This window comes from Dromiciops gliroides, chromosome 2, assembly GCF_019393635.1.
Source record: "Dromiciops gliroides isolate mDroGli1 chromosome 2, mDroGli1.pri, whole genome shotgun sequence".
In the NCBI taxonomy this organism is placed as follows: domain Eukaryota; kingdom Metazoa; phylum Chordata; class Mammalia; order Microbiotheria; family Microbiotheriidae; genus Dromiciops; species Dromiciops gliroides.
In genome coordinates, this window is record NC_057862.1 from 643685257 (window position 1) to 643757345 (window position 72089).

General features: G+C 41.3%; 1 pseudogene; it reads left to right on the forward strand.

Annotated features, from left to right (window-relative positions):
* Positions 1-48450: 48450 nt before the first annotated feature.
* Positions 48451-55981, forward strand: LOC122739458 (annotated as a pseudogene).
* The last annotated feature ends 16108 nt before the right edge of the window (positions 55982-72089 follow it).

A 72089-nucleotide genomic window follows, 5' to 3' on the forward strand; every position in this document is an offset into this window, starting at 1 on the left:
GGTATTGAGCCCAGATTCCAAGTCTTCTGGTTCCAAATCCATCATGCTTGCCATTTGAAGCCTCAGATGCAGGGGAAGGGAAAGGAGACTAAATATGCATTCTCTGGACATTCAGGAAATCTTGCCACTTCCCCAGAATCAGCAGAATCACCATTGAAGAATATGCATATATGCATGTATTCTCTCATTAGTTCACTGCCTTCTGTAGGCAGAGCTTTGTGCTAGGTGATGGAGGTGGGGGTGGGGAGTGGAGAGAAAATTTGGATAAACACCACAGTCTCAGCATCTAGGAGTTGCCTTAGGCAAAGCTCTTGCCCAGAGAGTCCCCCGGATCGGCTTCAGAATGCACTTCAGGTCCAAGGTGATTGGTACCTGGGTGCTTTGAAATCCAAAGATAGTGTTAAGAAAGCCCTAATTTTTCCTCACAGCCCCTGTCACTTTCACCATCCCTCCTTCCTCAAACCCTCCCTCCAAAAAATGCATATATATATGTATGTATATATGTATATATTTTTTATTTTATTTTAGATATGATGCATAATTTCTATATATCATGTCGTAGGTATTTGATTTTATATATCACATTATATTATATATAATTTGTATAGAACACACACATTATATTATATATAACTTATGTTATATCATATCATATTATATAACTGTGTGTATGTATGTCTGTGTGTATATATATATATACATATATATGTATAATGTGGGGAGGGATTTAAAATATCATTTAGTCCAACTGTATTTTACTATTTATTGCAATTTATTTCAGAACCAAAACCTTCTCCTTTACCTTTAGAGTTCCTTAATATTTGCTTAACTGAATGAGGTCATTGAGACCCAAAGAGATTGTGATTTTACCAAGATGACCACCAGCTGGTAGAGCCCCCATCTCCAGAGTCTCATTCTAGTGGGTGTCAACCTCCTTGACAAATGACATCTGCCCATCACCTCCCATTTTCCTTGCCCAGGGCAGAAGTGGGCCAGACACATCGGAGAGCTGGGAAAACAGAGTAGGATTTTGGATTGACTGCACCAGGCTCATACACAAGGGCACACACACACACACACACACACACACACACACAGCCACAGATGGTAATGTATAGAGGCCCTGCAAAGGATCCAGAGACACAGGCAAGGCATGCAGGCCTTGCCCATACCCGTTTCTCCTTTGTCATCTTCCACTGGAGCCCCCACTAGCTACTTAGACATCCAAAGGACAAATTCATGCATTGTGGGGATATGGGGAAAGAAACAGAGGAGACACAAAGACAGAGAGAGGAGGAGAGCATGAGGGGAAATACAGATAGAGACAGAGAGGAGGGAAGGAGAGATAGAAATGGGGGACTGACAGAGAGAAGAGGGAGCAGGGACACAGAGACAAAGAGAAAAGAAGGGAGGGATAGGATGGAGACAGAGAAAAAGGAAGGAAACACACAGAGAGAGATACGGAGAGAAAGGGGAGAGGATGGGAGACAAAGAGAGGAGACATGGGTTCTAATCCCAGTTTTTAAGTAAACTCTGGGCCCATAGTTGCAGATAGATTTTGGAGGTATGTGAATATGGAGGGGGGGAGGGCAAATTACATCTTTATTTTCTTTTGCTACCCTACAGATTTTATTTTGTACATGTAAAAATATGATTTTAAGGCCTCCTAACTAGGTTCCCCAGACTGCCCATGATAAAAATTAGGCTAGGCCTAGATATTTTGGTCAGCTCTCGATCATCTGATCCTCTGATCTAACCCCCTACCTCCTGCTCCCTAGGGTGTCCATTTCCAGTGTGACTGAGAATGGGGAGAATGAGGCCAGATCCATCATTCAACCTATGACTGCCTCTTCTTGGCAGAGGGGGTTCTCTTGTCTCTTACGGTGGGGAAACACTTTCCCTCCTCCCTACCTTCCCCACATATGCATATATACACACATACACTTTCCTGGGGCAGAGTGAGCCAGGCCCAGAAAGAGCAAGGGTCAGAGGCAGGTCATCTGGAAGGGAAAGGATCCAAACCACTCTGAAGCTGATGGAGTCTAGTGAGTATACGAATTCTGAAAATAGGACCAAGTCTTTTTTATTTTTTCTCTGCCCCCATCCTCCCCAGAGCCCAGGTCAATTATGGAAATCAGTCTCACAGTACTAGGGGCACAGGGTCTGAAAGAGTTTTCATTGGTCTGAATTTGGGAGTTTTTCCATTTTGTTTTCATTCTACCTGATGTTCATTCCTCACATTTCTAACTCATTTCTCACAAAACGGATTGCTTTTTAGGTCATTCTAAGGCTAAGGAAGATTTTTATTTTCCACCATACTGATGTCTTTCTTACCCTACTGCCCAGTGGATACTGCAAGCGCTGTGCACTCATTTTACAGATAAAGAAACTGAGGCTCACGGCCATCACAAGACAGTTTGGGGCAAACTGGACTAATTGGAGCTTCGATTTGAACCCAGGCCTTCCAGCTCCAAGGCTTTCCCCCTTCAGCAGGCGGCCCCTTCTTACTGTATAAACACAGGAAACACGGCTTTCTTTCCAGAAATGAACATCCATCGATTTACATGACATTTTCTATCCTACAAGAAAAGTCTGGAGGCCGAAGGGGGAAGGGGAGGGAAGAAGCTAACGTTTTCCTCTCCCAGGCCAAGATGCTGTGTTCAGTTGGCTTAGAACTAACTCAGAAATCTCACCCCATTTGACAAATTAGAAAATGGAGACTCTGAGTGGTCGAGTCACTTACTGAAGGCCACACAGGTAGCATGCACCAGAGCCAGGAATGTGACTCGGTCCCAAGGCACTGCCCACCTCTTACAGCTGGAAGGGTCCTTGGAAATCAACCAGTCCCCTCCAATTTTACAGATTAGGAGAAAAGGTCAGAGGTGACATTAGCTGGGGGACGGGGAAAGGTACTGAAATGTCTCTTAATTATTCACATCATTTACCGTTTTCCCATTATTGTTCATTACTGGAAATTAGACGGTTTACTGAACCCAGAGGAAATCTGTCGCTGCAAAGAAGGCAGACGCAGACGTTTCCACAGACTCGTTAGAACTACAAGAGGCCTCGGAGAGCATTGAATCAAGTATCCTCATTTGACAGAGGAAGAAACTGAGGCCCCGGGGAAATGAAGCGCCTTCCTGATTGTCACAATCCTAGGGAATGGCAGAGCCGGGATTTGGACTCAGATGTTTTTGAGTACGAGATCAGAGGGCCTTACTTCATTTCGCCTCTGACTGCAGGGCTTCCCCAAAACGTCTACACTTGCTTTGACCTAAGCCCCTTTCTCCGGCTGACCAAGGAGTCAAAGCCAAGATTGTTTGTGCACAGCAGGGCAGACGGCGAAGATGCTGCAGCCGCAGCATAAGCAGCCGCACGTGCCACTGGGTACCTTAAAATGCAAGTGGCAAGAAAAAAGGGAAAAGTTGATCCGGGGCCCCAGAGCCCCCACGGCATAGTGCCGCGGAGGAAGGGCCCAGCACGGCTTTTAACCAAGGGTTGCGGAATGGGTGACACCCGCGTAGGGAAGGCGAATTCTAGAGGGTTGGAGCGTTTGGGAATAGGTTTTGGTTTCTCTCCCGTCCCTCCGCCCGGCCATAATCTACTCCGGACTCTCCGGTGAGGTCAACCCCTCCATTTCTTCATTTCCAGAGAAGAGAATGGGGTCAGGTCTCGACCTCTAGTGCAGCATACAACAGGCGACCTACGAACTCCTGGCGCAATGGGCCCAAGGAGCTGGCGAGGAGACTGAGCCGTCTGTTCAAAGGCCAAGCCTTAGACTGTTGCCGGTTCTCAGCCGGAGGCCTCTGCTCCCCCCCACCCCACCCCCAACCTCCCAAGCGAGTTTCCAATCCCCGGATTGCTGATGGCGCCAGAATTCTGGACGCCCACCCAGGGCGGAAACAAAGAATCTTCCAAAGAAACTGTTCCTGCCGGATTTCAGGGACGCGGCGAATACTTTGGGAGACCGAACGTGCTGATCTGGGACCTAAAAACTAGCAGAATGGATGGAAATTGCAGATGGGCAGGCTACATGTCGGTATAATGGAAAACTTCCTAACAATTAGAGCTGTCCAAAAATACAATAAAATACGACTCAATGCAATGCAATGCAATGCAATGCAATGCAATGCTATGCTATGCTATGCTATGCTATGCTATGCTATGCTATGCTATCCTATGCTATGCTATGCTATGCTATGCAATGCAATGCAATGTAATGCAATGCAATCAAACGAACTTCAGTAGGCTCTAGGCGTTTTCACCAAATTGGAGGTGCTCGAATGCAGGTTGAATGACCCTTTGTGGGATATATTGTATCGTGTTCCGATGGAGATTGGATTAAAAAGCTTTGGAGATTCCCTATAACTCTAAGATTCGGGGATTCTGTGTTGGAATGCGAGCAAGGGGAGGGAATTCCCAGCCGCATGTAGTCTCCACAGAACAGCCAAATTCAATGCTTTCTGTCTTAGAAGGATTTTTCCTCAATTAAATTTAATAAACATTTATGAAGCGTGCAAGGTCCTAGGCTGGGTTCCGGGAAGAGACAGAGAACAACCACCCAGCCCTTGTTCTTTAAGTTCAAGGGGGAAGTCCACTGTATGTGTTGTGGGGAAGTTTCGGGAGGGAATAAACTACCTTCGGTTAGAAGGGAGGGCTTAGGGTTGGTTCATAGAAAAACTGGACCTTCAAGACACAGATTTCAACAGCTTCATACTGATAGGGAGAAGGAGGAGGGATCTGAGGAATCCATTCGAATTATCGGGGACAGAGAAAGAGCAAAAGCTTAACAAGGGCTGAGGTAGGAAAGAAGAGCATCCTACAGTTTGGCTGGGACAGGGGTCTGGGTGGTATAAAGCAAAAGAGCTCTCATATAAGAGAACCAGGTTCAAAACCCAGCTCTGGCACCTCCCCTGTGATCTTGACTAAGTCTCGCACCCTTCCCCCCTTTTCTTTTTTGAAAAATGAAAAGGGATTTAAACTAGACTCTCTTCTGACTCCAAGCCCCATATTCTTAAGTAATGGGGAGTAGCATCAGATAAGGATAGGAAAAGAGTTGGAAGGAGCATTGTGTAGGGCATTGAATGCCAGGATCTAGCCCATAAAGCATTTATTAATAAAGGTGCTAGGTCTAAAAAAGTTAAATCAACCAGCTTTTGTTAAGCAAGTACTATTTGTCAGGCACTGTATAAGCACTGGAGATTCAAAGAAAGGCAGAAGAATGCTCTCAAAGAGCTCACCGTTTAATGGGGGAAATCACATGTAAACAACTGTGTACAAATGAGATAGATACAGGATGAATTGGAGATAATCAGTAGAGGGAAAGCACTAGTATTAAGGGGGATCAGAACAGACGTCCTGTAGAAGAGATTTTAGCTAGGACTTGAAAGAAGCCAGGAGACAGAAATGAGAAAGGAGGGAATTTCAATCATGGGGGATAACCTGTGAAAATATACAGAGGTGGGATGAAAAAAGATACTGCGTACCAGGGGCTTACAGTCTATTGGGCTAGCACTTTTGACGCTTTATCCAGTAGGCAATGAGAAGCCACTGAAAAATTTGTATTTTCCTCTTGTTATAGTGTAATAGGAATCACTCCTGTGAGTTAATTTCTTCCTGAAATTTCCTCTGGCCTCCTAGCTAACTAGGCCATCATATCCATCCTAGAAAGGAATAATAATAATATTTATATAGCACTTACAAGGCTTCCACATACATTTATCCCCTTTAATCCTCAAGACAATGAAGTCAAGTTGGGAGAGTCTTATTATCCCCATTTTGAATAGGAGGAACTGACTGAAACGATTACAGATGTGAAATGACAGGTCCAGGAACACAGGGCTACTAAATGGTGATGGCCAGGCTTGAAATCTATGGCTCTTTCTAATGACATCTGTTATTTATTGCACTAGAGAACCCTGAGTTCAAGACCAGAGACTTTCACCAAAAAAAAAAAAAAGAACATATATTGGAAAAGAGCCAGACCCATACTTCTGGTTGCCAGGCTCAAGCTTCTGTCTTAGAACCACAAGTTCTTCATGTTCAGAAACAAAGCCTCAGAGATGGGTGGGTGGGTGATGGTGGGTCTCAAGCTGGATTTGGTGGGTGGCAGGCAACTTCCTGTACCTGAACAGTTCTGGCTAATCCCTTAGCTAAGGACCCTTGACTACTTTCCTAAGATCTGCTCATCCTATTCTGAATTCTTCTATATGTAGGCCCTCTTCAAAGGGGAGAGTCAAGCCACCCTTCCTTGAAGGATGGGAGGGAGGAAGGGAGTTAGAGAGACAAAGAGAAACAGAGACAGAGACAGAAAGATGGAGGCAGAGACAAAGAGAAACAGAGAGATACAAAGACAGAGACATAGAAACACAGAAACACAGAGTCCCTGGAGAAACCAAGACACAAGCAGAGAGGGACACACACACAAAGAGAGACAGGGAGCTAGCTAGCTTGGCCCCTCCAGCCTTGACATTAGTGGCAATTTCACTGTCTCCCATTGTACTCCCCTCCCTCCACCCCACCTCCCCTCCCTCCATTCCCCATATGAAGGCTAAGGGATTCGTCAATTATTTTAAAAGGCTCACTCAATGTTTGTCCTGTTACCAATACATTCATAGTGGATAGACTGCTAAGATTGGAATAAAAAAGGATCTGAATTCAAATTCAGCCTCTGACAGGAATTAGTTATGGAACACTGGGAATGCTACAACCTCTCTGTGCCTCTGTCAATTCCCCAATATTTAGTTACTAAACCATAGAAGAGTTGCCATCTTTGTTGATAGTCTCCCTCCTCTCTGACAAAATCTTAGGTCCTTGGTGTATTCAGATATAATGATAACAACATTTCTAAAGTGCTTTAAAAGTTTGCAAAAACAATTTTATTTTATCCTTTAAACAATTTTGTGAGAGACATGTGACTATTGCCTCCATCTTATAGATGAAGAAATTGAGGCTAAGAGACTTTAAATGACTTGTCACAAGGTTGCCAACCCACCATGTGGCTGAGGATTTCCTGACCCCAAGTCCAGTGCTCTACTTGGCCACCTCAATGCCTTATTCCTTCTGTGTGCACGTTTCATTTCAATAGAATATCAATCAATGTTGCTCTTGGATCTTAAATGCCTCTGAATCCCCCATTCTCCTTTATGTGGACTTGAAGAATCACACAAAGAGCTAGAAAGCCTATAGAACACAGAATGCCAGAGTTGGAAGGAACCCTGTGAGTCACCTAGTCTAATTACCTCATTTTACAGACAGTGAAAATGAATTTGGGGGCATGCCTGGAATGACCAGTGCTGGGGTCTCCTATTCAGCTCTTCTAGCCCAGTTGAGGACTGCTTCATTTATAAAAGTTAGGACAAGATAACAGACCAAACATGACATAGTATAGAATTTGGGGTGCCTGACGTTACTCAGTCCAACTGAATTACAGTTTGACAATGTATAGACTTGGGTACTGCTGATGAGAGGTCACCTTGTCTCTAGAGTAAGACTTTGTGTTGAAGCCAATCTTGGTGGCTGGCATATTTTCTAAAAAGATTTTTTAAAAGCTTGTATAGACACTGTCTCCGTGGTGGCAGGAGGATTGCTATTTCTCAATCAGCTTTACTTGTGAAACTACTCTAAAGGGACAGTTCTGATAGCTGAAGAGTCGTGAGCCACCCACTCCCATCAACTCCAGTACAGTGATGTAGGCAATCATCCCATTTATTTAGGGGGGAAAACCAACCATGGACTGAGGGTGAGGATGGGGAGAGAGGGTTAAAACAGCTGAAAACTAGGAGAAGAGGTATTGAGATGACTCCGAGACTCGGGAGGTGAGAGTCCCTGCTGTCTTCTGCCCAGGTCAGACAACACCTGGAGATGCTGTTCACAACTGGAGCATATTTTGAAGAGTGATGGGAAAGAGTGGGGACAGAAAAATGCTCACAGGCTCTGAGCATTGAAGCATTGAGGAAGGAAAAACAATGTTCTGCTTGTAATGCTTGTCCTGAAAGGGCAGAATTAAAAGCAATGAGTGGAAGATATGTAGAAGTATTTAGACTTTATGTAGAGAGAAATAAAGATGTAATATATGTATATGCGTATGCTTATGTGTGTATACAAACGCACACGGAAGGCATAAGGCAGCCAGGTGGTCAAGTAGAATGATGGATTTGGGGTAAGGAAGTCCTCAGCCACATTTTGACTGTGTGACCCTGAGGAAGTAATTTAAATTCTCTCAGCCTCCATTTCCTCATCTTAAAAATGGGGTTAATAGTGACACCTCTCTCACAAGATGTATGTATGTAAATTGTGTACATGTAAATGTGTGTGTATGTGTGTATCGGTCAGTCGGTTCAATTTCGTCCTACTCTTTGTGGTCCCATTTGGGGTTTTCTTGGCAAAAATACCGGAGTGGTTTACTGTTTCCTTTTCTGGCTCCTTTTACAGATGAGAAAACTGTGGCAAATATACTAAAGGACTTGACCAGGGTCACACAGGTAGTGTTTGAAGCCAGATTTGAGCTCAGGAAGATCCAGGCCTGGCACTTGATCCACTGTACCAACTAGCTCTGTGTGTATGCATATATAGTTTGTATATGTGTATATATGTATACACACACATATATACATATATACGTACACACACATATACATATGTGTGTGTGGTTTCTCCCTTACTGAAAACAGTAACCAGCATTACAGTAGTTAGTGTTTATATAGCACTTTAAGGTTTGCAAAGCACTTTATGTATATTTTCTTATTCAATCCTCACAACAACCATGCAAAGTAGGCTCCATCATTCTCCCCATTTTACCGATGAGCAAACTGAAGCAAACATTCAGCCTTCAAGAGGAGGCTGAATGTCCATTTGTCAAGGCTGTCAAAAGGGGAATTCCTGTTTAGGTAAGAGCTGGGCTATATCGATGGCCTCTGAGGTCCCTCCCCTCCAACTCTAGGATTTTGGAATTCTGTGGAAGAGAGGGGGACAGGTCAGCACCGATTTGAAGAGCTTTGGGGCTCCTTCTCCTGGGAAAAGGCCAGGAAGAGAAGGAAAAAATAACTGAGGTGAATACATATCTTCAATTAATGTAACAAACATTAACAAACACCTCCTACGTTCAAGCTACCCAGTGAGATAAGCTTAGACTCTATTAATAAAGGCACAGTGTCCAGAATTTATAATCCACGGTAAGGTAGTGGGAAATGTCCTGGCTATAAAATTTAAAAGACACAGGTCGGTAGTTTGGCATTCACTTTCCCATGTGTGTGACCATGGACACGTTTTAAACTTGTGTAGGCCTTAGTCTCCCCATCTGTAAAATAATAAGGTCAATGGACTCAATGATCTCTAATGTCCAACTCTTAAGAGCCTCTGACGTTAGTGTCCTAGAATTAAATCTGATTTGTCTGAAGTTCCGACACTCAAAATATACCCCTCCGCCAAAAAGATAGGGGACCTATCATGACCTTCCCACACAAATGCCCTTTGGCCAAATTTCCCTTTCAGTTGCCTTTGATATTCACTATTTCGCCTCCGCTTGGGAGGAGGCGCCTTTGCGAGGTGGAAAGTGTGGGGCCCCTGCTTTGAGAGTCGGAAGATAGGGGTTCTCATATCCGCTTCATCACTTATACGCTATATGGTTCTTGGATAGACACCTTAACTTTTAGGAATCTGGTTTCTCATTTGAAAATACAGTGTAATAATGTGGCATACTATGGTATAATAATCCCTGCCCGTAATAAAATGAGATCATGCACGTGAGAAAGGTTTTAAAGCTTTCAAGAAAGTTACGTAAGGAGGGGATGATTGTGGGGGAAGGGGAGGGGCGGGCGGGAATGCCTCCTCCTCCTTCCCTCCATAAATGACAGGCCTGTCCTGAGTAGCGGCTCGATTTTCATCTCCTTTTGAGAGGCAGTCTAGCCCGGAATGTAGGCTCAGGAGCGAAGGTACCCCTCGGGCTAAATCCTCCTCCAGTCTTGTGACAAAAAAACTTAGTCCACCAACGGCCCAGACCAAAGCCTTGCAACCACCAAGTTGGGCTGAGATGGAGCCACGAGCGGCCCCAGTCTCGCTGACAGAGCAATAAATGACTAATTAACCTTTGCGAAAGTTCAATACCTTGGGGGAGGCTGTCAAGAAACGGATTTGACCCAGGAGCCCGACAAGGAGGCCAGGCCACTGGGATCGGGCGAGTGGGGTCCCACTCGACCGCCTGAACTACGCCGTGGAAAGCCGGGGGTGTAACAGAGAAATCACAGAGGTTTCCTCTCCAGTCCAGTTGCAGTGCGGTAGGTGCACAGGCAGCATCAACAATAATAACCCCGTGCCTGAACCCTCGCTGCGCGCCAATCCAAACAAGTCGCCAAACAAGTTTGTTTGCATGACTGTCTATGGATAACGGGGCGAGTTTATAAGGCTGCGTCACTTCAATCGTAAATACGGTAACATGGTCAGTTTTTATTATATTTGGATCTACTCCAGGCCTCAGCGACAACCTCACACCACACACCCCCCCTCCCCAACAAACCCCAGCTAGAAAGAAGACTTCCTCTAAGCCTTCCTTTTCCAAATGCATCTTTTTGTAGTGACTCTTTAAATCTCGCCATATTTGTAAAAAGACCATTTGTCCCCAAATGTTTCCCATTAATTCGGAGGCCAGCTTCTTCCCTCCCGAATTCTCTTTCCGATGTGGAGGGGGGGGGGGGGAAGCACTGGATTAGGAAAGAGAAACAAACTGGCGATGGAGTCCAGTCTCTGCCACTAACTTGGTGCGTGACTTTGGACAAGAAGCTCCTCTCCTTGGCCTCAGCTCCCTCAACCCTTAAACGGAGGAAATTGAACTGGATAATGTCTGAGGTCCCTTCCAACCCTGTTATTCTGCGAAAAACAGAATGGCTGGAATTCTGTCTCTGATACTTGGTGTTGGGCCTGGAGTCAGGAAGGCCTGAGTTCAAATCCAGCCTCAGACATGTCGTAGCGCTGTGACCCTGGGCAAGTCACTTAACCCTCTGTTTGCCTAAGTTTACTCACCTGTAAAATAAGCTGGAGAAGGAAATGGCAAACCATTCCAGTATTTTTGCCAAGAAAACCCCAAATGGAGTCAAAAAGATTCCAACACGACTTAAAACTGAATGACAGCAAAAGCTGTGTGACAGGGAACAAATAATTTACCCTCTTTGAGCCTCAGTATTTGTATCTGCAAAATGTGGTTAGTAATACCTGTAGTAACAGGTAATGTAATCACTTTGAGTGTCTCCCTTCTGCCCAAAAATGTGTCTATCATCCTTTTCAGGACATAAAACAATTGATTCAAAAAAATAACCCCTCAATTACTATTTTTAAATGCCCGTGGTACCTATTTCATAGGGTTGTTGATGTAAGACTAAAAAGATAAAATTTTTGCAAACCATGGGGGATGATATAAATATCAGGTGATGATGATTCTAAGGTCTCTACTGGCTCTAACATTCTATGGTAAGTAATTCACCAGACCACTAAGCACCTACTTTGTGCTGAGCACTGTTCTAGGTTCTGGGAAGGAAAGGCAAAACAAATCCCTGCCCTCAAGAAGCTTACATTCAAAGTTCAATATTCAATGTCACATTTGCTGTTCACTATTTTATATTTTAAGATGCCTTTCCCCCACTATGACACTGGTTTTTATTAGCTCTAACCTGCATTCCGTAGGTCCCTTTCAACTCTGATAGGCTACATTCTAAAGCCCCTGCTAACTTTGAGATTCTCTGATGCTCTCTGATGTTCTCCTGTTACAAGACTGATTTCTTTTGGAAAACCAGAAAAAGTTGAAATGTCTCCCTTCCCCAACACTCGGAAGAGGATGTCAGAGACAGGACCCAAGAGCCAATGTAGCTGATTAACCCTTACTTAACCTGGTTTATCTCCTTTGTCACTGAGCTGATTAATGTAAACTACCTTTCTTCCCCCTTCTTCCTTTTGGCCCTTCTCCATTCACTTCCACTCCTCTCCTCTCCCCCTCTCTCTGTCTTTCTCTGTTTCCATCTCTCTCTCTCTCTCTCTCTCTCTCTCTCTCTCTCTCTCTCTCTCTGTGTGTGTGTGTATCTGTCTCTGTCTTTCTGTGTCTCTCTGTGTGTCTGTCTGTCTCTGTCTCTCTGTTTCTCTGTCTCTTTCTCTCTTCCTTTCTCCCTCTGTCTGTCTCTCTGTCTTTGTCTCTATCTCTCTGTCTGTCTGTCTTTCTGTCTCTCTCTCTCTCTGTGTCTCTCTGTCACTGTCTCTCTCTCTCTCTCTCTCATCACATCCCTTCTATGGTATTCGCTTCCTCATCTATATAATGAACAGATTGGCTCATATGATGGTTTAAACCCTTTCTCTATTTAGAGTCCCCAAAATCTCACTGATATTATCGGGTTTTTTAAAAAAAAAATACAGGCCTGAAGAAAAGTGTGTGAACTAAATTGATATGATTGGGGGAAGGATGTATGGATGACATCGGTTGCCTCCAGATGCCCCCCCTTCTTGGTTTCAGCTATTCCCAAGGGATTTGGGAACCCTAACTTCTCCCTCCCCCCCCCCCGACCCCGTGGCTCTCCTCGCTCCGGGTAATTGAGGCAGCCGTCCTTCTCCTCTGGGACCCGGAGTCTAGCCCGCCGCACGCCACGGCTTCAAAACCCCCAGGCCCGGAGCAAGCGGGGTGGTTTGCGGTTTCCCCAATACAGCAGCTAATAATTAAAGGCGCACAGAGCCACGATTCAGCTGGCTGCGCTATTGATGGAGTAATTGGCCCCTGATCGTTTTCATCCGAAAATGTTTACAGCAATTAACGCTCCGCAGTCTCAACTTGATTAGATCAATTAATCTCACTGGAGAGAGAGGAGAAAGAAGGGCTGGGATTCTGGGGTTTTAGCCTTGGAGGATGGTGTGGGGGAGGGGGGAGAGAGGAGACAGCTCCACTGCCTTCTGTAAATTTCTCCTGGTTCGCACCCATACAGCTCAGAAAAAATTGGAATGCTCTTAAACTTAGAAGGACCCTAGGCGACTCGTCTTATTAACAAGGATAACTCAAACTTCAACAGCGCTTGGCTGTCACAACGCATTTTCTGCATAATAATAGTATGTCCCAGATGATGCAAGTATTAATAGCCCCATTTTCCAGAAGAAGAAATCTACACTCTATAACTGTCCCATCCTTTTACTAAGTACGGATTTCGATTTCAGAAAATCTCCAGACTGTTCCTAGCAGAGAAAGGATGGAGAAGAGAGAAGGAAGAAAGGAAGTCCATGTTAAACGATCACACTGCTGTTACTGCGATCATACTACAAGTGTAACTTTCCCCCACCTTACGGATAAAGAAATCAAGACTCGGGAATTGGCCTATGCTCAAAAGCGGTCAGGGTCGCGACTTGAACTCAGGGATATCTCACTCCGAGGAAGGTCAGTGCCCTTCCAGCTACGCCACACTGCCTCTCCATTTCCGGAAGCTGTCGCTGAGAGGGGAAGGGACTTGTCCGCGTGTTCTATAAATGTAAGTTATTATTAATACTTCATCACGCTCCCACTTGATTCGAATGACTCAGATAATAATAGTTGTGAATAAATCACCGCCTACGGAGAGGCCATTCCCAGGTACCCGCGTTAAAGCTCTTGTGTCAGGAAAACTACAGAGGTGGGGGTGGGTAACGCGTGGGAGGAGGAAGAGGTGGAAAGGGTCAGGACGGGGCGGGGGGCTCCAGGCCCATCCGTTTTCCAGGTGGGAATGATCCGACTGCTGTCTGGGGCCTGCAGGAAGGGGGATATGGGGTGGGAGAGAGGGAGGGGGAGGGAGGACTCGGAGATGGAGCTTTCCTTGGTTCTAGGTATGACAAAAGGTCCCGGGAAGGCGGGGCTGTGGATTTGAAAAACGTCAGTCATTTGGAAAATACCAGCTCCAACGCACGGACAATAGAAGCCCGCACAGACGCATGGACTTAGAATGACATCACTGTGCTGAAATCCAGCTGTGTGTCCCAGCGTCCAAGACAGAGGCGTGCGGCACGCCAAGACTAAGCAAGATGCGTCCGCAAGGCTGGAACTGTCTCGGTGATCCCGCCCCTCGGGGACCCTAAGAAAAGCGCTGCGGAATCTCCTAATGCGCGCGGGGCGATGACCAACGAGGCCTTTCGAGGCCGAGAGCCGAGGCCGGGGAGGAACGAAGCTAAGGGGCAAACCTTTCTTTCCTGGTGGCTAGGCATCGCGTTCTCCGGCTTGCCGGGGCGTGTATTTTCAGAGCACATTCCTCAGCACATAACTGCTGATCAAGCAAAGGCTTTGCCAATCGAATTTGCATCAAAGTCTCTTCAATCTTAATGGTGTATGACATTTCTGAGACCAGATATGGTTCAACTAATCATATTTTAATAGCTCTACCTTTCTAAACGGACTGGCTTGGAGTGTATACAGTAATATTTTAATGCCTTAGCTCTGATGAGCATAATTCCAACCAGGTATTCAGTTTCTGCATTTTTCAATTTCTCTCCCAGATGTTCGATGCCAGGGAACTACACGGGACCACTATACAAATATAATATTTAATACTGAATGTCAGTTTGGGTATTCCACTCAATTTCCTGGAAAGATCTTTAAAGTCGTCTTATTTATGCTGAATACCCGATCAGTTCCATACCCGAGTCCCAGCCCAGTTGCTATGTAATTCCGCATAACTAAGTTCTCTAATTTCTGAAATGCAAATTTAGAGCAGATGTGGGAGAAGTGCTCTTTTATTTCCAACTACCCTAGTTATCAGGGCTGTTAGGGAAATTAGTTAGAAGTCAGATTTATTGGCCAGATTTCTTCTTAAGGCGGGGGTGGGTGCCGGCTGTATGATTCATTATTCTAATCGGGAAATGTGTAAAGAACAGAGAAGCTCATTGACCTGCATGAGTTACACTGAGGGGCTGCATTGTGGGGAGGAACCTGGCTCAGGGAAGTCTTGTGCACTTGACTCAGAATCAAAGAATGAGACACTGTTCCTCTGAATAGAGGAGACCAGCTCTTTGAAAGTAAATGGAGGAGGGGCAGCTAGGTGGCGCAGTGGATAGAGCACCGGCCGTGGAGTCAGGAGTACCTGAGTTCAAATCCGGCCTCAGACACTTAATACTTACTAGCTGTGTGACCCTGGGCAAGTCACTTAACCCCAATTGCCTCACAAAAAAAAAAAAAAGAAGAAAGTAAATGGAGGGGCAGCTAGGTGGTGCAGTGGATAAGGCGCCGGCCCTGGATTCAGGAGGACCTAAATTCAAATCCGACCTCGGACACTTAACACTTACTAGCTGTGTGACCCTGGGCAAGTCACTTAACCCCCATTGCCCCGCGCAAAAAAAAAAAAAAAGTAAATGGAGTAGTTAGTTGCTCTGCAATTGGGGGTGGGGTGGGGTGGGGAGGGGAGCTGTCTCGTCGGTGACCTGAATAATCTGGAGGTAGATGGAGAAGAGTGGCCAAAAAGCAATGCTCTCTCATCATCATCCTCACGTGCTACTGTGTTCCCATTAGTCCCCTCTGACGTCTTTGGCAGCTTGTCGTTGCCTGGGGAATCTAGTATAAACTCCTGACTCTACCATTCGAAGGCCTCCTGTCAAATGACAACTTACATCATAACCAGATTTCACAAGATCACCTTAGAGGTAAAATAATGCAATCCCCTAATTTTACTGGTGAAGAAGATTGAGGCTGTGATAAGTCAAATGAGTTGGCCAAGGAGACACAGGTAGTATACATGGCAATCAGGATTTGAACTCAGATTCCCTGATGCTAAATCTGAGGCTACTTCCATTCCTTCACACTGCTTCCTATTCATCTCCTCCAATTCCTTTTCACGAATTCTCTATTAAAGCCTAGCTAACTATTCTCCAAATCCCATTCTTTCCCAGTCTCTCTTGTCTCCCAGCATCTGCTCATGCAGCCTTCTGAGCCTGGAAACAATGCTTCCTTATCATCCCCCATAGCTATTGAAGTTCCTGCCTTCCTTCAAGACCCAGTTCAGACACTTCTCCAACCACCTCAGTTTTTCCACCTGAAAAAAAAAAGAAAAAGAAAGGGGAGAGAGAGAGAGAGAGAGAGAGAGAGAAAGAGAGAGAGAGAGAGAGAGAGAGAGAGAGAGAGAGAGGAAGCAAGCAAAACCCTTGGAAGGTTATCACGATATCACAAGGGTAAGGGAAATAATCTCAAAATAATTAGTTTCATAGAAGAAAATTATATCAATTTAATTACATTTATTATTGTTCTCAGGCAAAATATTATCCTCATGAAATATTTAAACCTAAATGTCCTTTTAAGGGGTTCACTTAATTTCCTGGAAGGATCTTGAAATTCATCTTCTTTAGGCTAAATCCTCGATCTAATGGTGGAATGCAAAGCATGATTATACCAGTTGGGGTGGGGGGTGGAGGGACCCTGTGATAAAAGGACACAGACCTGGGAGTCAGTTGGCCCAGTCTCTATTCTTGGTTCTCCCACTAACTCAGTAATTTAGCCAGAGCAAGCTGTGTGTTGTGGACCAAGTCACTGAAGCTTAGTTTTCTCATCTGTAAAAATGAAGCATTGATACAGAGCCAGGACACAGCATCTGAGCAAAGTCTGAAAAGTATGCTCACTGTGTTTGCTCCCCATCATTCCATGTGATGACATAAATACCTGATTGGGGGGCACTGTGAAAACAAATACTGAAGTCTGCCTTAGTCAAATTAATAGGCATTTATCCATGCTTACTCTTCACCAGGCACTGTCCTAAACTCTGAAAATAAAAAGGCAAAAACAATCCCTGCTCTCAAGGAACCCACATTCAAATGGGGGTAGTCAACATGCAAACAACTATACACATACTAGATCTTTAGGGCAGAGCCTACCTAGACTGCTTCATGCCTTTCTTGCGTACCTAGTCAGGCCTATATTTGAAGTGATCTCTAAGGGTTCTACCAGTTTTCAAGGTCAGTAATTTTCACTCATTAACACTAGGAAATTAATTTCTCTTCCTTCCTTCCTCTTTTTTCTTTCTCTTTCCTTCTTTCTCTACCTTCCTTCCTTTCCTTTCCTTCCTTCCTTCCTTTCTTTCTTTCTCTCTTTCTTTTCTCCCTTCTTCCTTCCTTCCTTCCTTTCTTTTTCTCCCTTCTTTTCTCCCTACCTTCCCTCCCTCCCTTCTTCCTTCCTTCCTTTCTCCCTTATTTCCTTCCTTTCTTCCTTCCTTCCTTCCCTCCTTCCCTCCCTCCCTTCTTCTTTCTTTCTTCTTTCTTTCTTTCTTGGCACTAGGTTGCTTAGTCAGGTTTATAGAATTAAAAGGTCTAGATCCAAGAGGATCGTTAAGGATCATGTACTCAAATCACCTCGTGTTACATATGAGGAAACCGAGACTCAGGTTACCCTGGACCACAGAACCATTTTGTGGCAGCACCTCAGTGTCCTGACTTACAGTACAGAAATCTCTTCCTCTACACCATGCTGACACACCTAATTTCTTACTACCAAAAGAAAAAAAAATGTCCTTAGTCTGTCATGCCTAGTACTTGGCCTAGGGAGCTGCAGCTGCATCTCCATGTGGGGGAAGTGTGTGGGTGGTTCCCTTCCCCCTTCCCCAGCTAGTCCAGCTGGGTTAAGGCCTAAAGCTCCCAGCCCTGTGAGCAGGCCCCCTTCAAGGGTATCAATTCCCTCCTTCTCTCCACCCGCCCCCCACCCTTTTGCCCTTGTCTTTTTTTTCTTTCCACTTTACAAATACCAACTATCCTACCTACCACTGACCAAGCAAGAGAAACAAATAATCTATACAGCCCTTTCTTTTGTCTGGGGGTGGGGGGGTGAAGAGAATCTGCTGCTAATTGTACAGTAAAAGATGATCTTATTGAACAGCTGTCTGAAAATCTGTGCCCCAGTGACATGGCATAAATGAAAGGCAGGAGAGGACGCCTTTCTGAAACTCTGCACTGGGCTGAGTCAAGGTCCCCTGACACAGGAGGAGAGCATGGTAATTAGAACTGCAAGTCAGGAGGCCCCAATCCATCCCAGAGCGGGGCTGGAATGAATGCCACACATGTCCCAGAATCCTCGAAGCACAATGACCCAGACAGAAATTCAATGAGAGCATAAAATGTTGCCTCCTCAAAGATCATAGGATCATCAGAGTTCATAGCAAACTTAGAACAGAGAATGTCAGAAATGAAAGGGCCCTTAGGGCATAAAATGTCAGAACTGGGAGGACCCTTAGAACACAGAAGGTCAGAGCTGTGACCTCAGAACACAGAATGTCAAAGCTGAGAAAGCCCTTAGAACACAGAATGTCACAGCTGGGAGACCTCAGAACACAGAATGTCAAAGCTGGGAGGGAGCTCAGAACACAGAATGTCAGAGCTGGAAGGGACCTTAGAACAGAATGACAGAGATGGAAAGGTCCTTGGAATATAAGATGTCAGAGCTGGAGAGAGCTTTAGAACATACAAAAATCAAGCTATTAGCAATGAAAATGGTAGAATTAAAAGACTCAGCACATAAAATATCAAAGTTAGAAGGTAGCTTAGAACATAGATTATCCAAGCTAGAAGGTTAGATCTTGGAGACCATCTCGTCCTTTCTTCTCATCATATAAGGGACACTGAGGCACAAGGAGGGAACATTATTTGAAAAAAAGAAGGGAAGTTATTTGTAAAACTAAACAAAGCACCTTACAATGGGGAGACTGACTAGTGAAGGTCCAGTCATTAGAACACATGCTGTCAGGCATCACCCCATGTGGAGGCTCAGTGAACCTGCTATCCAAATGCATGCCAGAGGTGTCCTTCTTGTCCCCATTTCAGAACAAACAGTAGGTATTAACTTACTGTGGAGATAAGCTTCTTAACTAGATGCTGAACCAAAACCAAGCATGCAGAAGGTTTGATTGAATAGAACTCTCCACCTGCATCTCTGGATAGAGAGAGAGGTGGCATCCAAATGCCAGTAATCCCCACTGGCTTTATCTCCTGCTCAGATTCATTTATAGGCATGAATGTTTATGGAGCTGCTGGCTTATTTTTGTTTTTGTTTCTGTTTCTATTCCCCCCCTTTCCTGCTTGAATAATTATCAAAAAATTAACTGACTAGATTACTATCTTGTAAATTGCAAAAGTCTGTAAGAGCCACCAGAAGTTTAGTAACTGGTACCTATAAGCAGAGTTTGCCAATGGTCACAGGAGCTAAACCCTGGAAGGGGCCAGCCCTGTGGAGTGACTTGCCTGGTCCAGTCCAACAGTGAATCAGCCCAGGGGCCAAGGCACTGTATCTTGCAGGCAAAGAAGCAACTCATCCATTGGTTATGACATACCCATAAGTGAGTCAAATATTTGGCAGTCGAAACAGATGCCCCCCAAATAGGTGTTGCAGTGGAAAGAGTGCCAAGCCTGCAGTCAAGAAGATTCATATTCTTGATTTCAAATATGGCCTCAGATACTTCATAGCTGTGTAACCCTGGGCAAGTCATTTAACTATGTTTTCCTCAGTTTCTTCTTCTGTAAAATTAACTGGAGAAGTTTTGACAAACCACTCCAGAAAACCAAGAAAACCCCAAATGGGGTGAGAGAGTCAGATATGACTGGAAACAACTGAACAACACAGATCCCCATTATAAATGTAAAGCACTCTGTACCACAAAAAGATCAAGGAAAGAGGAAACTGACCCATACATATAAAAATGTTTTGACAGATTTTTCTGTAATGACAAAGAATTGGAAACTGAGGGAGTGCCTATCAATTGGGGAATGGCTAAACAATTTGTGTTATACAAATGTAATTGAATAGTATTGTGCCTTAAGAGAATGGTTTCAGAGAAACCTGAGAAGACTCATATGAACTGATGGAAAGTGAAATGAGCAGAACCAGAACAAATTATACTATAACAATTACATGTTAAAACAAACAAACCTTGAAAGACTTAAGAACACTAATCAACTTTATAACCAACCACAATTCTAGTGGACTGAAGATAAAGCATGCTACCCACCTCATACCAGAGAGATAATTCAGGATGCAGAATAAGAGAGTTTGGGATTTGGCAAATGTGAAACTATGTTTTGCTTTGACAAAGTGTGTAGAAGTGGATGGATGGATGGATGGATGGATGGATGGATGATGGAGACAGAGAGAGTTTAATTTTTTTATTTTTTTTCAGTTGGGGGAGTGAGCAGGATTCAGAAAAAATAAATGCTCATTAATTGAAATAAATTAAAAGTAAAAAAGAAAACATTTCACAAACTTTAAATTACTATATAAATTGAATTATTATTAATTGACACTGTAAGTTCCTTGAGGTCAGAGTTGTGTGTGATTGCTACTTGAGTAACTTTCCCCCAACTTGACCCCACTCCAACACCAAAAACAGGGATTTATACTGAATAGATGGTGAATAAATGTTGAATTTGTGAGTATTTGAAAGTTTAAAGATGATACAAAGGCATTATGACTCTACTCCACAGATTCTAAAGTGTATGTTCTAAAATACAAGTTTTAACCATTACATTCCCCTGCTTCTTAGTAAACTCCAATGGCTCCTAATGCCTGTAGGATCCAACATTAACTTCAGTTTGACAGTGTAAGTCCAGGGGCAGCTAGGTGGCACAGTGGATAAAGCACCGGCCTTGGATTCAGGAGTACCTGAGTTCAAATCCAGCCTCAGACACTTGACACTTAACCGTCATTGCCTCACAAAAACAAACAAACAAACAAACAAAAAACAAAACCCAAAGACAGTGTAAATCCTTCACAATCTAACTCCAACCAACATTTCCAGAATTTTTATGGACTACTCCCTTTCTCCATTCCTCTCCAGGCTCCACTGTGGATTTTCTCTATCATGCCCCCCAATTACCTCTTCATCCTGGATACTCATTCCAGCCCTAGGACTATTATTTTTTAAATTTAAATTTAATTAATTAATTAGCTAGTTTGTTTATTTTTGTGGGGCAATGAGGGTTAAGTAGCTTGCCCAGGGTCACACAGCTAGTAAGTGTCAAGTGTCTGAGGCCAGATTTGAACTCAGGTCCCCTGAATCCAGGGCTGGTGCTTTATCCACTGCACCACTTAGCTGCCCCCCCCCCAAGTACTATTATTATTCCCACATTACAGAAGAGGAAACTGGGGCAGGCAGAGGTTATGTGATTTGCCCAGGATAATGCAGTTTGTAAATATCTGAGACCAGATGTGAACTCAAGACTTCCTGATTCCAAGTCCAGTGATCTTTCCACTTGCACCACCTATTTGCATGCATGTATGCAGGTAGGTATGTGTATATTTACACACACACACACACACAATATATGTATATATATATATATATATATATATTTGTTTCTCTTGATTAAATAGAAGCTCTTTGAGGAAAAGGATGGTTTCATTTCTGTCTTTGCCTCACTTTGCCTCCTTGGTTAGAATGTAGCAAGCATTAAATAAATTCTTGTTGATTGATGATTAGTTCCTATATTTGTACTCTTGTGTTCTCCCTTTCGATTTCACTATTTGTTCTAAAGAAGCTTGTTTCTCCAGATGTTGTTAAAGGTTGAAGGTATTCTCTGACAAATACAAAGGCTCAAAGCTAGCCTGAAGAGAAATTGTATTGATTCATATTTTATAACTTCCTAAAGCAGAGGAAGACTGAGGGAATTTGGAACAAAAAAATAAACAAATAAGGCACAAATGAGCCCAAGATTGCAGGATCCCAGGGGAGGGAAGGGAAATAGATCTGGAGTTACCTCCCTTTGAAGGAATTGCCTTAGGTGCCTTTGATCCTCCCTCCACCTGTTTAAGGAATCCACTCCTGCATGGGGAGGATCTGAGGACAATGACTGGAAAGTCAAGCCTTTGGGAAGGCTTGAGGGAAGAACTGAGATAATTTGCTGCTTACTGGAAAGCTGGGGACCAGAAAGAGATAGTAAGTAGCTATCCTACTCAGCCAAACGCCTTCTACCCCTAACAGCTACTAAACTAGTTTTATGACCTTAGGCAAAACACTTTACCTCTATGGGCCTCAATCCTTGGGGGTTGGAGGGAAGGGTGGCTAGAAACACTAGACTGTTCTAACATACTTTGTTGATCTAACATTCTACTGAGCAGAGACCAGGCATCAGGTCTTGGTTTCTATTTTAGGTTTTACTAGTACTACTACTACTACCACCACCACTACCACCACTACCACCACTACCACCTCTACCACCATTACCACCACCACTATTATTGCTGCCACCACTACTACTACTACTACCACCTTATCACCTTTTTTTTACAGATGAGAAAAGTGAGATTAAGTGATTTGCCCAGGGTAAGTACAGGTCTAAGGCCAGATTTTAACTCAGGTCTTCCTTACTTGAGGTCCAGCATTCTATCCATTATGCTACCTAACTGCATGTTACTGTTAACTGAATCAGATACATTGCTATACATTTTCTTAAGTTTAGCAATTGGTAAAACAAAAATTAGGATGTAGTAAAATCCTGTTCTAAAATGACTGGTGATTATTGCACAGATTCCATTGTACTATGACAAATCCTTCCTTTTTCTCCTCCCTCTCATATAAAGATCATATATTTACTATATAACGTGATATACATATATACATACATGCAAACACATACACACATACACATATACATACACATACACATACGTAGCATGGTTAGCTACCATGTGGGGGGTGAGTTATTCAAAAATCATATAATTCCAAAATCTCAATTAGAAGGGATCGCAAAGCTCATTTAGTATAATATATATTTTGCACAAGTATGTCTTCCACAATATATCCAATCAGTGTCCATACAGCTGCTACTTGGAGACTTCAGGGAAGCGGGGAGCCCACTACCATGCGCTTTGAAGTGAAAAGGAAAAATGGCTTTTATTCAGAACCATAAAAATGGCATACCCCTAGAACAGCAGAATTTGATGTGTGACAGATAGAAACCACTCTAGCCCAGTAGCCCTCTTTAAGATAGACAAATGAAAGAGGAATTCTTCAGCCATGACTGGGCTGGACCCTACCAGCTCTTGCCCCAGCTAGACCACTAGCAGGACAGACATGGCCTTCCACCTACCTTCCACCAAAGTGAAATACAGGATGGTCGAGGTCCCAGATCATATGAATGCTTGCCACATGGAGCCTGACATTTTGCTTTAGATGACCTTGCCTATTACAAAACTCTCTCCTCGCCCACATTATTTCCATCTTTCCCCACACACATGGCATGAGAGCCTGAGCCAAATATTTTTTCTGAAATCTAGGTCAACTCTTGCTTTCACTCACATCCCTCTTTGGATGACTTTGGTATCCATCAAGAACAACAAAAAATGATATTCCTCTGATTTGTCCTGCTGATCTTGCCATCCTGGTTTTGGGTGATCACTGCTTCTTTTTCTAGTTGTTCACTCACCTTCCTTTTAGCAACACATTCTAGCTGGCGTTGCAATGGACTGCATCCTGGTGCTACCACCTGTCCCTACAAAGGCACAAAAGATCCTTCCATGATGCTTGCTGTTTTACTGACACATGAATGGTATTTAGAATTCACACAGCATTTTCTGTTTTCCAAATATTTAAAATTATTTGTTCTAAGAATAGTACCTAGGGGATGAAGTGGACACAGTGCTAGACCTGGAGTCAGAAAGACCAGAGTTCAAATCCAGTGTCAGACAGTTACTAGCTATGTGACCCATAGCAAGTCATTTAAACCTGTTTGCCTCAGTTTCCTTGTCTGTGAAATGAGCTGGAGAAGAAAATGCCAAACCATTCCAGTATCTCTGCCAAGAAAACTCCAAAAGGGATCATGAAGACGTGGACACAACTGAAATCACTGTGCAACAACAATAACAACAATTCCTCATCCACTGACATTACTAAGTAGCTAGAACTCAAGGATGCATTTGGTGTTTTAAAAAGCTAAATATAATATAGTAACTGTTCTGAGATGTTTGAATAAAATGTACCATAAGATCAAATAGGATCATTTTAATAATATGTTACCAATTATTGTCAGAAAAAATGTTTTTAAAACCTTAAAGCACTATGGAAATGGAAATGATTATTAGCACAAATGTCTTTAAAACCTTATAGCTGTGTTTCAAGATACTACCATATGGGCTTAAGTATTATTTATTAATGACATCATTGTGAAACGACATAGACTCGGGTAACATGAGGCAGAGTTGGCCTCTATATAATTTCTGTCTTTCATCCAGAGTGACCTGCAGCAGTAGCTGACACTGTTTTCCAGCAATGTTTCCTTGTTAAATGTATTTGGGGCTTGTTTTTGTTAGAAATATATTAACATGATATATCTGGTTTTCTTGTTTTATTTCTAAATTGCAAGAAGGAATAATACCTCCATTCTTTAAGATAAAGACAATTCTAAATGGCACACTTATTCACGAAACATGAGAACTGGATCAATCTTCATAGAAGGGAACATAACATTTTTTTTATTTTTGGTGAGGCAATTGGGGTTAAGTGACTTACCCAGGGTCACACAGCTAGTAAGTGTCAAGTGTCTGAGGCCAGGTTTGAACTCAGGTTCTCCTGACTCCAGGGCCGGTGCTCTATCCACTGTGCCACCTAGCTGCCCCAGGGAACATAACATTTTAGGAGGTAGGAAGAATTGTAAAAGACAAAATGCAGAAGTAGAAGGAACCTTCGATTATAGAATGTCAGAGCAGAAAGAGTCCTTAAAGGTGAGAGACTTTAGAACATAAAATGCCAAAACTGGAAGGAATTTTAGAACATAGGACAAGTTTAGCTTGGAAAGGTTTAAAACAGAGAGAGTCAGTGCTGGGAGGGTCCTTAGAACACAGAATGTCAGAGCCAGGTGGAGCCTGAGAAATCATCCAGACTATCTCTGGTGTTTTATAGACAAAGACATTGGCAAACAGAGAAGTTAAGTGACTAGCCCAGGATCACAGTAAGTGTCAGTAACAGAGCTGGAATTCCAATACACATCCTCTTCCTCCAGATCCATGACTCTTTCCATTCTATGTAGCTGAGAAAAGAGGTTTCCATGAAATCTCTATGTAAGGGAGGTTCTCAGTGCTATACTTTGGAAAAGACAGCTCGTGCTCTCTCTTTTTTACATGCCCCTCTATTGTTATGCATAAACCATTTTCTCATAAAACACACACATACAACACAACCCCAACACAACCCTCCCTTTTATGGGAATGCTAGTTTAGCTTTGTGTATGTTTTGCCACATGAAAGTAGTTTTGTCTTCATTTGCGGTTGTGCTGATTACAAAGACTAGGAGATCTTTAATTAAATTGGTGGGGTTATGTGTATTTCTTTCAAAGCAAACCATTGAAATAGCATTTGTGACTCATTACAATTATAACAGCGATGTTATCATACTTGTCTTATTATTTTGCCCACTTCGATCAAAATACTTCAGTTAAATAGCAGGGGCTGTCTTCAGGCCTTCCCTGAATCCTATGGGTGAATGGTTCCCATTCTAAAGATTGAAGACTCCATGGTGTGCTGGAAGAAGGAGAGAATTTGGCCATAAAAGACATAGGTTTGAACACTTGGCTCTGTTATTTGTTGCCTGTGTGCCCTTGGGCAAAGCTCTTCCCTTCTCTGGTTCTCAAGACCTCTATCTACAAAATAAAGACATAGGAGTAGGTAATGTCAAAAAAAAATCCCTTCCAACTCTAAAATCTATAAACTATAAGTGATGTATGCTGTTTCACTCTGACCTCTATTGGTTCATTCCTTTCATTTATACATTCATTCTCTGGACTTTATCACCACACCACAGCTGCTCTCTCCCTCTGTCCCATAGATCTCCTTCTGCCATTGGTGAGTCCTTTCTAGAACCTCCATTTTGTTTTTTGTTTTTTGGGTTTTTTTGCGGGGCAATGAGGGTTAAGTGACTTGCCCAGGGTCACACAGCTAGTAAGTGTCAAGTGTCTGAGGCTGGATTTGAACTCCGGCACTCCTGAATTCAAGGCCGGTGCTTTATCCACTGTGCTACCTAGCTGCCCCTAGAACCTCCATTTTGAAAAAGGACCCAGATCAGACATCCTCCATTCTTTGGACTTCACCTCCCTCATCTCCCCATTAGAATGTGAGCTCCTCCACACTTAGCTCAGTCCATGTCACATAGTAGGTGCTTCATAAATGCTTGCTGATTTCATCATAGCTAGCATTTATCTACAGTACTTTACAAATTTTAGCTCATTATCTTCTCCCAACAAACCAGGAAGGTAAGTGCTATTATTGCCCCCATTTTACAGATAAGTAAATTGAAGTGGGCAAAGGTTAAGTAACTTGCCCTTAGTGTCTGAGTCAGGTCTTTCTGACTCCAAGTCCAGCACTTATCTATTGTACCACCTAGTCGCCTTGATTGAAGAGATGAAAAATCTACTCTACATAAGGTCCTGGACTAATGGTGGGATATCCCCCCAAAAGAATATGAGCTCCATTAAAGGCAAAGCTTGTTGCTGTTGTTGTTTCTTTATGTCACTAGTGCCTCCCACAGTACCTGGCCCAAGCAAAAGATTTAATAAATCCTGATAAATGAATTGATCAGCACTGAGGACAAGCAAACATTAAAAAAGAATAAATAATAAAAAACAAAACAAAACAAACAAAAAGGCAGGCTCTGCCTATGGAGATTTTCTAATTAGAGCTGGGCAGATAAGATTTCTTCAAGGATCACAATAATAAGGATAACTCACATATCTATTTCATCTGAAAGTTTACAATATGCGAGAGGTCTGTGAGGGGGGTGATGTGGGTATCACTGCCCCCATTTTTTAACAGATCAGAGAACAGAGCTTTCAGAGAGGAGAGGCAATAGGTCCAAGGCCACACAGTGACTAAATATTAGAGCCAGGATTTAAACTCAACCCTTCTGACTTCACAGAAGCAGCATGGAGCCAGGATTTCCTCAGGGTATGGGCACTCTCTCCAAGGGTCTCTTTGTGCTGTAGGAGATCCTCTTTGTGAGGTGGTAGGGCTAAAAAAAATTTACCAGCCTGTAGCCAACCCACCATCTGCTGACGAGTGATATATAATCTGTTGCCAGTCAGGTCTTAGAGGTTGGTAGATGCTGCAGTTCTAGCCAAGTTCTCAAGAATCCAAGGGTACTTCTATGGAACGGAATGGAATGGAAAAGCTTTTATCAAATCCTCCCCATGTGCCAACCATTGTGCTAAGTGTGGGGTGATGCAAACAGAAAAGTCAGACTGCCCTTGCTTTCAAAAAGCTCTTGATCTAATTTTGAGGAATTAGTGCATATAGGAAAACTCAGATACAGAGTAGATGGAAAGTTCCTGCAGTCCTGACGATGCAGTAGCAGGGTCTATGTCAAGACTCAAGGGTCCTCATTGTATATCACTGCAAAAGAGTCATCCTGGTAGAATCTAGACAGGTGGGCTTTAGATTAGGGCCATTGGGGCTGGTCCAGTGTCTCTTAGTAATCTCTAGGTGGTAGAGATCTCAGAACAGGACTATGATGAAGCATCAAAGAAGGAATTTCATTCAGGGGAGATGAGACACATATACAAAAAACTTTATACATACATATATGATATGTTTATAACAACAACCTATTTGGATAGTGATTTGTTTTGAAGTGGGTCTTTGAACTATGATTTCATTTAGCAAATTCCAGGAGGGAATTTTTTTTTCTTCTCTACCAATGTCCATACCTTCTCTACGACTCATAGTCTTAGAGATTTGTCCAAGATCATACTCAACTAAGAACCAAGTCCAAGGCAGTATTCAAACCCAGATCTTCCTAATTCCAAGGCCAGCTCTCTATCCACTCTACCTTGTATGTGGTTTCAAGGTTATCAAAGCACAACCCTGTAAGAAAACTGGAGTTTGTAGAAGTCAAGGGACTGGTTCATTGGGTAAATGTTAGAGCTAAGAGCTTAGTTGTTTTTTGTCCTTCATTCCTGAAGAGGATCATGACCAATGTCATGACTTACAATGGATTGGATTTAAGTGAGGAAGGGCTATGCAAAGTCAACAGCCTCATTCTCTCCTCCAGAGACATCTAGGTTCAGTGGCGATATATATATTATCAAGACAACTGGAGATGTCCCTCAAGAGCTTGGTATGATGTGGTGATGGGGTTAGGAACAAGGTACTCATGTAGATCTTAGAAAGGAGAAAGTCTTTTTCCAAGAACTATTATCTTAAGTGGGGTTTAAAGGGAGCGGTAGAAAAGTCTGTATGTTTTCTAAGAGGCTATTATCCCCAGAGTGAGTACAGAGGCGAGAGAAAGCAGAAGGTTCTCTTTAGCTCGCAAGAAGGAAAAGGAGAGGCAGGTTTGATGTCTCCTTTTCCCATCAAAGCCCCAGTGGAATCAGTCACATGTCTCTCTATAGCCACTTCCAACACAGAAAGGGGAGAGACTGAGCCAAGAAGGGACTGACGTTAGCCACAGTGGTGCTGAGCAGTTGGGGTATTTTGTGGTTGGTCTTTCTGGGTATTTCTCCCTGCCAAAATAAGCTTGCTGACTTCTGCCCCAGCTCAGTTTGCTCTAAGGAAAAGAAACAGTGGCCAAATCCTTTGCACTTTTGACGTCACTGAGTGCCTCCATAACATGTGGACTGAAAAAAAAAGTGGCTTCTTTGTGAGTGTACTGAGGTAGAGGAAAGAATCCTGGACTTGGAACTAGAAGGGCTGAGTCTACCTAGGTGACCTTAAGTAAACTCTGCCTCAGTTTCTTATCTGCAAAATGGGGATAAAAAAATGACACTACCTACCTAGTTAGGAAAATGTTTTATGTATTAGAATCATAGGATTTCAAGTTAAAAGGAACCTTAGAGATCAACTAACACAGTGGTACCCGGTAATCTGTGGGCCACTGGGGGTTGGGGGGGGTGGGGCTGTGTAATTATTGCAAGGGATCTAGGAAACCTTAAACATAAGGCAGCTCAAAGCCAGGGAGGTTGGTGGTCAGTTTTCTGTACATAATAGAGTCAAGGGGGCAATTAGGTGGCACAGTGAATAGAGTACTGGCCCTGGAGTCAGGAGGACCTGAGTTCAAATCCAGCATCAGACACTTGACAACTTACTAACTGTGTGACCCTGGGCAAGTCACTTAACCCCAATTGCCTCACCAAAACCAACTAATAATAATAATAATAATAATAATAATAATAATAATAATGTCAAGAATTTGCAACAAAGGATTGAGGTGGGAAGCCAGTCTCACTCCACTTGAAATTGTATGTTCCCTTTCATTTTCATGGGAAATGCCACTTGAGGCCAGTGGGAACCAATGCCAGACAGAGACTACATGCCATGCCCAAGGGAGGCAGTGTGACATCAGCATCATTCAGAGTCAGAGGTGTGAGCTGCCCCTTGATGTGTGCACCACAGCTCCATGGGTTCTCTATGCAAATGTCCCTCTAATTCCTAGGAATGTCCATCCTTCCCAAAGATGTTTTCTGCATTTGTGGGGGCAGAGGGAGGGTAATCACAGGTTTATGGAAAAAAAAAATGTTCTATTGAGATTATTCTTACCAAGCAATTTTGTTAAATGGTTTTGCTTTGAATTGTGTCTTTTGGCTGACTAATAAAAAGAAACATTGGCAAAGGTTTGGGAACTGTGGTTTTTGAACGGATGGGGGACCCATACTGTGTCTTGAACCTGAGATAGCTTGTTTAGGGAAAATCTATATGCAACGATGGGCAGGTATCCCCAGATGTTATACAAATATATTTTCTGCACAGTAAATAAATAAAATGTCTTGCTCATATATTTATTACTGTTTTTTTCAAATGAATATAGATACTTTGACTATATTGTGATTAAATAATGTTATTGTGATTTTGTGTTTAAATACAATTTTAATTTAATGTGTTAAATGAATTCATGGTAGCTTTTTGTAGGGTATTTTATATTATTCATGGATAATAATAACAGGGCAGCCACTATCATATGTCATGCCTCTGTCTGGGAGGAAATACTAATCCTTTCCTGATCCCCTTGGCATATGAGAAAAAATGCCTGACAACATGGTAGAGTAAATCAGACCTAGGTCCACATCCCACATCAGATATTAACTATGCAAGCCCAGTCAGGTCTCTCACCCCTCCAAGCTTCTGTTTCCTCATTGGGAAAATAGGAATAATAATAGCATCTACTTCACAAGGTTGTTGTGAGCATTAAATGAGATAATATTTGTAAAATATTTTGTAAATCTTAAGGTGTAGTATGTGCATGTGTCAGTTCTTCTTACTATTATCCCACAGGGAAGGCCCCAGCAAAAAGTTTTTGACATTAAGAAAGGATAAGCTTAAGATTCAGTGATGTAGTATGACCCCTTCATTTTACAGATGAAATAACTGAGTCTAGGGGGCAGCTAGGTGGCACAGTGGTTAAAGCTCCGGCCCTAGATTCAGGAGGACCTGAGTTCAAATCCGGTCTCAGACACTTGACACTTACTAGCTGTGTGACCCTGGGCAAGTCACTTAACCCTCATAGCCATGCAAAAATAAAAAATAAAATAAAACAAAATTTTTTAAAGTCCTAAAAAACATAAATAACTGAGTCTGAGAGGAGCGAAGTGATTTACTCAAGCTCATAGAGCTAATAAATAGCAAGGAACTTGAGCCCAAGTCTGCTGATTCTAAATTTACTGGTCCTTCTATTAATTACATCATAATATTTGTCTGTGTTGATATAGTCTACATCACATTCCCACTCCGAGCTAAATGTTCTCTGAAGCTGGGAACTTTGTCATATGTAAGTTTTGTATCTTTCCCCAGAATAAAATCCAGTTCAGCATAGAAGTATTTATTCTAAAGCCAAAAGCTAGCATTATTTGAAATGAGGAAACACTAAAAGCTTTTCCAATAACTATGGATGTAAAGCAAGGATGCCTTCTTTCCCTACTATGTTGTTGTTGTTGTTGTTGTTGTTGTTGTGCTGTTTTGGTTGTGTTCAACTCTTTGTGGTACCATTTGGAGTTCTCTTGGCAAAGATAATGAAGTGGATTGCCATTTCCTTCTTCTTCTTTTTTGCAAGGCAATGAAGGTTGAGTGACTTGCCCAGGGTCACACAGCTAGTAAGTGTCAAGTGTCTGAGATCAGATTTGAACTCAGGTCCTGCTGAATCCAGGGCCAGTGCTTTATCTACTGCTCCACCTAGCTTCCCCCTGCCAATTCCTTCTCCAGCTCATTTTACAGATGAGAAAAATGAGGCAAACAGGGCTAAGTGACTCACCCAGGATAACAAAGCTAATAAGTGTCTGAGTCCAGATTTGGCATAGTTTCAGAAATACTAGCAAGAGTAATAAGACAAAAGAAAGAAATTAAAGGCATAAAGGGGTAAAGAGGAGGAAAAAAAATATCCTTATATGCTGACAACATTATGGTTTACTGAGAAAACCCAAGAAAATTAGCAAAGAAACTGAGGAAATTAATAGCTTCAAAAAACCATTATAAATAAATAAATCCATCAAATTCAATAACATTTCTACATAGCAATAACAAAATCTCAGGGGAAATGATAGAAAGACCCTATTCAAAATAACTATAAATTGTATAAAATGTCTGAGAGTCAGTTGACCAAAGAATGCACAGGACTTTGATCAAAAACAATCACAAAACACTCTAAAGAGTGCTCCTTAAAAAGAACTGAAAACAATTTAAATAACAGGAGGGAAATGCATTGTTCATGATGGAGCCATGCTAAAATAATAAAAAATAGTACTATGATTACAGATACTACCTAAATTAATTTATATATTTAGTGCTATAGCAATCAAATAATGTAGGAGATGCTTCATAGGGCTAGGTAATGTTCATGTGGAAGAAACAAAGCTAAAGAAAATGATGAAATAAATAGAAACTAAAATAGTACTTTCAAATCTAAATTATACTTTAGATTGATCATCATTAAAATTATTTGGTACTAGTTAAAAATAACATAGGAGATCTTGGATCAGATTTGATAAAAAAAAATCAGAGACAATCATACTCAATAACCCAGTATTTAATAAATCCTATAACATAAATCACTTTTGGGAAGGAATTCCTATTGGACAAGAAATACAAAGAAAACAGGTAAGCAGACATCTTTTCCTATATATCGCATGACCTCAAAATGAATATTTTACTTGAATATAAAAGTTCACACTATTAAAAATTATAAGATTCCAAATATCCATACAAAACAAAAAACCAAAAAAATGATGAGAAGAGGGGGCAGCTAGATGGCACAGTGGATAAAGTACCAGCCATGGATTCAGAAGGACCTGAGTTCAAATCTGGTCTCAGACACTTGACACTAGCTGTGTGACATTGGGCAAGTCACTTAACCCTCATTGCCCCACCCAAAAAAAAAATAGGAGAAGAGAATCAGATCAAGTACCATTCACAACTATAGCTAAAAGGAGAGTTCTTAACCAAACAAGGGATAGAGATAATCACAAAATCTAAAATGGATTGTTTTAATTACATTAAATTGAAAAATGGTTCTTTTTTGGGAACAAAATCAATACAATTAGATTAAGAAGAGATGCTGGGGATTGGGAGTAGGGTGGAATCTTTGCTTAGAATATCTCTGTAAAATTCCTGATACATGGAGAATCTTTGCACAATTAGGGTAATAATGTTATTCAGAGGTTGCATCTGGGTAACAAGACTTCTATCCATTCCAAGCATGACTTTTCACTGACTATGTACATTTGTGCAGGGGTAAAGCAAAGTTGCCCCTTAAGTCCAAGAGTTCTTAATTTATCCTTGGAACTTGTCATTCATGTTGTGAAGAGCACAAGTTTAAGCTGATCTGTTGTGTTGAGTCATTTTTTTCAGTCTTTTCTGACTCTCTGAGTCCCCATTTGGGGTTTTCTCAGCAAAGATACTGGAATGGTTTGCCATTTCATTCACTAGCTAATTTTATAGATGGGAAATTGAGACAAACAGGTTTCAGTGACTTGCCCAGGGTCATACAGCTATGAAGTGTCTGAGGCCAGATTTGAACTCATGAAGAGTCTTCCTGACACCAGGACCATCACTCTATCCACTGTGCCACCTAGCTGCCAGGATATGATCTATGTGATAGGAAAACAGGCATCCAGCTTATACAGACAGTCATAGTGTCTGTAGTCATGGTAATAATGTATGATACCTCACTTGTAAGAATGTTGAATAATCCGGGCAGAGAAACAAACAAATATAGAAGACCATGCATGATTCTCCAATGCGTAAGTAGCCAAAAGATATAAACAAATAGCTCTCAAAAGAAAGTCAAACCCTTAAACAACTGTGTAGAAGATTGACCTGAAACACTAAAATTAAGAAACCCACAAATCTAAAGCTCTCTGAGGAATCCCCTCATGCTGGATATTGATAAAGATAGTAATAATGGGTGCTAAAGGTGCTGTGGAAGGTCAGCTACACTAAGACATTGTTGGTAAAGCTATGAAATGATCCAACCATTCTGGAAAGTAATTCTCAATTATGTTTTTAAAAAGTGATTAATAATATTCATACCCTCTAACCCACTTGATCCCACTCTATACATATACTCCAACAAGGTCAAAGACAGAAAGGTCCCATATGCACTAAAATATCTATAGCAGCATTTTTTCTGGTAACAAAGTAGATGCCCCTTGATTGGCCAGTGGCTAAACACATTGTAGTACGTGAATGTCATGGAATATTGTGTTATGAGCAAGGAGAAACATAAATTCAGAGCAATATGGGAGGATATAAGAATTGATACTGAGTGAAATTAGCTGAACCAAGCAAGGCAATACTGTGTGACTCCAACATTATTAATGGGAAGAACAAAAACATGAAACTGGATGTGTTGTGTAATTATAATGACCCATCTTGGCCATAGAGTGCTGAGAAGAAAATATCCCTCCTTGACTTTTTGGTAGAGGGGTAGGGGGTACTCTATGTGGTTATGGAACATTGCATATACTAAGAGAATCGTGTGGGTTTTAATTTTGGTTAGTTTGCTGAAATACTTTCCCCTCTCCTTTCTTCTGTTATGGAAGATGGCTCTTGGAATAGAAAAGGAGGAAAGGTATATTGAATAGAGGGTGATGTAAATACAAAAAATATCAATGATTTTTAAAATGTGGATTCTATTCTTTAAAGCCGTTTATAAATTTAAGTTACTACATATAGCAGCAATGCCAACATCTGGCATTTGTTCCCACTGGTAAAATCATAGAACTAGAAGAGACCTTGGAGATTATCTCATTTGATACCCTCCATTGTTTTATCAAAAAGGAAATTGAGGCCTAAAGAAACAAAGTAACTTAACCAAGGTCAAACAAATTCTAAGTTATGAAGCAAAGATTTGAACTCGTATCTTCTATCCATAAATATAGGATTCCTTTCATATACCACAGTTCCATCTCTGTTCATAGATTATTATTTTTTCTTGCAGGGCAGTGAAAGTTAAGTGAGTTGCCCAGGGTCACACAGCTAGTAAGTATCAAGTGTCTGAGGCCTCATTTGAACTCAGGTCCTCCTGAATCCAAGGCTAGTGTTTTATCCACTGCACCACCTTGCTGCCCAATGATTTTTAATCATCTCCACATTGCCAGAGACCAAACTGCTAATAAATAAATTCTTATTCTTTGACGGGTCTTCTTAGATGATCACAATGGCAACTCTTTGTAAAGCAGGTTCCTCTTTGGAGGGAGATGTTATTACAGAATCAGAATCAGTGATAACAAATACTATTGCAGCACAAAAATAACCATAGGCATGTGATAATTTAAGTTTAAGCACTTTGAGAACATATTCCAGAAACGGTGGACTTGGCAAAAGCCTTGAGTATCTGTGAAAGGGGATGAGTGAACTGCTCTTGAAAAGAACCTTGAACTAGTAGGAGGCAGGAGACTTTTGTTTAGAACCCACTTTGGCTACTGCCTAATTCTATGTCATTGGAGAAATCAGAGCTTCAGTTACCTGTCTGTAAAGTCAGAGGACTGGATTAAATGATCTCTCTGTTTCCTTCCATCTTTGACATTCTTTATTTTAAGACCTCTCCCAGTTTTAATATTATGTTCTAAAGTTCCTTCCAACTCTGATATTCTAATATCTTCCAACCCTAACATTCTATGTTCCAAGATCCCTGACAACTCTGACATCCCATGTTCAAAGGTCACTGCCAACTCTTGAGATTTTGTGATTTTTAAAAAGATATTGTTTTACTGAAATAACTAGTCCCAAAAGGCATTAGTTTAAACACTGAACTTTTTTAAGTCTAGTTACTAGATTCTAATGATGATGGTAGTCACCCTGCTAGGTTGTTTTCCAAGAATCATTTGTTATGGAAAAAGATTTGCAAAAAAACAGACAGTAGAGGGGAGTCCCCCTGCATATAGAGTAATCAACTATAATATTCAGAGCTGAAAAGAAATAGTTGCCTCTTTTATCAGAGGGCTCCATTGGAGGCAGCATAGTATAATGGAAATCAAACTAGCTTTAAAATCAAGAAACTGTTACTGTTCTCACTTTCATAGCTGATTAAACCAAGCAAATAGCTTAATTTCTCTGGGTTTCTTCATTCCCAAAAGAAGGACAGTAAGACTTGAATTGCTTACCTCCCAGGGCTGTTGTGAAGATAGGATTCTGTAAACCATAAAGCACTATTGAAATGTGAATTATTTAAGAGTTTCCACGGAAGACTCTTCTGAAAAGTCCTATGACTTTGGATTGAGTCGATTCACAGGGACAGTTGTTGTTGTCTGTCCTTCGTTCTCAAAGGGGACCATTCACTTGCTGTGAATTGGATTTAAGTGAGGGAGGGCTGTGTGAGGTCACCAACCTCACTCTCTCCTCCAGAGTCATCTTGGTCCAGTGGCATATACACACACACACACACACACACACACACACACATATACACATACACACATATACATATATACACAGTTACATACATATATATGCCTATATGTATATATACATATATATATATATATATATAATGCCACTGGACCCAGATACTACATACTACAGTGTATTACTGTTAACTTGTGCATAAGGAGTGATAGTAAAGCCATCTACAGGGAAAATGATTCTATGCATGAACAGAACAGGAGGTAGGCCAGTTTTATCCCAAAGTGAAGGAAAAGAGAGGAACAAAGTGCTGGGTCTGGACTCAGGAAGACCTGAGTTCAAATTCAGCCCCAGACATTTAATAGCTGTGTGACCCTGGGCTAGTCACTTAACTGGTATCTGCCTCAGTTTCCTCAACTGTAAAATAAGGATGATAATAACACCTTCTTATGAAATACAGAAAACTAATATTTATAAAGTGTTTAGTAGATGGCCTGCTGGCACATAATGGGTGCTTAATAAATGTTTGTTGCCTTATTCCATGCCTTCTACTGCCACAAAAGTGCTGCATTATGGCCCACAAAATGTTAGAACCAACACAGTCTTTCAACATAACTCCTCTTTGGGATATTTATGAGAAAATGTGGTTTTAAAAGATTGCATTAAATGAGATGGTATCAATGGTTTGTAGTCTGTACCAGTGGAGGGGATTATCCACATTGATGGCTATGGAGAGTCAGCTAAATGGTGCGGTGGATAGAGCAATGGACTTAGAATCAGGAAAATCTGAGTTCAAAGCAGTCTCAGATACTTACTAGTTGTGTAAGCTAAGCAAACTGGTTAACCTATGCCTGCCTCAGTTTCCTCAACTGTAAAATGGGGTTAACAGCATCATCTACCTACCTCAGGGCTGTTATGAGGAATATAAATGAGATAATTGTAAAGTACTTTGCAAAACTTAAAGTGCTATATAAATGCTAATTATTATTTATTACTATGATGATCATTAATATTTCTCATGAATCCCAGATCTACAGAAATGTAAATATTGAAATTAAATAATATTTTTAAATGCTCATATACCAATGGACCTGAGAGTTCATCAATGTAGATATAGAAATTAAATAATATTCAAAAATGCTCATATACCAATGGACCTGAGATTTCATAAATGTAGATATTCCCTCCAGTGATTCATGTTACGATCCAGTCATAAAAGCCTTTACCCTGTGGGTTTCTCATCCATGTCCTCCCATAAGTTGGCACAGAGGATCTGCCCAATGAATTGGGAGCCTTCATCAATTTTCTTGATACTACAAGGATACCAGTGAAGCATAACATCTGTCCACTGGTTATCCTTTATGACTAACTGGCCCATCTTTGTTTTCAATCATACATTTTCTTCAATGAACCATTTGTACCAACTAGCTATGGATGCAGGAAAGCTTGAAGTCAGTTGATTGCTTTTGATTGTTGACACAAACCATGCAGGACTGAATTTTTCAGGCCATGTCAGATCATTTGATAGACCATTAACAAGGCCAGCAAGGGATATAGCATCTGGATTAGATGCTGGGACTCCTTGGAAGTCCATAATCTGCTAGAACCTTGTGGCCTCCCAAATTTCAGGCATCTGGATTGGATAATGGCTTCTCTCTTCCTCTGCCTTTGGGGCAATCAATTTTATACCTATGTAATTCCCCTCTTTAGTTTCCACACTTATGCCAAATGTGATCAATTAGCTCACGCTGGGACCTGTAGTTAGATTTTAAGTAGACTATTGTGATGTACAGCACAACCCTAATTAGAGCTGTGCAAAAGAAGAGAATCAAAGAACTCAAGAAAGGTCAAACTGGAAACTACCTTAGAACACAGTATGTCAGAGCTGGGAGGGTCCTTGGACCTTGGATCAGAAAATATTAGAGTTAGAGTAGGGGGCTCTGTATAAATCTTTTAGTCCAAAATTGCCTTATTTTAGAGAGCAGGAAATGAAGCCTCAGAGAGTGGGAAATAATTTGCCCAAGGTTACACTGAGTTAGGGTTCCAGACTCCATGATTCTTTTTACTGTTCCCAATGACAAATGTCTCAAGTAAATGAAATAGCATTCTTGGGGGCTATTTGCATTCCATTTCATTGCTAATTGCAGTGAAAGGTAGCTCTTTGTCCATGACCAAGATGGGAAGGAGGAAGGATGGGAAGTTGATGTGTGTTGTGTGTTTGTATATGTGTATACACACATCATTCATATAATATAGAGATAGATATAAATCTATAGATATATCTATAGACAGATATATAGATATGTGTGCATGTATCATGTAGTATGTAGGATATATATGTATATAACACATAATATATTGTGTGCATATATACAAACATAAAATATTACTCCTAAATATTACAAGGGTCTAATATTCCTTTTAGCGACTCCCACTCATAATAAGTTTGTGACCTTCTTTGAGAAGGTAGCCCCACTCTTGCCTTGGACCTAGACAGGTTTCCTGAAGGACAGCCTATAATCTGAGAAGGGAGACTTACTTTCTGTTATGGGGAAAATAGATGGGGGCTTGAGGTAGGGGTTTTTTAGGAATTCCTCTTTAAAGAATTACACCTTCCTGGGGCAGCTAGGTGGCACAGTAGATAGAGCACTGACCCTGGAGTCAGGAGGACCTGAGTTCAAATTGGGCCTCAGACACATGATACTTACTAGCTGTGTGACCCTGGGCAAGTCATTAACCCCAATTGCCTCACACACAAAAAAGAGGAATTATACCCTATTGCATGCAAATCCAATTAGAATAAAATAATAGTTTATTTAGGCACTAGGGAAAACAAACCAAGAGAGAAATCCTTGGACTTCTCATTGGGAGAAGGCATGGCATAGAGGCATGGCTCTCTGAGATACCTTTCTCCTAGAGCAGGAGACAGGGAAATTCTTTTATAGAGGACTGATGGGGGTGATCATCTGACTGTGGAAAGTTCCTTTATTGGGGGAGGACCATCCCCCAATGGTGGTGATTGGGGGAAGTTGGGTGAGAGGTGGCTCCAGATTTCTCAAGCCATCTCTGTCCTCCTTATGCCACAAAGGCAGCAGCCACACTTAATCTTATCTCCCTGAGGGGTGGGGGAGACTGGAATGAAGGGTGGTAGTGCTGGAGCTAGCTCCGTCCCGATCAGGTGCCACTTATCTCTTTATGTTTTTTATTTTAGTTTCTCAAGGAGAAGGTTCTTTGATTTACTCCAGAAAACTGAGGTAAAAAGGCCCATGACACTTTCTGATTGCCTCAGAGACCTCTGAGCCCAAGACACTGCCCAAGTGTGGGGAAATTTCAGAAAGAGAGAGTCAGAGTTCAGAGTTTTGAAGCAGGAGAGTCATGGCATGAATTTCTAGTATTTAAGCAGAGCCCTAAAGCCACAAACATTTGGGGGAAGGGGTCATGCTTGGAACAGGACTGGAGTAATAATAATGATGACAAGATAATAATAATAGCTACCATTTATGTAGTGCTTTAAGGTTTGCAAGCCATTTTACATAGAGAAGATTATTTCATTTGGTAGGGATAGAGATTCTTGTTTATTTTTGTTTATTTTTTCTTTTTTTGCAGGACAATGAGGGCTAAGTGAATTGCCCAGGGTCACACAGCTAGTAAGTGTCAAGTGTCTGGGGCTGGATTTGAACTTGGGTCCTCATGAATCCAGGGTCAGTGCTTTATCCACTGAACCACCTAGCTGCCCTGATATAGATTCTTTATATCGCTATCAGGGGCCACCCCTCTTCTTCCAGTCATTCATTACTTCATTTAACAAACATTTGTTAAACACCTACTGATTATAGATGATACCACAAGTCTCATACAAAAACAAAACTACATACAGAGGACTGTGACAGGCACCTGAAGATATAAAAGTTACCTAAAACATAGTTCCTTCATAGAGCTTACTGTCTTGTGGGGGAAAGACACAAGCACAGAAAACTCTAACAACAACAAAAAAATACTTGTATACCTTCATTAGAGAGGTGAAGAATGAAGCACTACATGAGGTTTATGGGAAAAAATGTTTCTTATGAGGAAAGGGGGGTTGTTCCATTAGCATCATGGGAGAAGATTGTTAATGAGCCAGGAAAGTCTTCCTGGAAGAAGGAGCATTTCAGTTGGACTTTAAAAGAAGGTTAGGAATTTAATGGGCAAAAAGAGAGAAGGTATCCAAGGTATGGAAAACAGTGTGAGCTATGACTCATAAGTATAGGGTGTGTTGCTGGGAATTCCCCTGATTGGAGAGTTGGAGGGCAGAGCAAAAGACTCCTCCCAAAGCCTCCCTTAAAGAGGACACAGAATTTTGACCAACTCTTAATTTCCCATCAGCTGCATTACTTGGTTTTGATGCCACCATCATCATGCCCCCGCCCTGGGTATACTCCCTCCCCTACCCTTTTCAGCTTGTGTGTGTGTGTGTGTTGTTTTCCCCTACTAGACTGTAAGCTCCTTGAGGGTAAGAACTATCTTTCTTTTTGTATCCCCAGTGTTTAGTACAGTTCCTAGCAAATAGTAGAAACTTAATAAAGATAAATTGTATTATATTGACTTATATTGAATAATCAGTCAATTAGCAAGAATTTTTCTAGCACTAATATGTGTCAGGCACTTTACTAGGCTCTGAAACAGTCCCACCCTCAAGGAAATTAAGTTCCATCAGGGGAGACATGTGCATATACGTAGTATACAAAATAGACACAAGTTTGGGGAGGAAGAGAAGGGTGCTAACAACTGGTGAGGGAGTGAGGGGGAGGTGAAATCAGGAAAAGCTTCTTATAGAAGATAGGTCTCATGCTAAGCATTGAAGGATGCTAGAGATTCTGAGAGGTAGAGGTGAGGAGGGAGTGCTTTAGAGACCTCAGGTTGAAGAGTGAGGACCATTAGTGTAAAGATAGGAGATGGAGCATCACTGAAGAGGAACAAGGGGTTCAGTTACACTGGAGCATAGAATCCAGGAGAGTTGTGTGAAAGAAGGCTGGAGAGAATGTACAGGGAGCAAGAAAATGTTGGTTTAGCTGAGTGTATGGAGAGGAATAATGTGATCCACATCTTAGATGGCATCAGGGAATGACCATTGGTCCCAGAGTCAAAGGACCTGGGTTCTCATCCCTGACCCACCAGTCCTTTGTGACCTTAGACAAACCCTTTCCCTTCTCTGCCCTAGTTTTCTTATCTGCTAAGTGGACAGGAATGGAGTCAATGATCTCCAAGTTACCTTCTTTCTCCAATCCTATGATTCTAAGCTCAGTTTGGCAGAATGGTGACGATGATGAGGGTGGTGGTGGTGGTGGTGATAGAGAACATTTCTGTGATACTTTAATGTTTTAAAGGCATATTATATATTATCTTATTTGACCTTCACAACAGCCCTGTGAAGTAGGTGCTATCATTATATACCTTTGACAGATGAGATCATTAAAGCTTGGTAAGGCTAAGTGATTTACCCAGGGTTACACAGTAGGTATCTAAAGAGTGATTTGAACATAGATCTTTCTAACTTCAAGTCCCACACTGAGTGGAAGAGGGTAGTACCCAAAACCTCTCCCTTTTTCCTTGTTTCTTCTTATTTAACCTTTAAAGAAAAATTAAGGTCATTCCTGCCTCCTTAGAATAAAATATTCGTTTTAATTATCATGGGGTTGGGGGGGGGGATTAAGCTGCTTGTGGTAGAGCCTCAGAAGTTATCTAGTCAAACCCCTCATTTTATAATTGAAGGAGCTAGGGCAAAGACAAGTGGTTTACTTCAAGTCACACACATGATAAGATGGAAAAGCTAATATTTGAACCCCAGTCTTCTGGCTCTTTGAAGCCCGCTCTTCTGGGCAGCTAGGTAGTTCAGTGAATAAAGTACCAGGCCTAGAGTCAAGAAGACCTGGGTTCAAAACCAGCCTCAGACATTTCCTAGCTGTGTGACCCCAGTCAAGTCACTTAACCCTGTTTGCCTCAGTTTCTTCATCTGTAAAATGAACTGAAGAAGGAAATGGCAAACCTCTCCAGTATCTTTTGCCAAGAAAGCCCCAAATGGGGTCATGAAGAGTCAGACATGACTGAAAAATGACGGAACTGACCTTCTGGCTCTAGACCCAACATTCTTCCCATAGCACCTCACTACCTTGGACTCATGGAATGGGTGGAATGTTTTACCACCGTATGAAAATTTGGTCCTGAAGCTGTCCTTCTGGGTTTGGAAGGTGTCAAATGTTCTCAGAGCCTTCTATCCTTCTCTGTCCTGAGTTATTTAAAAAAGTACTTTCTTTCATGAAACTACCCACCTATTCAAGCTAGAGGCCATCTTAAGTTTAACCTGAATGTGGGGTTCTATGGAAATCCATGGGGGCTGCAGTTGTGGTTTTCTGGGAGGCCTCCCCATCAACTTCATTTTGGTCTGGGAACCATTTTGTACGAGGGGGGAAGAAAAGGAGCACATTGGAACAAGCAGAGATACACGTAATGACCCAAATGCACATGAAATCACTTAACATTTTGAAACTGGCAGCCCCTCGATGTTAATTATATAGCATAGCAATATTCTGCTCAAAGCAATTACATTTCAGATCTTCCCACACACAAATAAGGCCTAGTCATTCTGGGGAGAGGCTAGCAGTTAAGTGGAGCTTAGGGCAAAGAGGCCCTTTCTTGTTCATTCTGCCTCCTAGGTCTCTGAAATGAGAGATTTCTTTGCCATTTGGGATGAGAGGAGTAGAAATGAACAGTAGTAACTTTTGGTCCAGTGAAGACTAGAACACTCATCTATGGAGAGAAGGGATTCTTTCTCTTTCTTCATCTCCCAAGATCAAGAGATAATTCTTCTCTGAAAAAAAAAAAATCTTTTTGGTCCTGAAATCTCCAGTCACTGGAAAGAATTCTCTTGTTTTGAAACAAAATAAAAGATTTTGCTTAAAAAAACCAAAACTCATTCCGTGCATTGACTGGGCCCAAGTTGCCTGGCTTTCTGAATTGTAGCTGATGTGCGCAGATCCATTTAGTGTAGCTGATATCCCTTTCCCTCCCTTCAAATTGGTCTGTATGAATGGACCCTTTTGTAACCAGGCAGGAATCAAACAGCAATCACAATGACCTCCTTTTAGCCAGGCCTCCTGTAGCTACCAGTGAGTCAACAAGGCTGGCCGGGGCTGGGTGAGAAGGAAAACAGCAATTTCTTAGTGGTTTCCTTGGCATGCTGGAAGAGGCGGGTGCTCTCTCCTTACGCAGGCCTTCTACCTTGGGCGTGCTCCCTAGCTGTATTCCACAGGAGGCACATGGCTATTGGGCCCAGGTTAAGAACGAGTTCTAGGGAAGAGCTCGAATCGGTTCCAGATGCTACTTGTTGACATGAGGCCTTGCCAGTTGCTTGAGTGGAACAGAGGAAATAACCTTATGACTTTGTTCGATCAGCTATGCCTCTATCAAAGCCTTTTCCCATCCAAAGTGATGGGACATTTGGCTATCCCATCATGATGGAATATCAGAGCTAGGTGGGGCTTAAAGCATAGAATGTCAGAACTGAAAGGGACCTTAGAACATATAATGTCGGAGTGGACAGAGGATTTAGAAAATATAATGTCAGAGCTAGAAGGGACCTTAGAACATATGATATCATAGTTGGAAGGGTTCATGGAATATTGAATGTTGGAGCCAAAAGGGTCCTTTGAGACTATCTCATTTAATAAAGAACAAAACTGAAGCTAAGAGACTTACCTATATGGGTTGGTGGCAGAGTTGCAATTTCAATCTAGGCCTCTTGCCTCTCACTACAGAATTTTTCCCCCCACTATGCCATGTACTTTAATTTGGGGGGGGTGGGGCAATGAAGGTTAAATGACTTACCCAGGGTCACACAGCTAGAAAGTGTCAAGTGTCTGAGTCTGAATTTGAACTTAGGTCCTCCTGAATCCAGAGCCGATGCTTTATCTACTGTACTACCTAGCTGCCCCCTATGCCATGTATTTATTAAAATGTGTATTGATTTATTTTATTTTGATATCTCCTTCATTTCCAAGTATAGCACTTCCCTTCCCCTATCCAGAGAGCCATACCTTGGAACAAAGAATAAAAAAAGAGAGGAAAGAAATGTGTTCACAAAATTAACCAACAGATCAACTGAGACAGACATATATACAATGTTTCACACCCATGCTAAGAAAGGAGGGAAGTGAGTTTATTCATCCCTTCTTTGGCGTAAGTTTTGGTCATTATAACAATACAACCTTCAGTTTCTCTTATTGATTTTTTTTTCTATTTACATTGTTGTAGTGACTCCATATACTGTTTTTCCTATTTCTCCTCACTTCTCTTAGCATCAGTTCATATGTCTTCCCATGCTTCTCTGAATTCTTCATTCAAATGAATTCTTCAAAACAATGAGAAAACTCATTGTGTGACCCTCTTATGTTGTCCAATCCTTTCTTTCAATACATTCCTATGCTACAATGTATTTAACCATCTAGCCCCAGCTGATAGATTTCTACTTTGTTTCTAATTCTTTGCTACTATAAAGAAAATGCTAATTTGAATCCTTTGGTGTCTATGGAATCTTTCTGTCTTTGACTTCTTTACTAGTATATGTATAGTATATGGGATCTCTGGGTCAAGGAGTGTCATATAGTCTGGGTTTCAGTAGGCCTTTGGTTCCACTGATATAGGCAACTTCTAGTAAGGCAACTCTCGGCCTAGGCATATTAGAATCAGCAAGTTCCCTAGAACTTATATATAGACAATACAGAGGTAGTTAATTGAGGGCACTTAGCAGTTAAATGACTTGGCTAGGGTCACATAGCAGTAAGGTGTCAGAGATTCACCTTGAATACAGGATCTCCTGACTCTGAGGACAGTTTGCTATTCATTACGCTACATTGCTTCTCTTACATATACTCTTTTTTTTAAAAAGTCTTGCTAGTGTTCTTTTTTATATATCGTATTATTGTTGCTCCATAATGCTAATTATTGCCAAATAATATTATTTGCATAGTGTTATAAAGTTTGCAAAGTGCTTTACAATTATTATTTCATTTGATCCTCATAACCACCTTGGAAGGTAAGCGCTATTATTATTACCATTTTACAGATAAAGACACTGAGGCAGAAGTTTAAGTGACTTGCTTGGGGTCACACAACTAGTAAGTATTTGGGGCAGAAGTTTAACACTGGTCTTCCTGGCTCCAGGTCCAGCACCCTATCCACTGCAACCTGCCTCAAATTACCAGTGACTCCTCCCTGGCTCTCCCCTTCCAGAACCCTCTCTGGCAACTAAAAAGTATAGCCAATGTGTCACAGAATCTTTCCAGGGTAGGTAAGATTCCACCAGAACTCATGATCCCTCACAATGAAATTCAAATCCTCATTTAGAGGCCATTCCCTCTTCCTTGTTATTCTAAAACTAAGTACTTCACACATTTGGGAAGCATTATTAAATAATGGCCTGACTGATGGTCTGTGGTTGAAGTTAATTTCTTCCAGTTTTCAAAGCATCTAGTTACCCTTTGCTCAATGGAAGCTGTCAAAATTGTTTTGAGTGTATAAGCAGGACTTGTAAAAGTTTCAGCTTGGCCTCTGCAGCCAGGCTCCAACCATGTCTGAAGAGACCTTACCCAGGAGGCCACATGTGAAACAAATATATCACTTGTTTCTTTTGAATTTCTCCCAAATGTACTATTTTCTCCCCTCATTTGGGTGTGTGAAAATCAGATCATGGGGTTTAACATTGGTTATCCCCAAACTAATCACACTGAATTTCCTCCCATTTTTGTTCAGCCCAGTGCCTTAAGATCAGGGATTGTTTCATTCTTTGTACTTTTATCCTCAGTGCCTAGCACAGCACCTGGTACATTGAAGGTACATAAAAATATTTATCGGTTGATAGATTTAGGTTTATAGCCCCTTCCCCTTTTTGCTTTGGATTTATAGTATCTAAACACTTCAAAGTAAAATGAAAACAATGAGAAATTCATAACTGTGTGACCTAAGTCACCTCTCTAGTCTCTGCTGGACCTTAGATTCCTCGGGGTAATAGGGTGGTCTTGGTCCAGCTAGTTTTCATTCCAACAATTCTAGTGTGGAGTGATAGAAGTAGATGTATTGACAAGCTGGGTTAGAATTCTGGCTTCATGACTTATCTGTGAGTCTTCCCTTCTCCACATGTCAGCACTTCATCTGGTAAATGAGGAAGCTGAACTAAATGATTCTCTGAGGTCCCATCCAGCTCTAGAGTTCATTCAACAAACACTTATTAAGTGAATAGCAATGCCTAGCACTTTCAGAATGCTTCCCCCCACCCCTATATTTCTGCATTCATGTGCTTTATAGGCATGGACCTTCACAGTCCTTGAAGGAAAGGGATTTATTATATTTATCTGTGTTTCAATTGCATTGCCCTCAACTGGCCTGGCAGCTACTTGAGGGGAGGGTCTACATCTTATCTAAACTTCTTCTCTAAGCCAGAACCAAGTATAGTGTTCTGTACACAATTGGTGCTTAATAATATGTACCAGTGGGGCAGTTAGGTGGTGCAGTGGATAAAGCAGGGGCCCTGGATCCAGGAGGACCTGAGTTCAAATCTGGCCTCAGACAATTGACACTTACTAGTTGTGTGACCCTGGGCAAGTCACTTAACCCTCATTTCCCCACCATATGTGTGTGTGTGTGTGTGTGTGTGTGTATGGCTATTTATATTTGAAGGTTTTTCCTCATATTGAGCCAGAATCTGTCTCCCTATATCTTCTTTTAAAATTTTTTTTAATTTAAAAAAAATTTTTTTTAGTGAGGCAATTGGGGTTAAGTGACTTGCCCAGGGTCACACAGCTAGTAAGTGTTAAGTGTCTGAGGCCGGATTTGAACTCAGGTACTCCTGACTCCAGGGCTGGTGCTCTATCTACTGCACTGCCTAGCTGCCCCACTCCCTATATCTTCTAATCATTAGCCTCATGTAAAATAAGTCCAATCCAGATGTTCTTATTTTTTTTTAAGGCATAGACTCTTTTAGCAGTTGAGTGAAGCCTATACACTCTTCATGATGATGTTTTTAAATTTATAAAACAAAACACACAGGATTGCAAAAGAAGCCAATTATGAAATACAGTTACCCAAATATTCGAAAATTTTTTAAAAAGCCAAGTTCACAGAACCCAGTAGGTCAAGAAGTATTTATTAAGCATGTCCACTATGCATATATGAGACACTGTGCTAAGTGAAGGAAAGGCAAGGATCTCATGATTTAATGGGATTTAAGAACTCCTGCTTTGGGAGTAAGGTTAGAGAGGAATGAGAGTATGAAGTTCAAGGTGGAAATTGAGACCTTCTAGAATTAACGTTGGGCCACACATCCTAGAACTTCACATTAGATCCAGTCATTTAGCTTTACTATCCAATAAAGCTCCTACAGAATCAGTGTGATACCCAATGTCATGAGGGTTGACCAGGGTAAGGGCCCACCTAACATGCTGACCCATTTCTACCGACAGCTCATCATGAGTGGTGGTCCTTGTAACTCTTAGGAGATTCAAGTCAGGGCAGCTAGATGGTGCAGTGGTTAAAGCACCAGCCCTGGATTCAGGAGTAGCTGAGTTCAAATCCGGCCTCAGACACTTGACACTTACTAGTTGTGTGACCCTGGGCAAGTCACTTAACCCCCATTGCCTCCAAAACAAAAACAAAAAAGGAGATTCAAGTCATTGAATCAAAAGCAAAAAGCTTTTAACATTATGGAAATTTTCAGCACATGTTTCTCAAGAAGAGTAAGAGAAATTTCTAGAACATTTCAGCATTATTATGCTGGTTGGCATCAATCCCTTAAAGCCAGAACTGCCTCAAAATGGAATATGCTGTCATGTTAGTAAAGAAAGTTAAGAAGGGTTCAAACATAGGCTGGATAAACACTTATTGTAAGGATGCAAGGGAAAGCCTTCCTCCACTATGTAGATGTTGTATACATGACCTTGGAGATACCTTAAGTGACATTCATTATCACACTTTGCCACTAGATGAATTTGGGTTTTGCTTTGATTTTGCTTTGTTTATTTGTTTTCACTAGGGCAATTTATGAAGATGATCAGCCAAGTCACAAAGTAATTTACCACCTGTATCACCTTAGCAGATCACTTCCCTTCTCTTGGCTCCCTTAATCTGTAAAATGAAGGGTTTTGACGGGTTTCTAAGATCCCTTAGAGTTCTAAATCCTATGAACCCCTCAGTAAAACAATCGATTAATCAATAAGCACTTACTATGTGCCAGTGCTGGGGTACAAAGGCAAAAGAGAGATGGTCCCTGCTCTCAAGAAACTTACATACCGTATTCTAACATCCCAGCCCCTTTCTTATTTGATCCTTATGACAACCTTGGGAGTACTATCATTCTCACATTATAATGGAGGAAACTGAATACCAGGGAAATAAAGTGATCAGTATCAATGAGGGGAGCATTGATACTACAGATGTTATAGAAGATATTCTTCTTCTTTTTTTTGGCAAGGCAATTGGGGTTAAGTGACTTGCCCAGGGTCACACAGCTAGTAAGTGTCAAGTGTCTGAAGCCGGATTTGAACTCAGGTCCTCCTGACTCCAGGGCTGGTGCTGTATCCACTGTGCTACCTAGCTGCCCCTATAGAAGATATTCTTGACGAACTGAAGAAGATATTTTTTAAAAGGCAACATTTCCCCATATCATGATGCCTGTTGATCTGGGTAACCTCAAAGGAACTGCTCACTTAGCCCAATGTCAAGAATCTTTGGCTAGACAAGACAGGTAAGTAGAAGCTCCTTAGATCCCTTCCTGGAGAGAATGCAGAGAGTGGCCTCAGTATATAGAAAGACACTAAGAACTAGTGATAAGATTCTGGTCTAGCTAAACAAACGAAAGAAAGGAAGGAAGGAAGGAAGGAAGGAAGGAAGGAAGGAAGGAAGGAAGGAAGGAAGGAAGGAAGGAAGGAAGGAAGGAAGGAAGGAAGGAAGGAAGGAAGGAAGGAAGAGAAGGGCTGGGTGTTCCCAACTCTGAGGAGAGCGCTTTGTTTTGGTTTGTTTTGGTTTGTTTGGTTTTTGGTGAGGCAATTGGGGTTAAGTGACTTGCCCAGGGTCACACAGCTAGTATGTGTCAATAGTCTGAGGCCAAATTTGAACTCAGGTCCTCCTGACTCCAGGGCCAGTGCTCTATCCACTGTGCCACCTAGCTGCCACAGGAAAGCACTTTGTAAGCTGGAAAGTACTATGTACACATGAAGGATTAAAGGATTATTATTATTATATAAACAAAAAATACCAGAGTCAATGGAGGGAGATGGCTGGGATGGGCAAGCTGTTTGTCTGTAACAAAGGAAGTGTGCTCCCACCCAGGTCAGGCCAGAGGTCCATGCCAGGCCAAATCCCCTCTGTCTGGTCTGTGCCACAGATGGCGTACCTTCTCCTTCCTCTTTTTCCAGAGAGATTAAAAAGCAGGAAAAAGCCCATCCCTCTTCCCAGGACGACAAGTCCCATGCCTCCTGTGTCCTCATTTCACAACTGCTGGCAGGATTTTCTTGGGCAGCAGATGGAATGAAAGGGACCCTCCTCCGCCTTGGCTTTTGGAAGGCTGGTAGGGGCTAGGTGACCTTGAATGGCTGCTGCAGCCAAAATTTTTCTTGGCTATTCCCCTGACCTTCAGCAGAGGCAGGTAGCTGGTAAATCCACAAAAGGAAAGGAAAGATCAATGGCTCCTTCAGTTCAGACTTTTAAAATTCTAAGTTTAACAGGCCAAGGTTTGAGGGCTTTGAATTAGTCTTGAATGAGACTAGATCAGACTGAGAGTAGCACAATGTGAAGTGAAGAGAGTGCAGGGCTTGGAGACTAAAGACCTGGGTTTGAATCCTAGCCCTGGCACTTACTAGCTATGTGATTTTAAACTAGTCATTTACCCTCTCTGGATCTGTTTCCTCATCTGAAAAATGGGTGGATTAGAATAGATTGCCTCAAAAATCCCTTTTATCTTTAATTCCTAGGCTCCTCTCTCTTTGTGGTAGTAAAAAAAAATAGTGCATCAAGGTCATTTCCCATTGATTAGGGGGTGACTGAACAAAGAGTGGCACTCTATTGGAATATAATAGAATGTTGTTATACCAAAAGTCAGTCAGTCACCCAACAAGCATTTTTCAAGCACCTACTATGTTCCAGGAACCATGCCAAGCACTGGGGAAACAAAAGTAAAAGTCCATATTCTCAGGGAGCTCATAGTCTAATGGGGGAGGCAACTTGCAAATAACTCATACAAATGAGGTATAGTCAGGATAAATTGGAGATAATCATCAGAGAAATAAGAGGCAGAGATGAGGAGGGAGAGTATCCCAGGCTTGGGGAGACAGCCAGTGAAAACACTTGGAGTCAGAAGTGTTCTATGTGAGGAGCAGCTAGGGGGTCAGTGTCCCCAGATCAGGTAGTATGTGGAGGAGGGATGACATATGAGGCATAAGAAGATTTTCACAGTGAGATGAAAAACTATCCACATTCGAAGAGTTAGACAAATATGGAGAATTCAGAGAAACAAAGGTGGGTGGGGTGGGGAGGAGAATAACCCATTTAATCAGACACAGAACCAGGACAACAGTCATTTAAATGAAAACAATTCTAAAAGTCACTTAACACTGAGGAATTGTAATAGCTGATCTCAGTCCTGGAGAAAAAGATGGGGCCATATTTCTCCCCATTCTCAGTAGGAAGGTGGGAAATCAAGGCATGCCGAATAGTTATAATGAAACTCATGCATACACTGTGCGACTGCAGTTCTACTTTTGTTGCGTATAGCCTTTTCTTTATTAAAAAGGACGGTTCCGCTGGAGGTGGGGTGGAATAAATCTGGAAATAACTATGGTAGGAAAAGACAAAAGCATCAGTAAATCATGGGGGGGGGGGGCTACCAACCTCAGCAAATGTGGAGGCAAATACTTTTAGAGTGTGCACCAAAGTGGAAATCATAATTTTCTGTCTTTGGCTAACTATAAATATGCATAACTACACCTATATAGATATAGATTTCAGTTCTTTCAAATAATGTTGAAGTATTTTTTTCAAAAAATCTTTTCATTGAAGGACCAAAAAGATCAGAAACAATTTTATTTTTTAGCTCTTGCTAAATATCACTAATAACTCATTAAACTTGGGAAAGAATATCAATTAATGGATCAGTCCTTTGTTCCTAAGTCATTGCCCCTCTGTAAGTCTATTTTCTGATTAGTTTAATGGGGTTACTAATATTCTCTGTGCAAAGTGTACTTTATGGGGGCAGCTAGGTGGCTCAGTGGATAAAGCACCAGCCCTGGATTCAAGAGGACCTGAATTCAAATCCAACCTCAGACACTTGACACTTACTAGCTGTGTGACCCTGGGCAAGTCATTTAACCCTCATTGCTGCACTTAAAAAAAAAAACGAGTGCTTTGTAAGGTAAATGTGAGCTATTATTATTCCTAACAACAACCATAATATCATAACTAATGCTAGTGTTGTTATTCTTGTTTTTTGACAATCTTGTTATATATATACCCAGGCTACTCCAGGAGATGAAGGAATTAAACTAAGAGCAGGAAATGTCTGCTTTTACAAAAGGTAGTCTTCTTATGTAGCTTGTATATCATTGTTTGCTAAAGCTAAAAGGGAAGTTTGGGCCCAATTTTTATCCAACTCTCCTCTAAAACTAACACTCTTTTTACTAGAAGGCAGAGCTCTTCCCTTTCTTGCTACCCAGTTGCCAAAGCCAAGACATTGCTTCAGGCCAAGAGAACTGGTTGGATCCTGCCATACGGTTTATGGAATGGGGAATTGCTACGTGCTGTGGCCAATGGGAATTGACTCCTACCCAAAACTGAATGGAGGAAGAATCACAATGTTCCTGTTGTCCAACAAGTGATTTGGAATACTTTGGTTCACCATGTCAAAAAGAAAGTCTTCTCTTAGGACTTTAAAACTTTTCACGTCTTGGCCCCTTTGCTACCTTTTCAGTCACTTTTCTCTTCTCCACACATCCCAAGGTCAAACAATTCCAGATTACTTTCTGCCCATCATACACAATGGTGCATCTGCATTTACACTGGCCAGACCCTAAGCTTTTCCATCTCACCTTTGCCTCTTGATGTCACTTACTTTTTTCAAGACTCATCTCACATGTCACTTTCTTCAGAAAGTCTCACTGCTCCGCCAGCCACTTAATCTTTCCCTTGAAGGTTACCATTCTTCTGCTCTATCTGAATCTTACATGTACCAATTTCCCTCCTGGCTCGGCAGCTGACATCCTAGACTTCAACACCATGCCTCAGATGCTTCTCATCCTTGTATTGCCTTCTCTGCCTGGGACCTGCTCTCCCTGGAGCATTCCTCTGCCATGCTAGTTCCTTTCTCCTGTTGGGAAGTTCCAGATAAATGTGGTCAAAAGATATGAACAGTTCCCAAGAAAAGAGTTGTAAACTATTAACAACCATAGGAATAAATATTCCAAATCAATGATGTCCAACTCAAATAGAAATGGATCCCTGCTGGCCCCATATTGATTTAGAAAAGCACAAATTAACATCCATGTTGTGTTATTATTTTAAAATTTTTGTTGATTTTTTTTCCCAATTACATTTTAATCAGGTTCAGGATCCACTGGAGAGTTTTGCTGTCAACTTGGGACCTTGGCATTGGGTTTGACACCACTGCTCCAAACCACTGAGAGTAAGAGAAATATAGGTTAAAATAATCCTAGGGGCAGCTAGGTGGCACAGTGGATAAAGCACCAGCCCTGGATTCAGGAAAACCTGAGTTCAAATCTGGCCTCAGACACTTGATACTTACTAGCTGTGTGACCCTGGGCAAGTCACTTAACCCTCATTACCCTGCAAGAAAAAAAAAATCCTGAAGTTTAACTTCATACTGAACAAATTCATTAAAATGACAAGAAACAGAACAAAGCAATGGTAGAAGGGTTGTCAAAAATAGGTACACTAATGCATTATTTTGTGAAGCCATAAATTGGTATAAATATTTTGGAAACCAATTTGGAATTCTGTAAACAAAGCAAGTAAAATATCCATATCCTTTGATTCAGAGATTCCACTGGTTGGCTTATGCTTCAAGGAGGTCAATGGTAAAAAGAAAGTCCACATAGACATAAAAATATTTTAACAGCACTTTTGTGGTAGCAAGGACTGGAAACAGAGTAAATCCCCATTGATTGGGGAATAGTTAAACAAATTATGGTGCTGTAAGAAATGGTGAATATGATGAATACAGAGAAGCATGGGAAGACCCCCAGGGCCTAATACAAAATTAAGCTATCAGAGCCAAGAAAACAATATTCACAATGACTACAACTTAAGTGGAAAAGACACCACCTACAAAAGAATAAAAAATGAATGCCACAAAATTACAAAGAATAAGCGTATGCAAGGCCCCAAAGAAGAGATACAAGAATATGCCTTCTCCCAGTCTTGAAGAGCAGAAAGGTCTGTAGGTACAGAACATTGTATATATTGTCAGATTTTCTTGATGTCTTAATCATTTTGCTGATCACTTAGTATAGATACTTGGCTCATGGCGAAGGAGTATGGGGATCCCAAAAGGGAAGTGTTAAGGGCTAAAATTCTAGCTTAACTGTCTAAAATATCTAATGAGTGGTCGCCAATAAATTATAAGCTTTAGCAAGAGTTAGACTTTTAAGCATTTATTAAGGAGAATAAGAATTTGGTAAAGAGAGAGAAAGGCCTAGATTCCTATCTATTAAAGGGAGAGCACATTTCTAGCTCCGCTCTCCACCAGAGTCCAGAGGAAAAAGAGTGAGAGCAAGCGCCAGTCTCTTCCTTCCTCCTCCCACTAGCCCGCGTCACTTCCTGACGCCAAAGAAAAGACTCCTGGTCCTGCCCTCAAAGACCTTCGTTTCATGGGCGGAACTCTTCTACAGTAAGTCTCCAGCAGGTGGCGTCATTCCAATCATTACAGAAGCAAAGGTTTGACATCCCTGCAGAATTAGAGATGTTAGATATTCTAGGCCTGTGTCCTCCATACGCTTGCCTCACTACTGATATATTTTAAGTCAGTGCCTACTCTTAAAACTGACTCTATATTTTTGGGAAAGAGTAGCCTGGATTTGTGTTCGGAGTACTTTGTAGTTATTGTTTTTTACTGTACCATCTTATTATATGCCTTTGCTTCGAGCTAATTGTGTCTGCTGTTTGACTATTAAAGGAAAGTTCACCAGTGGGGACTCATGAAATATAGTTTTAGGGTACCCATGGGATAGGCAGCCAGGTGGCACAATAGACTGATGAGCCTGGAGTCAGGAAGACATGAATTCAAATGCAGTTTCAGACACTTCCTAGCTGTATAACTCTAGGCAAGTCACTTAAACCCTCTTTGCCTCAGTTTCCTCATCATCTGTAAATTGAGCTGGAAAAGTCAGTAACAAACCATTCCAATATCTTTGCCAAGAAAACCCCCAAAAGGAGTCATGAAGAGCCAGATATGGCTGAAACAACTGAACCCATGGGGTAGCCCTTGAAACTTAGAAGGAATCATACCCTTGGGAACCCAATCTGCAAGACTATGAGTACTGCAATAGGATCATAGGTCTAGAGCTGGACGTGACCTAAGAGACTCTTTAAACAAATCCTCTCCTTTTAGAGAGGAACAACTTTGTGGCCCAGGGATGTTAAGTTATTTGTCCAAGATCACACAAATAGTCAGCATCAGAGGCGGAATTTGAACCCAGGTCCTATGATTGCATATCCAGTGCTCTTTTCACCATATACACTGATACCAATACAGATGTTTCCTCTTCTGATGAGCAATGTCATATAATCATTTCTCAGATGCATTTAGGATTATACCACAAGATTTAGGACTGAAAGAATCTTTGCAGGAAATCTATTGTAACTCTCACATCTTACAAACTCTAATTACAATGCCTCCCTTTTCTATTGTTTTCACATTTTAGGTATAAGGAAATTAAACCTCAGAGGAGGTGCCTGACTTGCATAAGATCCCACAACCAGGAAGTAGCAGAGCTCAGAACTGCTCTCAATTCATCTTTAAGTAATAGCTTTGGTTTTAAAATGGATTTTCTAGGGGGCAGCTAGGTGGCACAGTGGATAAAGCACCAGCCCTGGATTCAAGAGTACCTGAGTTCAAATCCGGTCTCACACACTCAACGCTTACTAGCTGTGTGACCCTGGGCAAGTCACTTAACCCTCATTGCCCCTCAAAAAATAAAATGGATTTTCTAAAGGACAATAAAAGCCTTTAAGGCTGGGACCATGGAACTAGAAAGGAACTTAAAAGAGAGTAGAAAGAACACTGGACTTTAAGCTGAGATCTGGGTTCTAATCCCTGCTCCATTATTTAGGAAATGACTGTTCTTGGACAATTAATATATCTTCTCTGAACATCAGTTTTCTCAGGTGAAGAGGGAATGATCATTATACTCATACTACCTATGGCACAGGGATCCCATAAGGAAAATGTTTTGCAAGACTCCAAGTATTTGAACATTATTATTCCATAAGAAATGATGAAATAGGCAGTGGATCAGAGGGTCTGTCAGTTTGAGGCCCAGGCTGTGAGGCTGCTGCTGGGCCAAAACAGGGTTGGGGAGTTCTGTGGGAATAGGGGAGTAGAGGCACTGGGGAATAGGTGAGCAGGCCTGAGGCGGGGGCTGCCGACACCATTTCAAGGCAAGCTAACCCAGGCACTGAGATCAAGAAAATGAGTTCTGAGCTTTTTACCCTGACTACTGGAGCTCTGGTCACCCAGCTTTGCAAGGACTATGAAAATGATGAAGATGTGAACAAACAGCTGGACAAAATGGACTACAATATCAGTGTCTGATTTATCGAAGATTTCCTGGCTCGGTCAAATGTTGGCAGATGCCATGACTTTAGGGAAACAGCAGATGTTATTACCAAGGTAGCATTTAAAATGTACCTGGGCATCACTCCAAGCATCACCAACTGGAACCCCACTGGTGATAAAGTCTCCCTGATCTTGGAAAACAATTCCCTGGTCAATTTCATGGAGCTTCCTGATAACCATTCATCCCTCATTTATTCCAATCTCTTGTGTGTGGTGTTGAGAGGAGCCCTGGAGATGGTCCAGATGGCAGTGGATGTGAAGTTCGTTCAGGACACACTGAAAGGAAATGGGGTGACAGAAATCAGGATGCAGTTCATCAAGTAGATGAAGACAATCACCCATCGGGAAAAGAATAATCATTCTGGGGGCAGTGGAGATGACCAGCTAGGGCACTTGCTCATTCCCAACCCTCCCCTGGAGTTGTAAAGTCAAAGTGCCCCCACCTTAGAGAACTCAGTGACTCTTTAAGATGTTATATATTCCTCTAATCTTGTTTCCATTTTCCATGCTAATAAAAAACAGACTTATGTGATATATTCTATTTATCCCACAAGTGTGTGCTACTGAAAAAAAATTTTTTTAAAAAGAAATGATAAAATAGACAGATTCAAAGGTACCTGGTAGAACTGATAAAGAGCAATGAGGGCAGAACTAGGAAAAAGATGTTTACAAAGAACACAACATTATAGAGAAAAACACAACTTGGAAAGCCTCTAGAATTCTGGTCAATACAATGATAAATCATGAGTCCAGGAGAGGCAGAGAGAGACAGAGAAACAGAGACAGAGAGAAACAGAGAGAAAAAAAAATAGAGAGATAGAGACAGAGAAAGACAGATTGATTGATTGACTAATTGATTGATTAATTAATTTCTGGGCACAGTCAAGGAATTTGTTTTACTGGCCCATACCAACTTATGATGAGAGTTTAGTTTTTGTTTTTGTTGCTGCTGCAGTCATTAAGTGGGGGCAAGCAGGGAAGAAGGAGAGTAGGGTAGGAAGAAAGGACGAATTAGAAAGTCACATAAAAATTAAATTTTAAAAGAAACTTTTTTTAAAATCCATAAAGTACTACAGAAATGGGAGTCATTACTACTGAAGAGACTAATGGCTCTATTATGATTTTCTCCCCTCTGTCTTGGGCTTCATTTGCCCCTCACAATGTTTGTTCTGTACTTTAAAGATCATTCTCGTGTATGGAGAAAATGAAAGCAAAACAAAGTTTGAATAATGCTTCCTTTGATCTCTCTCCTGTTTACCTTATTCCATTTGCCCATGTAAGAGGGCTATGGAGGTGGTACAAGGGAGAGAAAGCTGGGCCTGGAGTCAAGAAGACATGAGTTCAAATCTAGACTCAGATATTCCCCTTCATTTTACAGATGAGCAAACTGAGTCCCAGAGAGGTTAGGCAACTTGTCTGAGGTCACACAGACAAAACTGTGTAAACAAAACTGGGTTTAAGCCCAGGTCCTTTTAGCCCTTTCCCCTGCTGCCCTCTTAGTCAAGCTGCTGCCCTCTCTGACATAGTAATCCCGAAAGGCAATTGGCACATCATCAAATCAGCCATGTAAAGTCTACACACAGTAGCTATTCCTGCCCTCCTTAAGAAGAGTCACCAACCAACACAATCATCTGATAATAATTCATTGTGCTGCTGTTTGGCCCCTGAGACCCCTGATGACCTTTCCACCAGGTGGACACAAGCTGAAATAGCAGGCCAACATACCATCCCAAACTTTCATAGCAGACTTTGGGAAAGGCAATCATCCAGCTATATTCCCTAAGCAGCTGGGTTGTCTCTGCCTTCATCTCATCCCCATTTCATTTCAGACCCAATTCTTGATATCTTTGCTTCTTTTCCTCCTCTGGGGCCTTCCATGGTCCTGGAGTTCCTAACTCTTGGTCAGGTTCCATGCTGGGTTAGCAGTTTTCTGGGATCCCACAGGCTTTACTGAATTTGCACAGAAATTTACATTGTTAATCAAAAACACATGTGCCATGCCATCCAGCTCACTCCCCCTGGCATGTACTTTGACTGAGAAAGGGATGGTTTGCCCAGGTTATGCCCCCAACCATCAAATACTGCCCTTGATTAGCTTGGTCTTCTGCTTGCCATGGAATGGAAGGGTCATCAGGGAAGGAGGGAGGGCTGATACAGAATCATGGGAGCTCAGTTCCTGCAAGCCTGGAAAAAGGGAAACTCATCTTAGGAAGCCTGGCCTGGTGGGTGTACATTTCTCAGAAACAGCATGCTTTTGCATCCCTTTGCAGCGAGTTAAACCCCACATTCCACCAAAAGAAAAAAAATGCCACACACATCATTTCTGACCAGAGCCCAAAGTACAATTTCCATTTGAATGAAAACTGCTTTATTCTTTTAAGTGCATTGTACCCTCTCTTTTTGTCCTGTGCAAAGAAAAGAAAATCTGTTTCAGTCACATCCTCTCTTCACTGGAATCAAGTAATTAAGACAAGAACTGTCACATACACAGGATTTTATATTCAAAAGCAAAGAGATTTCATCTAGAAACATTTTTAGGTACCTTTGTTTAAAATGTTTGTATTTTACTGATATTTTTGCTTTTATATTGACTTTATTTCTGAATGTGTATCCCTTGCTTTTCCCCTATCTAGCAAGCCTATAACAAAGGAAGTTTTTTTTTTAAAGGAGGGAAAGAACTTCAGCAAAACTTACCAAAAAATCAAAAGAATTTGACAGCATGTGCATAGGCAAAGACAAGAGAGAGGTATACCATCTCTTCTCTAGGGCCAAGTGTAGTTAAAACTACAGAGCACTTAGTGTTATTTGATGGTGGTAGTGGTGTTATAATCACTGTAAATATTGTTTATTGGTTCTGCTGACTTATCTTTTTTTTGGCTAGGCAATTGGGGTTAAGTGACTTGCCCAGGGTCACACAGCTAGTAAGTGTCAAGTGTCTGAGACCAGATTTGAACTCAGGGCCTCCTGAATCCAGGGCTGGTGCTTTATCCACTGTGCCACCTAGCTTCGCTTCTGCTGACTTATCTTTGCATCAATTCAAATACATCTCCCTATGCTTCTCTGAATTCTTCATATTCATCATTCCCTACAACTTGGAATTCCATTACCTCCATGAAACAGGAAAGACAACATAGATAACTTTCCAGGGGAAGCAAGGAAGTGTACTACACATACAGGTTGGTATGACCCTAGTCAAGTCACCAGCCCTATCAATGCTCCAAGCAACTCTATAGAACTCTAAGATGCAGAGAAAGTACCAATCTGTGTTGGTAGAGGGAGTTTCCTCACTAATACACCAATTAAATTATGGGTCCAGTCTCTTCTTTTCATTTGTTTAGCCATCCCAATTGACAAGCATCTATTTAATTTCTAGTTCTTCAATACAACAAAAAGTGCTACTTTGAACATTTTGGTATATACAGGACCTTTATTTCTGTTTCTCACCTTATTGGGGTATATGCCTAGCAGTGGGATTTCAGGGTCCAAAGGCATGGACCTAAGTTGTAGACACATTTTTAAAATGCCATTTCCATCTTTTTATCTTTAAATATTTTTTCTCCCCTACCTAACAGCATTCATCATCAGAATTGTCTGAAGCATAATTTTTTTAATCTGCAAATATGTGGAATAAAGAAAGAACACTCCATTGGAATTGGAAGAACATAGGAAGGAATCCCTTTGGACTACTTAATACCCATAATACCTTGCTGCATATTACCTATGTCACAACACATTGGACCTTGATTTTCTTACCTATAAAATGAAAGGGTCAGTGGTTCCCAACATTTTCGGTTCCATGAACCACTTTCATGTGAACAAAATGTGTTATGAGCCCCCAAGGCAATTTTAAATACTAATAAGAATATTCTTTACAATTATTAAAGAATGTTTAGTTCAAGATCCTTCTACCATCTAAGGTGTTCATGAACCACCAAATGGAATTCGAATTCACTGGTCTACATGATTTGTCTACATTGTGTTTGGCATTCAGAGCATGTTAGTCATATTTCCTCCCTATGTCTACTTTATATCATTCTTTCCCAGGTGAACTATCTTTATATGCTAAGCACTGTTCTTTCCCTTTACATTCTATTTGTAGCTGGCTCTACAAATGAATGGGGCCAGTTGGGTAGGTAGCCATAGCCTAGTCATGGATAACATATTGGTCCTATAATTTTTTCTTCTAAACAAATGCTTCTACCTACTATCCAGTCATCTAGGTCAGTTTTCATCAATGAGTGAAGAAAATACATAGTATATAGGATTAGCAATATGTAGGGCAGCTACTTTAGAACCATCCAAGAGCACACTAATGAAACAAACAAAAAAGTCACATAAAAATAATAGGTTCACCTAGTCCTTTCCCCTATAAAATGCACCAGACACCTGCTACATTTGAGGACTCTTCATGTACTTTCTCATACCCCCTCTTCCCTCCCCCACAAAAAACAAAAAAACAAAAACATATGCCCACCAATTTCCAGTCCTGGAGCCATAATCAAATCAATATTGTCATTGCTATTGGAAAAGATGTGCCAATTTGCTCTCCCACCCCCATGACTCCACTTACCATGCCTATAACTTTACAAACCAAAATCAATTTTCCCTATATATCTACCTTTCCCTATTAGAATGTAAACTTGAAGGTAGGGACTAACTTCACTTTTGTTTTTGTATCTCCAAGGCTTAGCTGTGTAGTTGGAACATGGTAAGCCTATAATAACCTTCCCCCCCCCCCCCATTTCTGTTGATCTGTGTGGCTGAAAGAATGCTGGGTTGAAGTTCAGGAGACTTGGTTCTTAGTCTAGGATTTGCCACTAGCTGCGCGACCTGTGTTGAATCCTTTCCTCTCCCTGGACATCAGTTTTCTCATTTATAAAATGATGAATTCGTACTAGATAAGAATAATAATAACATTTGTACAGTTTTAAGACTTAAAATTCTTGCTTGTGAGATAAATAAGGACTTATCCTTACTTATCTTCAAAGATTATTGACTCCTTTTTTGTGGGGCAATGAGGCTTAAGTGACTTGCCCAACATCACATAGCTAGTAAGTGTCAATTGTCTGAGGCCAGATTTGAACTCGGGTCCTACTGAATCCAGAGCCAGTGCTTTATCAACTGTACCACCTAGCTGCCCCAGACCCCATGTTTCAAATGGGGAAAATAAGTCTTAGACTATTTGCCCATTATCACACAACTAGGATGAATTTAAGTCTGGTACACTACATATTATAACTAAGATGTGATTTCACATCTCCTGATTCCAAGACCAGGACTCTTTCCTCTATATTTTGACACCTTGGATCCCTCCCAGTACTGAAGTTCTATGATTCTACCTGGATACAACCATAGACTCTCAAAATTGATCTTCCTACCTTACATTTTTGTAGTGTGGTAAAATAATGGAATTTGGCAGATGCCCACAGGTCTGACTTGATTGATCTAGTAGTGTTTGAGATGGTTTCTCAAATGACCTTCTAACTGGTCTCTGAAAATACAATTTCCATCTCCTGATACTCTCACTGTTTAAATTGATCATTGCTAATGCTATACTAAGGATTAGTGAAAATCCAGCAGTTCAACAGCTAAAGAAGTAAGAGAGTCCAGAGACAACCAGAGTCCAGACCAGAGTCCATTTTCCCTGATGACATCTCAACACTCAAAGAAGACAAGATTTCAAAGACTTTAAATGAACAGTTTTGTTTTGTTTTTCCTTCTGTTATTATATACACCATCTATAATATGTATTCTCTGCAGAGGCCCTCCCTCTGTAGACATTGTCAAAGCTCAGGTCCATGAGGGACTGCCCCTCTGGACAAAATTTCCCCTTTCTCTCTTTCCTATATTGTTATTAACATATTGTTTGTTAGCTTAGGGTATTATATTCTGTTATTTTTTTACTGTTTCATCAAGGAAACACTCCATGTTCCTTGAAGAAACAAAGGGGAAAATTGGTAAAATAATGGAATTTGGCAGATGCCCAGGGGTCCAACTTGATTGATGTAGTCGTGTTTGAATTGGGTGTGAATGAGAAACTACTATACCTACTTAAAGATGATTAGATTTGAACCACATCTGGCCTGCCCTGTTAAACCTAGTCTAACGTGGCCAACTCTGAGAAGGAGTGTCGTCAGAGACTGTGGACTGCATCATCAACAGGGGACCAGTCTCAGCCACATAACTTGAAGTACCCCCTTTGGGGGAGGGAGAGAAAGGTAGAAAAGGGGACCTCAACAGGAAGTAGTGCACTCTCCTTCTCTCTCTGGCCTTGGAGAAGCCTTCAGAGTGGACTGGAGACAGGCTAAACAGCTGACTCCCATAGAAATTACAGACTCCAGGTGGTGAGTTAATAAAACCCAGCTCTTTGAATTAGCTGAGCTGAAAGCAAGTTTGGGTTTTGAGACAGCCTTTGCTAGAGCCAGGGAGATTATCCATTTTCCTCTTTCTCTATTCCCTTGTCCTTGACTTTTAATAAAAACCTGATTTGTTTGTGGAAAAGAGGCTGGTAAGCTCCTTTCTTTTTGGCCTGGGAGAAATAACTAAAAAGGCAGTTCAGAGGGGAGGAAGCTTTGGAGCTAGAGGTCCCTCCTTATTTTCTGAACCCCAATATTACAGCGAGCTACCCAATTAACTCTCCCCATATTAAAGTTGGCCCCTACAATAGTATGCTAAAGTAGGAAATTGAATTAAAGTATTAAATTTGCTGCTAACTAGATCCGTGACCTTCCACAAGTCCTGTATCCTTTCCGGACAGACCTCACTCTCTAGCCAGAAAATTAAGTTGGGCGCCATCATCCCTGATATACCATTTAGCTCTTTGTTCTGTTTCAGCTCTAACAGTCTATATGATAACCTCCCCTGCAACTCTGACATTCTAGGTCTTAATGTTTCTCCTCCCCCAGCCTCTTCTAAATATCTTCCCCCTCACCTCCATAGTGCTTATAACAAGGTTGGTTACAACAAATTATGGGATGATATCTCCAATGGTTGTATTGCTGCTTCTCAGAAGACACGTGTCTGTTCTGTTCTTTTTAATTGTGTTCTAAGGTTCCTTCCAGCTCGGATATTTTAAGTTCTAACATCCCTCCAGTCTGGCATGCTACAGGATGTCCCAAAAGTCTTATTGCAGGTTTAAACTTATTAAAATCTATTAATGATTAAACGTCCACTTATTGTTCAGTTGTGTCTGACTCTTGGTGACCCCATTTGGGGGTTTCTTTGTAAACAAACTAGTGACTTGCCATTTTTTCTCTACATCATTTTACAGAAGAGGAAACTGAGGTAAATAGGGTTAAGTGACTTGCTCAAGGTCACACAGCTAGTAAGTGTCTGAGGTCAGATTTTAAATCAAGAAAAATAAGTCTTCCTGCCTCCAGGCCTGGCACTCTCTCCACCACATCACCTAGTTGCCCAAAACTTATGCTAAGACATATGAAATACCCTCTACGTCCTAAGGCCCCATCCAGGTCCGATCTTTTGATGAATTTAGGATCCTTCAATTTTGAAGGCATGGAATTCATTCTCATAACTAACATGTAAAAGATCTCATTGGCAAAGCTCTATAGCATATCCACTGACACTGACAGTGAGGTGGTAAGGAGTCAGCTTTAATGTTTCACCAAAAGATTCTGAAATTAGCAAATTCTTCACAAACATTATTCCAACAAGTCCCATTTTCAGAGATAAGAAGCATCTTCCTGCTTTAGTGTTCAAATAAACCTTTGTCAGAAGTTTTAAACCCCTCTACACTTCACTAGTCACTTTAGTATTCTCAAATCCCTGCTCTGTAATTTGAATATTTTCCTTAAGTTATTTTTTTTTTTAGGAAGAACACTATTTGATGAAGCTCAAAGGGATCACAAATACTTGTGTTTGGTGTGAGTGGATTTGAACTCACATCTTCCTGACTTCAGGCCCAGTTTTCTAACCACTGAATCATCTTAGATGCCCTGAAAATCCCATAGGCATCACAAACTCAACATGTCCAATACAGAGCTTATTCTCTTTCTCCCGCAACCTTCCCCTCTTCCAAACTTCCCTATTACTGTGGAGAACACTATCATACTCCCATTAATCAATATTCAAAACCTCACTGTCATCCTAATTTCCACACTCTTATTCATCCATATTTGAATTGCCAAGTCTTGTCATTTCTATTCCCACCCTACATCTCATACCCTTCTGATTCTCTCCATTCACATAGCAATCATCCTATTTAAGCCTTCATCTCTTCTTGCGTGGACAATCACAAAAAGCCTTTTAACAGATCTCCCTGACTGAAGTATCTTCTTACTCCAGCCCATTATTCACAAAGCTTCCAAAGTGATGTTTTTTCTAGCTTTTTAAAGTTTTATTATATGCCAGGAAAAAATGATCCGAGTCAAGTCCAAACCCTATTTAAAGTTCACATTAAGCAAATAGTCTTGATAATAAATTTGTATCTTTATTATAATTAAATTAGCCTCATTTAAGCAAAGTGATTTTTCTAAAGTATCTGAGCATATGTCATCTTTCCATTCAGTAATTTCTTGTGGCTTCCTGCAAAATCCAATATAAAGTCCGGTGTTCAGCACCTAAAACTCATCAAAACCTGACCTTTTGCTACTTTCCAGGCTTGTTACATGTCATTCTCTTCTATATCATCTATGAATGAAGTATATTGGCTTTCTTGATGTTAATTTTTCATGATACTCCTTCTCCTGTTCCTGGGCCTTTGAGCTGGTGATTTTCCACCCCTGGAATATTCTCCCTCCTAGAATTCTTGTGTTCCTTCAAGATTCTGCTCAAATACCTCCTTCTCCAAGAGGCTTTTCCTAATCCTCTTAACTACTAGTCCTTTCTCTTCTAAAGTTACCTTCCCTCTACTCTGAATGTATCTTGTTTGTACCTATTTATATGCACACTATCTTTCTTTGAAATGTAAACTCTGTGAAGGCAAGAATTCTTCTTGCTTTTTGCTTTGTATCTTGAGCACTTAGAATAGTTCCTAGCAAATAGTTAACACTTAATAAATGCTTGTTGATTGATTGTTTCTATAGTTCACTGGCATGTATTGCTATTTCCTCCACTTTTTGATAAAACCTGACACACACAAAAAGAAGTTCAATCTCTTTTTGAAGTAGGAAGTCAAAGAGAGAACTCCATCTGCAGAAGTATAAGAATTAGTGAAAAGAGTTGTAGTTAGGGAACCCCAAAAATATAAACATTTGGACCACCGAACTCAGTATTGTGCATGTAAGCAGGCAGCTAAGTAGGTTGGATGAATAAGATTCTAATGAAATAAAGAATTCCGCCATGTAGAGCTAACCAACTATGATAATGATCCTTTTTAAACTGAGCAAAGCTGGTGGTCTATAGAAGTCCAAACAGAGGCACCAAAATAAAAAGGGAAGCCCTTTCAGATGTAAAAAAAGAATTCTATACCTTTTAAGCAGGAGTTCTTAACCTGAGATCCACAGACCTGAGTGGGGATAGATTTCAGGGAGTGCATGAACTTGGATTTTAAAATAACATATTGATTTTCATTAACCTCTAGCTTAAATTTACATATCTTTCAATTATGAATTTTAAAAAAATTTGGTGAGCCCATAGGTGTTGCCAGACTGCCCAAGGTCAATGGATTTTCTTCTGGGACTCAGACTACTTTTGTCCCCAGCCACTTATATCTATAAGACTCCAACGTGGGATGTGTAACTGGCTGATCACCATAATAATCATCATAGACCTTTACTGAGAAGCTTGCTCCTCACTAGGAAGAAGTAAACAGGAGAGATTAGAACTCCTCTGTATCCTGCCTAGAGTTGACAAACCTCAAAATCAAAGATATGAAGTAGTCAAAGAGGATAGGCTTAGGCTAAAAGCCTTTGGCTTTGCTGAGAAAGCACAGTAAAGCTGAAAATATCCACATAACACTCCAACTGAGGAAAGAATAATAAGAACTAGATGAGCCAGAGGCTGAAGGTGATGAAGACTGTGATTGCCCCCTGAAGAATTGATTCAAGTAGACTAGCAGATTGACCCATCCAAGCAGATTTCCTAAGAAAAGCCTAGTGGGTGAGTACTGCTGTCAGGAATGGCAAATATGAACATCGAGAAACATGAAAAGACTTGCATGAACTGATACAAGATGAGGTACATAGGGCCAATATACACAGATTGCAACAATGTACATGTGACAAACAACAACAAAACATTCAAAAGTAAATGTTGCAAAATGAAAAAAAAATATGGTTCAAAAGAAGAGCTATGAGAAGACACCTTCCCTCCACCACTCCCAACTCCTCTGCAGAGGTAAGAGGTCCACAGGTGTGGAACACTGTGTATACTTTCTAATGTTTTTTTCAATGTATCAATGGACTTTTCTGATTTTCCCCCTCTTTTTTTCCTTAAAAAAGTTTGTTATATGGGGCTTTCTAGGAGGGGGAGGTGAGGGGGGGAACTTTAGGTAATAAAAATAAAAGATAACCAAAGTATTTTTAAAATTAAAAGTGGAAAAAAAGCCACTGGCTGTAACATCAAAGGAGTTGAGTTCAAATTCTGACCCTGATACTACCTGTCTGTCCTTAAGCATTTTTGGCCAAGATGCTTTCTGAATTTTGCAGCTTAACTGGTTTGGGGGTGGGGGTGGGAATAGCCCACTAAAAGAACTGGTGATAAAGAGGTAGCCTGTGATCTCAGGCGATTCATTTTTATGAAGCCATTAACCGATTTTCCTAAATGTGATAATTCACTGCAATGTAGCCTTGCACGGTTTCTATAACCTTTGCAACAACAATTAACTCAACAACAAATTCCTAGCAGTATGTTACTAAGAATACCAAATTTGGAATCAGAAGACCTGGATTCAGATCCTGGCTCTCTTCTTTATAGCCTGTGTTACCTTCGCAAAGTCACTGAATAGATTTAAGTCTCGGTTTCCTCTTCTGTACAATAAGGTGGTTGGAGAAGATGATCTCTATACTCCCTTCCAACTCTAAGTATATGATCCTATGATCCAGGCTGGGCTTCAGATACGGGCCCTAGTGATAGACTGAATGTCTTTGGACCATCCTACCTAGGTTTAGAAAAGCTATCTTCAGGTGGACTACAGGATCATGGATTTTTCATGTCAGCTGTTAACAATAATCTACTACATCTATGTCAGTAAATAGTAGACCTTCACAAGTGAAGTCATGGATCCTTAAACCATTGCACAAAAGTTGCAGGGCTGGACAAACCTCTGCTTATCCAGGTTCCACCAATCCTAGCTGCCTTCCCTCCAGATAGGCCCTGGAGGGAGTTCCCTCTGGTACTCATACCACTCAGGATTTATCATCAAAGTCCATCTGCCTATCCCCATTCCAGCTAGCCCCTACTAGCCTTCCTGAAGAACCCCTTGATGGGCTCTTGGCTACTCCAGCTGCCCGTGAATTATTTTAATGTCTGGTTCTGGCCACAATATATATTTTATAGAAATACGCTAAGGATCTGTGATTTCTTTCATGTGGGTGACCCCAGGTGTGGAAGTTCTCTCCAGCAATATAGATCACAGTTTATCTGTGCCCTAAGGAAGTGAAGCAGGTATACATTACCATATTTTCTTGGGTACTTTTGTGTAATTCAATTTGATTCAACAAGTAGTTATTAAGCATTTACTATGAGGTTAGCACTGTGCTATGCACTAAGAATGCAAAGGCAAAAACATGAAGAGACACTGTTCTCCAAGAACTTCCATGGAGAGGGAAGCCATAGAGCAGGTGGTGACATATAAACAGAGATGTAAATGCAGATCTATACAGAGAACACACAAAGTAATAGGGGATGGAGTGCATTCATAATTGGAAAGATCAAGAAAGGACTCATTTGCTGTTGAACTGAACTTTGAATAGCAGAGGTGAAGAGGGAAAGCAATCTAGGTGGATGCAAAGGTGTGGAGATAAGAGATGGAATGTTGTGTAGGAATAACAGTGAAACAGACCCTTTGGCTGGAATGTAGAGTATATAAGTGGAAAGAATTGTAAATAAATCTGGAAAGATGCACTAGAGTCAGACTCTGAAGAGCATTAAATACCAAACACGTAAGTTTGTATTTTTATCCCATAGGAAGTAAGGAGCCACTGAAGCTTGAGAGCCAGCCTGGAGTCAGGAAGATTCATCTTCATGAGTTCAAATCTGACTTCAGACACTTAGTAGCCATGTAAACCTGGGCATGTCACTTCACCCTGTTGGCCTCACTTTCCTCATCTTTAAAATGAGCTGGAGAAGGAAATGGCAAACCAACCACTCCAGCATCTTTGCCAAGAAAACCCCCAAAATGGGGTCACAAAGAGTAAGACATGACTGAAAAATGACTGAACAACAAAGCTTCTTAAGCAGAGGCGTTATCAGTTCTTTCTCCCCTTCTCCTCCATGGAATTCCATCTTATCACTCAAGTACTTTTCTAGATTCTCAACCAAGGGATAGATGAATTAGCAATCCTCAGTCCTCCTAAGCCTCTCCAGGCATTCCAGCATCTTAGCCATTCACTTGGAAGGTATAGGGAAGTAATGCTGTATCTCCAGGTGCTTAGCTTACTTCTGATTTAACGTTGGCATTGATCCTCTTTAGACTTCAGAGCACATAGTGTGTCCTTCTCTGAGAAAAAACAATAGCAGATACTCTAAATTAGTTCTACCTAAAGGATTGGAATCCTGCCTATCTGCTCAGAGATCAACAAAGCACCCAGTTGGAAGAGTACATAAATGTGGAGATGAATATATATATACATACATATTTATATGTATATATTTATTTATATATACACATACACACATACATACATACATACATACATACACACTATATGTGTGTATGTATATTTAGAAACACCTCATTAACCCTGGGGAAGGGGGGGATGAGTAGGGAAGACTAAATAGGAACCAGATCCCAGACTTCCCTTTATTTTTCCCAATGCTTCTCCCAGTGGACTTTATTATTGCTATCGTTGCATGAATTTTCAAATAATACCTAAACTAGGGAATTTGAAGAGTAAAGTGAACCACCCCGCCCCCAGGCTTAAATCCAGCATCCCCTGAGGAAATGATTGCCTTTTATTTTTTTTTTCCTTCTGCTTCTATCATTTGAGGTAATTGATGTGGGGTAGGAGACACGGCTATAAAATCTGTCCTTTTGTTCAAAGGAAGATATTTTGACACTTCTGGGATTTTGTTTTTTAATCTTCTGAAACCTGAATGAACTTTGTATTTATTTAGATTAAGTGGGATCTCCCAAATTCTCTAAGCAGGAAGCTTTTCTGTGTTACACCCCCAGTCTATTCTTGGGAGACAGGAATTCCCAGCTCTCTCTGAAGAGTTGGAGCCCAAAGGGGCAAATCCAAATGGACTGGATTTGGTGATAGATAAACTTTGACAGAACCTCAGCATTGCTAGTCATTATTTCATTGACTTTGGGTAAGCCATTTAAATTTTCTGGGGTTCAGTTTTATCACCTACCAAAAATGAAATAGTTAGACAAAATAATATCTAAGTTCCAGTTCTAAGAGTTATAATTCAAGTAAGAAGAAAGACTAAGTTTTGGCTCCTATTCCCAAAGGGCCCCAAGCAGGGGAAAATGCTCTTAGGGGCTCTGAGGAGGAAAAAAAAGCTTTCTTTCTTCAAAGAGGGATGCCTTGAATGGGTGCACCTGTAGACGGAGGAAACCACGATCATCTCCAATTATAAATCTCTAAACTATCAACAACTTTTGATAAACATTTAGACAGGGAATCCCCGCCCCTTGTTTATCCAAATATTTGGAGCCTGTGGGTCACTTGGCCATTTCCTGAGAGGCTACATATGGGTGTGGCTCTACCCAGTCCCACTGTGATTCTTGATTGCCCCTAAACAAACTCATCCAGCTATCGGCATATCTGACAGACCCATCTGTCTCTGGATTCTTCAAGAATCCAGGTTGACAGAAGTAGTAGGAGGGGTCCCTAATCTATTTTCCAAGCCCCCAGCTACCTTCAGACGGCCCACCAAAATACATGCCCTTGCATCCATTAAGAATGCCCAGAGTGGACCTTCAGGAATTTTTATTAAAGTGACACCAACCAACTGAACTAAGCCTCATTGGTAGCAAAGGAAAGGCTTGGATCCCTCCCCTCGTGAGCAAAAACTAGAAGTTAAAAACCATATCAGCCACCTGAATATGTCTACCATCCCTATTTTCTTTCTCTTTTTTATGGGGAGGAGCTTTCAGAAGGCAGAAAGTAGCCTTGGATGCAATGTTAGTAGTTAATAGGCTTGTCTGGAAGTAAAAACCTGTGTTTAGCCCTCAGTGCTAAATAGCAGCTTTGCTTTGGTGCTAAAAGGATTCTTTCCCAGAACACAATAATTTTAATCTTCTCCTCAATACCACCGGTATTTTATGGCTAAATATACACTATAATAAGCCAGTATACTGATAGCGTAGTTAAGAAGATATTTGACCTCGAGTTTAATTGCAGGATAAAATTGCTAGGGGTATAATATGGCTCCGACAGTGAAAAGTAATTTTCAGGACTTCAGGGTTTTTTTTTTTAATCCATCATATAATATTTAAGGACAGAGTCTCCGAAAGTAAAGGGACTTAGTTCCAGCAGGGATTCAAGCTAGCCCACGACCTCTTGGAAGTGATCATTGGTTAATTGGATCTTGGTAAAGCATTTGGCTTTGACTTTCCTCTGGAAAAACCCACATTTGGATGGATTAGTTGGAAGCCGGGTAAACTAGGAATGGGGTAAGCTTGGCACTGGTCGACTCCAACCAGATTATGAAGATTGTTCTGAGAAACTAACCATCCCAGAAAGCTTCCCTTCAAATGTCACCTTACCGTACCAGTCCCCTACACCCACTTTCCCCAAGAGTGCCTGCAAAATTGGACAATGGGGGCAGCTAGGTGGCGCAGTGGATAGAGCACCGGCCCTGGAGTCAGGAGTACCTGAGTTCAAATCCGGCCTCAGACACTTAACACTTACTAGCTGTGTGACCCTGGGCTAGTCACTTAACCCCAATTGCCTCACTAAAAAAAAAAAGAAAGAAAGAAAAAAGAAAATTAAAAAAAAAATTGCACAATGGAAAAATCTCTGAGCAAATCTTGTCCCTGATTCTTAAGGGTGGTAAGTGGAGGCACTAATCACTCAATTTCTCTGGGCTCGGGTTTCGTTGGCATCTGAGGTCCTACTAGCCCCAAGTTCAGGCTTCTATAAGTCTTCTTCTTCTTCTTCTTCTTCTTCTTCTTCTTCTTCTTCTTCTTCTTCTTCTTCTTAATCCATCATATAATATTTAAGGACAGAATCTTCTTCAAGGAGAAGAAGAAGAAGGAGAAGAAGAAGAAGAAGAAGAAGAAGAAGAAGAAGAAGAAGAAGAAGAAGAAGAAGAAGAAGAAGACTTATAGAAGCCTGAACTTGGGGCTAGTAGGACCTCAGATGCCAACCAGTCCAATGTCCTTATTTTACTGGTAGGGAAATTAAGGACCATGAAAGTTTTAAATGATTTGCCCAACATGTTCACAAAGTGTCCTAAGCAAAATTTGAACCCAAGCCTTCTGACTCTAGAACTAGAGCCTTTGTTATTTTTATTTTAAAATTTTGAACCCAGTCTTTCAGAGAGGAGCTTACTGAGAAATCCCTTAGCCAGTCTGTGGCAGACTCGGTCTTCTTGACTCTAAAGGCCAACTCTCTCCCTTTAGGCCAATCTGCCTTTCCACCAGTGGTCTTTCCACATTATCGCGTGAAGATGATTTCACTCACTATAGAAATGTTACTTACTGTTTATCATTGTCTCAATTAGCTTCTATAGAGCTAGCCCGACATATGGACAATGCCTCACGTGATCTTGACTCCTGGACGATGGAAGAACTTCGGCTCTGGGGACAGACTCAAGAAAAGTTCGAAGTCCTCCCCCTCGCCGCCCTCAGTGCACAAATAGATAAATAATAGCTATTATGGGTGTCTTGGTCCAAGCGCGGGAGAGCAAACAAGCGAGCTGATTAGGGCTAGCTGGGCTGTGGAAGAGGCAGGGAGCACCTGTTGAAGGCTATTTAAGGATTAGCCAAGTGCTGACAGACAAATTGTCAAGATTAATAAGAGCAATCAAGGCTGTGTGGGCTGGAGTTGTTGGTTGACATTAATGTGACGCCGCTTTCATCTGCTCCTGCCTCTGGGGGGGCTGGCGCGTCCGGCTGCAACCTCTTCCGAGGGCGTGCTCCCCCATCCCCACCCACACCTCCCCCAAGCGAGTCAGGTTTCGGAGCCCAGACCTTAAGGGGGTTCAGCACGGCGGGAAGGGGGAGATCTTTAGAACCTCGGGTCCTTCTCCAGTCCTCATGTACTCAGAAGTTCCCCAAAAGCCAGAGAAACTGGGTCGAGGGCGAGTAGGGGACAGAAGAGAAGGGGCTCTTGCCTGAAGACGAAGAGAGTTTCAATCCGATTTCAACATGGCCTCTAAGAGATGCCCACGCTT